The sequence below is a fragment of the Podarcis muralis genome, chromosome 9 (assembly GCF_964188315.1).
Source record: "Podarcis muralis chromosome 9, rPodMur119.hap1.1, whole genome shotgun sequence".
Lineage (NCBI taxonomy): Eukaryota > Metazoa > Chordata > Lepidosauria > Squamata > Lacertidae > Podarcis > Podarcis muralis.
Window position 1 is genome coordinate 3,071,492 of NC_135663.1, and position 72,089 is coordinate 3,143,580.

Consider the following 72,089-nt stretch of genomic DNA (forward strand, 5'->3'; position numbering starts at 1 on the left):
CAACCAGATGGGCAGGGTATAAATAATAAATTACTAATATTATTGTCTATGAGGTCTTCAGATGTTCCTGGGTGCCAATTCCCTCCATCACAGGCATCATGGTCAATGGTTGGGGATGACGGGAGTTGTGGACCAGTAACATCTGGAGGGCCACATGTTCCCCACCCTTTAAGGAAGGTATATACATTTAATCATATAACTACCTCCTGATCATCAGAAAAGATGGAGTACTAGATCTGGTCTCAGTTGGATGCATGTAAATCCAATTGAGTCTAGCAAGACTTTGGAGACCATGAGTTGGACCTGGAAAAGAAGTAGAGGGGAAGCTGTTACCCAGGCTCCCCAAGTGTGCCACTTTATTTTCTTTTTGCAAAGACCCAGCCTGACATCTGATGCTGTGGGTTAAAGAAAGAAAGAAGAGGACTGCAGTGTAATCCTATTTCGAAGCCACCTGAGTGAGCAAATGATTTTTCCAAACGCTTGTATTTTCTGGATCATGATCTGGATCTGGATTGACAAACTGGGCCCATGAATCATAGCAGCACACCTGTATTGCCGGGGAATAAAACAGAATGTGCTGCTCCTGTTTTGCAATGCAGCTGGAGCTTTAATATAAGGGACATGGCTGTTTGAGAAGAAGTGAAAGGAACATCATGGCTTGGCCAGCTATCAAGCACCTGCCTGCATGGGGGAAGGAAGGAGGAAGCAGTTGTCTGGGAACAAGGAAATTAACCTTACTATGACTGAACCACAGAGATAAAGAATGCAAATGAAGGCTCATGTCCACATGTGTCGACTCCCAAGCCAGATCAAAGAATGGGAAAGGAATTACGTCATGAATTACATCTGTTGCCAGCTTGGCATGAGACCTACTCTATGGTCTATATAAGGGCCAGCAGCTGAAGGAGACAGGGAGATCTTGATACATTGTTCTATGCTCCATTCCAGAATGTGAAGAGAACGACCACCTGCCAGTCTGAAGTGTCCCAAATAATCCTTACAGATCTCCATTGGCTGGGGAGACATGAAGAACTGAACCTATTCTATCTGTATTATGACTATTGTTGCCTACGATCTTTTGATTATTGGTTATATTGCTAGCTTTCTAGTTTATTCCAGTTGCTGTTGGCTTTATATTAGACTCTATTCTACGTTGCTGATCAATTTCTTTGTAATGTTTACCAATTAGTTGAAGTTTTTCTCTGTCTAAGAGTCTCCGTCCAGTGGAATCCAAAGAACCTCTTGTTTGCCTGATGGTTGCTATTGGCCAAACAGCCAGTAGGGGGCAATGGCAAGACAGCAAAAGTACACAGCCCTAGAATGTTCCACCACTCAATTTCATTGGATGACCCTGAGTTCTAGTATTCAAAAGAGAAAAACCATTTGTAGTTTATAAAAGCTCCTTCTCATTTAGCCTCTTAGTGACCTTTTGGCCTTGGACTGAGACCCTGTAAATATCACAGCTTGCAAGGAAAGTGTTCCACCTATCAGACCTCTTTCTGTTTGGATACCTTGGTGTCGTCATGGAACAATCTTTTCTCTAATTTCTTCTTAAAGTTCTTCTTCTTAATCCTCCCACTGGCTAACAACCACCTCCCTTGTGATGTCAGGCATTCCATAACTCCTCCCATTAAGGCTGTACCATTTCCTGATTGGCTGCTCTTTATATCCAATCAGCATTCCACATAAAGTATTAACCCAGGGAAATGTTTATTTCAGATTTATTATACTACTTATTTTTCCCCAAAAGTTATTAGTTTTATTTTTTTATTTAGGCTGGGTACATACTTTACCTTCAAAGCATATCCCTCAGAAGAATCCTTACTCTTCATAAACTCTGCTAGTAGTATTGGAAAGCTTCCTTTCTCGAAGACTGGAAGAAATTTAAAGACTATTTGCAGAAATACTGTAAAATTAATGAATGTTAAAATGATGTTGGATTGAAAATAAGTGGTATTGGTATTAAGATTAATAAGAATATGTAAATATGGATTGATAATGAATGAAAATATATAGTTATAATAGGTTAAGATATAGAGTAAAGATGGTTGAAAGAGGGTAAGGATTTGCTGAAATGTCTTTGTGAATGGGAATACAAAAAGGGGATGTGAGAGGAGGTCAAGGAAACAAGTAAATGAGTCCAAAGATATTGAAAAATGGATATTTTTTCTTTTTAAATTTCTTTTTCAACTGCCTGTTTCCCCCCCCCTGCATTTTGTACCCTTTTTTATTCTTTTTTCTATGTGTGTTTTTTCTTAGTCCGTTAACTGTTGTTATAATTTTAGTTTGTTAATTGTTGTTATAATTTTTTTCTATTTTGTAAACTTACGTTTTTTATTTTGTAAAACTTGAATAAATATCTTTTTTTAAAAAAAGGAAAGCTTCCTTTCTCAACACTTGTACCAGGAAATATGGCAAAGTACATTAGTGTAAGGGACGCTGGTGGCACTGTGGTCTAAACCACAGAGCCTAGGGCTTGCCGATCAGAAGGTTGGCAGTTCGAATCCCTGTGACAGGGTGAGCTCCCGTTGCTCGGTCCCTGCTCCTGCCAACCTAGCAGTTCGAAAGCACGTCAAGTGCAAGTAGTTAAATAGGTTCCACTCTGGCAGGAAGGTAAACGATGTTTCCGTGCGCAGCTCTGGATCACCAGAAGCAGCTTAGTCATGTTGGCCACATGACCCGGAAGCTGTCTGCGGACAAACGCCGGCTTTCTCGGCCTATAGAGCGAGATGAGTGCGGCAACCCCAGAGTCGTCCACGACTGGACCTAATGATCAGGAGTCCCTTTACCTTTACCTTTACATTAGTGTAAATCTTCATTTGCAAAGTTAAAGCACAAAGAAAAGGAACAGAAGCAGTTAAATTTCAACATGTTCGGTATACGTTTACTAAATGTATCATCATCAAAACTTACATGCCACCAGTACTATTTTTCCAGAAAAAACTGTTTCCAGAAAACTGACCTTGTACACTTCCCTTGCTTTCTCATAATGGTGTCTGCCTGAGAGGTGTCAGAACTGAGTTCCAGTGAGTTCCAAATGGAAAGAAGCCCTGCATGCAGCTGACCTTCAACCAATGGCAACTCATAGAGAACTGTACTTGGATAGAAAGATAGATCTGCACAATCTCTTAATTGGACTCTGATAAGCTTCATATACTAGAAATCCCTCATCACTACGTACACTTGTTTGTGTATCTGAAGAAGTGTGCATGCACACAAAAGCTCATACCAAGAACTAACTTAGTTGGTCTTTAAGGTGCTACTGGAAGGAATTTTTTTGTTTTGACCATGGCAGACCAACATGGCTACCTATCTGTAACTTGTTTCTCTTGTTGTCCATTGTGTTTTTTTATGAGCCTCTTGGGCTTGCTGATCAGAAGGTCAGCGGTTCGAATCCCTGCGAAAGGGTGATCTCCCATTGCTCTGTACCAGCTCCTGCCAGCCTAGCAGTTCAAAAGCATGCCAGTGTTTTTGGAGAGGTAACCGCTGTCAGCTGGAACTTGAAGTTTTTCTTTGCTGGATCGCATTGGAGCATTTACCCGGTGACTTGATCTCAGCCCCCCCTCCGCTACCTTCAAAGCAGCTGGGGACCAAGAGAGACATCGTGTTTCAGGTTGAAGGACCCCTAGGAGCTTAAAGAGATCCCTTTAGGTTTTTAGGGGTGCACTTTGCCTTAGCGCTTCCCCTAACCTTCTTGCAAAGATTGGGCCTGTCGGAATGATCAGGCTCACGCTCCCTGCACCATTCACGCAGCACCCGGAAGTCCAAATCCATGGCTTCAAGTTACAAGAAAGGAGATTCCAACTAAACACCTTTCTGATACTAAGAGCGGTTTGACAGTGGAACAGTTTCCATGGGAGGTTGTGGACTCCTTTAATGGAGCTTTTTAAGCAGAGCTTAGATGGCAATCTGTCGTGGAGGCTTCAATTTGAGATTCCTGCATTGCAGAGGGTTGGACTACATGACCCTCTGAGTCCCTTCCAACTCTACAATCCTATGATTCTCTCAAGCATGTGGTAAAGCCACATGACAGGAAGGAATCCACCCAGAAGTTCTGAAAGCCAGCTTCTGTTCTTCCTTCATGAAACACCTCCACAACCTCCTCTTTCGGTGTTGGGAACCAGGATCCATGGCACAAGCCACAAGAATCATATATACTACCAAGATTATATCATTTTGTCAATAAATTATTAAAATATCAGTTCTTTATGCTCCTTGGCTGGGTATGCAGGACAGATTGAAGCAACCACAAACACTTCCAGATATCAATCATGCAAGACGTGGCAGGACAGGTCCCCGGCTTGGCTCCCAGCTTGGCTCCAAGCTATTCACACCTTGTAAGGGTGTGATTCAGAACAGCAGAATCTAATAGGTTACTTAACTCAGTTGACGGCCACTTTGCATAGGAGCCAACTCCTAGGGCACAGAGGTCCCTTGGCCTTCTGATCATCCTGTGATCAGTTATGCAGGTGGAGCTTATCTGCTCCGCCCTCAATATTTTCTTCAAGTTGGCACCCCTGCTACCATGAATGCCATTATAGCAGCAGCACATGCTGCCAGTGCTGTGCCCACACTGGTGTGGGCCCCAGTCATGCCCCCTGCCAAGTTCTGAAGAAATCAAGAGCAGTTCAAGGTGTTTGTTGCCCAATATTAGCTCTATATGAGAGTAAGGGTGCCTGAATTTCCAAAGTTGTATTTGTGATTAGTCTGCTAGAAGGAGACACCAAACGTTAGGTGGCCCCCATTCTCACTGCCTGGCATGCATGGTTGTCCTTCTGTGCCTTGTAAGGTAGCGACCATGGAGATCTGAAGGGGCAATGGGCATCAAACACACAGAGTAAGGAAACAAATATTGCTATGCATTGGAAATAAATACAATAATCAGAAAACAGACTATGATTGGATCCTTCCGTTTTTTATTTTTGTAGCCATCTACGTCTGAGCTTGCAGAATAAGGTATTTTCAATGTGATTTTGAGGGCTGATGCCAGAGAGTCCCATAACCTAGATGGCAGTGTGGATTGTGCATTAAAACAGTGGTGTGGGAGTGATCTGTTGGTTTTGCTTTTGTGTAGAAATCATGGGATACAGTTTCATTCATCTTAAGGTGTCTTCTTAGAGCCAAGCATCATCAGGCCCCTTCTTACAAATATACTGTTTTTGTAGATCACAGTCTAATGCATTCCAGCAGTTTTCGTAGTAGCAATCAAAGGTCATCGCACCACAGTTGTGGTTCTCTTTATAACTTGGCTCATAGTAATTCCAGTAGCTGAAAAGAAAAGAAACAGCAGCACTAATGAATCAAAATTGGATGTCTACCTCACTGGCTCCCCATGCCTTCTACCATTAAAAAGATGTCCAACGCTTTCTCTCTTAACAGCCACCCACAATTGGGATTTTTTTCTCTCCTCAGATTTTGGAATTCTAACCATGTAAAAAAAGCTGTGGTTTAAGACTGTATGTGAGGTGTGATACATAAGTAGCAGTCAAGTACAACATTCCTTCTTTTCCTACAGTGGACATGTGATGGGATGTTTGGTCCAGCCAGTCAAAAACTTCCTGTTTCCTCCTGTACTGGGACATACGTCCTTTTGCATGTGACTAGAGGTGGGCATGTCCTTACCTGTCCAGGTAACAAAAGGTCCAGGCACGCAGCACACACACACTCTTTTTTTGGCTTCCTCCTTTGTTGGACAAGGAGCTTTTTAGCTAGAGATGCTCTGTTGCTTTCAGCCAACAGAGGACAAAGGGATCTATCTCCATATGGGATAGTTCTGCATGTATATGCTTTGTAACTAAATCTGCCTACAGGGATCCAGCTGTGAATTGATGATGCTGTGAGTAAACTTCCTTTATTGACTTTAAATAATATTTTTGTTTGTTTATTCTTTTATAAGGGATATAAGGGGTCTTACCAGGAACATACAATTCAATTCTGAATTGTATGCTATTGAGAGGCTTAAGCAAAGCCTGCAACCAGGTACCTGCTGTGTGTTAAAAGGAGAATGTAAAACTCTGCAAACATGAATTTGACCAACTGCAGTAGGCAATGGAAGACAGGAGTGCCTGGGGTCACGAAGAGTCGGACACGACTAAAAGACTAAACAACAACAACAAAACTCTGCATAGTTATATAACGTGCTAGCGCACGTGAGGAATGATATTAATAAACAATATATCCTCTACAGCCTCCCTGAACATTCCCACATTCTAACCATTAAAAAAACCCCACAGCAACAACTTTGGGTCAAGACTGTCTGTTTTCTTCTCATATGGAGTTATTCCTCATAGGAAACTGCAAAAAAAAGTGAGGGTGCCAGTATGGAAGGCTCTTTGGTACACACAAAAACTTTCATTCAATTTATTTAACAATTTTGGGCAGTATCCAATGCAGTACTTCCATTTCTGCAACAGAACTGCCATTCTCTCCACTCCATATGTACCCACTTGTTCATAAACTGCCAGCTGCCAGAAACTCAAACTATTAGGAATCTGTCAGGGATTCTTCAGTTGTGATTCCTGTTTTGCAGGGGGTTTGACTAGAATTCAGTGTTTCCCAACCTTGTGCCTCCAGCTGTTTTTGGCCTACAATTCCCATCATCCCTTGCCACTGGTCTTGCTAGTCAGGGATGATGGGAGTTGTAGGCCAAAAACATCTGGAGGCACAAGGTTGGGAAACACTGGACTAGATGACCCTTGGGTGTCTCATCCAACTCTAAATTTCTATGTGTTTATGATTCTATTCAAGAGAGTGAGATTCATCTACCCTATCTTGCACACTTACTTCATCTGCTCCTGTTATTTTAGGTTAGAGATTGCTGGTTATTCAGATTGTTTAGCAGGTAACTGCAGAAATCCTTTCCTAAAGAGAGGGTAGCTCAGCTTTACGTTCTTGTTAGTCCTTTTGAAGCTGAGCTAATCAGCGCAAACCATTTAAAAGGATGCCTTCAGCCTCTTCCAAATCACTGCATTCACTATGTTAGAGAAGCAAGAATAGCCTTCCTGCCTCTCCACCCTTGTGAGAAGAAGCAGGCACTCATCTGGATAATGATGTGGAGGAGTATATATGTAGATCTTTGGTAATAGAGAAAAGTGCATGGCAAAATATATTTGGAGAGGGAAAGGATCAATTATGTAAACAAAACCTGCAGCTTTTTGGAATGCATGCCATTAACAAATGTTTCTTCAAAAACTTACTGGACTGCAGCCTCCATTCCTGACAGCCACGACCATTTATTTCCCTTGTTTTTAAAGACTCCAATCCAAAAAATCATTTTACGGTGTTTTACTTCCTTGTTTATAAAATACTAGGGTGGGGAAAAAGAAAAACAGAAAATCTTCAGTAGGAATGAGAAGCCAGGCCCTTCTCTAAAAGCCTTTCTAGACAATGTCCCTTTCTCTGGGAGACTGCAGCCCTTTACCAACATTCAGCAGGCATAAAACAAACACATTTCAAAAGGAGCAGGTGTCAGCTTTGAAGACCCAATCCACATTTTTTTGGGGGAAGCAGTGATCAAAGCTATACAGTGGTACTTTTATTCTCAAACGCCTTGGTACTCAAACACCTTGGTTCCCAAATGCCGAAAACCCGGAAGTAAGTGTTTGGTTTTGGAACATTTTCCATAAGCCAAACGTCCAACGCAGCTGTTGGCTATTGTTTCCAGGGCACCTGCACCAATCAGAAGCTGCGCCGTGGTTTTCGAACATTTCGGAAGTCAAACAGACTTCTGGAACAGATTAAGTTTGGCACTTTTGTTTTTGCTATTTATTTTGCCTTTATGTTTTTGAGGATTTTTAGCTTAATTTGTTTTTGTGACTGTGTGGAGCCCAGTTCAGCTACTGATTGATTGAGGGTGTGACTCTGGAAATAGATAAAAGCATCCCGTCCAAACAATGACTATCATCAATGTAGGTAATAAAATAATAATAATTTTAATTTCTATCATCGACATAACTGTCTTATTTATTTTATGGTACAGTACATTGGTTATTACTTTCACTTTATGGATCAGTGGTCTTGTTAGATAGTAAAAGTCATGCTAAATTGCTGTTTTAGAGGTTGTTTTTAAAAGTCTGGAATGGATTAATTCATTTTGCATTTCTTTCTATGGGAAAGCGGGCCTTGGTTTTGAAACGCTTTGGTTTTGGAACTGACTTCCGGAACTGATTAAGTTTGAGTACCAAGGTACCACTGTACATAGTATTCCAACTATGGTTATATCAAGCACCAAGAATAATTGTGTACTGACGATGTGCTACTGATCCAAATTATGATGATGCTGATGATGAAAGATGATGATGGAATCAAGGAAGCATCCCAAAGAGGAAATATTGCGGTGAAAGGTAACTTCACCTGCCCTCACCGAGACTGGCTACATATGTCTTCCAGTCATGACACAGAGTTAAAATTTCCAGATACAGTGGTGCCTCGCAAGACGAAATTAATTCATTCTGCGAGTTTTTTCGTCCTGCGAATTTTTCGTCTTGTGAAGCACGGTTTCAAAAGAAGTTTTGGAAAAGCTTCAAAAATCACCAAAGTCTTCAAAAACCTCAAAAAAGGCTACCACACCGCGTGCAACTGCACCTCTTCAATCAAAGCACCCTAGGTATTAACGGTTTTAAGAAAAAGGAAACAAACTTGCAAGATGTTTTCGTCTTGCAAAGCAAGCCCATAGGGAAATTCGTCTTGCAAAGCAACTCAAAAAACCAAAAACCCTTTCGTCTTGCGAGTTTTTCGTCTTGCGAGGCATTCATCTTGCGAGGTACCACTGTACTATAAATGACTGTGCCATAGAACAGTTCATCTTGGAACCATCTAGTGGGACAGTGAGCCTGTGTAGCAAATACTCCAATTTCTATATCCATGTTTGTTGGTTTGTTCCAGAGCTACTGGAATCAGTCTGGTTGTGGTATGCTTGATGGGATGATGATGGGGGTCTCACCTATGTCTGTGCCCTGCAGCACCCCAGTAGCCCCTCTGCCTGGGCTAAGGGGCTGGGAGGGGGTTATATCATCTCCATGATATTCTCATGCCAGAGGGTTAGGGTGGTGAGGGAAGCCTTTTTCCTAAGCACTCAGTACATCTCAAAGAGCAGAGGAAGAGAAATCCAAGGGATAGATTCCCCTCAAGTATCTACTCCTCCTCTTCCTTCAAGACCTCCTTCCTGACTGCCAGCTTCAGGTTATTAGAGCTCAGCAGCTCCAAGAAACCTCATGGAGTCCTAGATGGTAGCAGCTGCTCCCTACCCACCCACCCTTTGGCTTGACTGATGGAGTTGCTGTCTTGGCTGCATATGACCTTCTTAAATGGATAGTGATGATAAGAACCCTTTGACTCTAGGAGATCCCCTGTCTTTTCTATACGCGGCTTTGATGCTCACCTGTTCTTCCCTTGTTTCCATAGAAATGAGGTGGGCGCCTTCCTTCTCACACTTTTTTTTGGAATCCATCCATGTGCGTAGCTCAAGAGAAAAGAAATAGATGGCCCTTGAATATAAAACCCAACCATCATTCAAGTTTCTAGTAAGGATGTCTTTGAGTCAAGCAGATATGGAGGAAGAAGAGAAAAAGAAAACAAGACAGGGAATTAAAAGGAACAACCTTGTACATCTTTGCAGATTTCAAATATTTTTATTAAGTTCATTTCTGCAGCCACATAACATATATTCACCTAGGAAGCTCAGAAATATTAAAACAAGAACAACATTAACTCTTCAACCACTTTATGATGCTGCAGGAAATACCGGGGGGGGGGGGCATAGCTGGAAAAGGGAGCACAGTGAAGAAACTTTTATAAGAGGGAATAGACAAAAGATGCATGTTCCTTCCCAGGCCTTATCTGAATCCCAGGGGCCTCACCCACTTGTTTCCACCTGGATACTCAGGGCAGCATCAGGGCAGACTTGAAGGTTGGGAAGGGGGAGTAATTGTGGTTTATCAAAATTCTCTTTCTCTCTCTAGGCTAACTGTCCAGTTGCGGAGGTGGGGAGGGCAATCTAGAGTGTGTATTCCTGGTATTGGGCAACTGGGACAGATGAGGGATTCTGCTGGTTTACCACCTAGTTTGCTGCCCAGCAGTCTCTCTGCCTGAGCTGACAGGATGGATCCAGTGGGCTTCCAATGGCTCTGGGGGATATTCCAGCTGATCTGACTGGTGCTCCTGCCAAGCTTTGGCCAAGCTCTTGAACAACCAAACAACAACAACAACAACAACACTTTATTTATATGCTGCCCATCTGACTGCGTTTCCCCAGCCACTCTGGGCGACTTCCAACAAATTAAAACACAATTGGACACCAACCATTAAAAACTTCCCGGAACAGGGCTGCCTTCAGATGTCTTCTGAAGGTCAGATACTTGTTTTTTGCCTTGACATCTGGTCGTAGGGAGTGTCACAGGGCAGGCACAACTACCCAGAGGGCCCTCTGCCTTGACTAGGGCCATTGACACAATTGGCCCTGAGTGCCCTCTCCTTTGTCATGCACCAATCGCCCCACTGCCCAGCAGTCTCTCTGACCAAGTTGGCAGAAGTTGCCTCGGAAGTGCTATTCAAGAATCCCTCTCCCATGGGTGAATATATTAAAGGATAGGTCTTTTAGCTGACCTGTTTTGATTGTCTCTGTTACAGCAAAGAATGATGAAGTCTTTTCTTTCCTAACCATAGAGGCTAAATCAATTAAAAAGTTCAGGAGAGCTGAACTGAATATCTTTGATGTTTCCCTAGGGTGGCCCCATGCAAAGGAGAGCAGCACTCTGCTCTGGCTCTAAGAGTATTCAGCTGGGGGGGGGGCTTTCAGCTGGGGCAGAATCAGGGCAGGTTCCCACTGCACTACAATTCTTCAGCATTGTAGGGTAGTTTACCAATTTCTTTTTGCAGTTCTTCATTTTTCTTGGAATAATATCGCATTTCCTCTGATATGTTTTGAGCCACAGCGAGTATTTGGAAATCTAAAAGATTTGAAACAGTTTAAGGCAGGAGTATCTGAAATAACAATCCGCAAATATTAAGAAACCATTTTTAAACATTTAAAAACACTCTAGCCTGAAACAAGAAGCAGAGCTCCAGGATGGGGTTTTTATGAATATGAGGACAGACTTGATTCTCTGTGGCTGAGATCACCAATGGAAAGCCTCAGAAGACCCCTGCAGCTGGATCAGACCAAAGACCCATGCAATCCGCTATCCTATTCTCATATTGAAAGTGGCTCATGAAGTATCTCTAATGTTCCCCTCCTTTGTCCTCCTTTTCTGCTGGGAATCACAGGGTCACAAAACAATTCCCCACTGAGTCACACAGTAAAGCCAAATATGCAAAGATTACTTTACAGTTTTCTATTATACTTTCTGAAATCTAAGAAAATACAGGCACCCAAACTCTTTTCCTGATGAATATTGGGTTGCATTCCACATAGTTCTAAAGAGGGCGTTCTGTAAGCTCAGGAATTTCTCCTTGTGCAATGCAATCTTCCGCCCCTTTCCCTCCATTCTGTCCTGAAGTTTCCCCCACCCTGCAGAGCAGCTTTGGTGATGGCATGCAGGGAGAAGTGGGGGCAAAGTTCCCTTGTGCTAGTGCTAAAATCTTGCACTAGCACAAACATTGTAAAGTGCAGTGTGATGGGAGAGGACAGCATTTCTAGTGGGGGGATGTGAAAATCACAACTGTCTGCTTTTCTTCCTGCTGAGCAATGAAACAGTGATAAACTCTATTGGGTGATGAGTTTCATTGAGTATGTGTATTACTCACACAATATGAATCCCAAAGTGAACTAAAGGAATTGAAATTTGTTTAAACTAAACATGTCCTAGGAAAAGTGAGGACGTGCATATAAAATGCTTACCATCCTTGTCCACATAGAATGGTTCCATTCCAACAACAAAGCTACGAATCATGTGCATTGCCTCTTGAAGCTCCTCTCTTCTTTGCACTTCCTTCTGATCTAAGAAGGAGGTAGGTAGAAAAGAAATGAAGAAATTGTGTTCTAGCCCACTACTCTGATGAGCTAGAAGAGGGGATACTTGGTTTCAAACTGCTTTTAATATTGATTTGAATTGCTGACTTCTAACGTGGATCTTAGGGAGAAGGATGAATAAAAAAATCAAACCAACAAAAACATGAATACGAATTCTATTAATATTTTCTGGCCTCAGCTCTTCTTTTGGGGGTTCCCATTCCTTGACTGCGGCTGCCCTGGTAGCCTGAAGTCCTGTTTTCATTTAGCCTGTTGCTTCTGTCATCAGATGGTTTGGCCTTCCTTTGAGAGCTTTAGATTTTGGGGTGTTCAGATACACCTGTCCTCTTTGTCCTGTGGACTTGCATTTGCCAGGCTGCCTCATGCTCTGCTGTATGCTTAGAATGTGCAAATTCTTGAATCATTTGGTTCCCTCCCCCTGAGCTTTGCTTACTTTGGAGTGCCCTTTAAAAAAATCAATTAGCTATGCAAACAGGTCATGTGTTCATCTATCCAGTGCTTTTTTCTAGAAAAAGAGACACTGGAACTCAGCATGAATGCCTCCCTTGTTCCCTTAGATTGGCAACGGGAGGTGCCAACGGGAGGTGTGATAACTGAGTCCTGATGAATTCTGGTTGAAAAAAGCCCTGCATATATCTTGATATTTAGGTAGGCTCTGGACCCACCCGCATTAGCCATGACCTTATCCTCTGTAGTCTGTTTTCCCCAAGCACTTTCCTTCATGGGACTGGAGCTGCAGCAGAGGGCAGGTGTCATGAATGAGTCACCCCCCAAGAGAAGTTTGCAGCTAGCTCCCAATGAAGGAAGGAGCCAGGATGAGAGAAGGTTAATTACAAGACAAGATGATTATAGCTGGGAGCCACCTCCGCTGCCCGTAGGAATGCCAATTGATAGCAGAGTTCCAGGAAGCCAGTCAGCAGCTTGCCAGCATGCTAGTGATGGACAAAACGCAGGGGCTAGAAATGAAAGCAGCTTAGAAAGCAGGAAAGATCACGGAAGTAATCTCTCAGACAACGAGGAAGGGATGAGAGATGACCCCCTCAGCCCAAGGTCTAGGCATATGGGGAGTGTTCAAGACAGAATACTTCACAAAAGGAAGTTCAACTGTTTCTGGTCTCACCGAAACATCCACCTTAGAAGGGACATCTTTGATTTATGGACGGATGGCTGTGCTTGCTGCTCTGGTGAACTCTGTTTGTTTTGCAATAAATATTATTTTTAATTAACTACACTCATTGTTATCAAGACTCCCTTTCCTTCAAGGGACTGGAGCCCTAGCAGAGGGCAGGGTGGCGAGGACCAGGAATGGGGACTCTCCCACAGCAAATAAGGATTAGTTGGGTAAGGAGCAGAGAATGGCAACTGGGAAAGGGAATTGCCCAGGGTGTTCCAGGGACTTGTGTTAGCCTGTGCTTCTGCTCCAAGTGCTGGAACTCACTTATTCAGGGAGAACAAAACAGTGTCATTGCTCTCACTGGGTGACAGCTGTAACTCACTCCCTAAATTCAAAGAGTTGAAGAGGGTAAATGGAAGGTGGAACCTGCCATTTCTTTTTGGAAATGCTTTTGGCATTGAAGCAAAGCACAAGATAGTAGTATCTATGTACGCCAATTATGTACTTACACAGAATGTAAACCAGCAGTGTCATGGCAATAAGGATGCAAATCTCAAGTATGATAAATCTTTCACCCGTTGGAGAATGGAAGAAGGTAACCATGTCCTGAAAACCAGATGCTTGAAGAAACAAAATTCTACTTTAGCCATCAGTAGCCAACATACCCTTGCCACTCAAGGAAAAAGGGTTTCCATATGCTGTGGCAGCCATCAGCCAGAGACAGTCAATTGTTCAGGGGGTGGGCACTTGGGAAGATAAGCAGGTGGAGGAAGCAAAGCGAGATGGCTTTCTGCTTGAGGAAACGTTTCTGACCAATTTCTGGATCAGAAGACAGTAGCCTTTGATACTAAAGGACTTTCTGCTCCCCAAACAAATGACAAGATGCTCCCTCTGAACACATAATGCCTCATACAGAAGCTGGGCTGGACTGGCCATTGGCTGATATTTCGATGCTGCTGATGGGACAGCAGACTAACTGAGAAGGTGCAGTGCAGCTTGTGTGGTCTACCCATCTCCACCCACCTCAGCACCTGCTACCTGAGGCAACTGCCTCATTCTGCCTAATGGTAGAGCAATTCCTGGCTGCACACAGTAAAGGAACACCACAGCCAGCAGCAAAGAGTGGGCTGAATCCTGGGGTTTCTGTGGGGCTTCATGGATCTCTGGCACCCAAAGAGCTGTGTGGGCTTTTCTCTGCACTCCTCCCTAGCACAACCTGACTGGTTCCACTCTCTGCCTGTCTCTCCATCAACTTCCCTTTCCCATGCATTCCTCTACTTTATGAGAAACCTCATCCCATATGACTGTGCTGTATACAGACCAACTCTTTCTTTTGCTCTTGCTTTACGCCTTCTGAGCGCTAGATGTCTTCTGGACGCTGCACGCTTTGCAGGCGTTAGCTTCCCCATCCTCTCAGTTTTGTCTGTGAAACAACAAGCTATTATAACATGGAGGATAAGAATATGAACACATTGGTTGGATGGTGGGTGTTTAACCTTCCAAACTCAGAGTATAAGTCTCCTGTCAAGCATCAAAGCTCACAATATTCGCTTCTGTTGTTCTGCACTTAATCTCCCTATTACAGGAACATAAATTTTAAAGTAGATGCACATCTACAAATGTCAAGGATTTCATTGGTACAAAGCTGAAATGCACAACTTCAAGCGAAAAATGGGTCTCAATGAAGCATTTCCAACATTACACTTTGGCGTCTATCTCAGTTTTAAATCAAAAATATATTCCATATGGATTCCAAGGAATTTTAAAAAAAACGTTTTAGGTAATATAGCCCATTCTCATTTTGCATTCTATATCTTTCTAAGCTCCTGGACATCTGCTTTCTAGGACTTCAGGAAGCATTTGCAAACAACAGTTATGGGTTTGATCCATATGTTCACTCTATATTTATTTTATAGTGTAAATCAAATGTGGGGCAATCTTCTTTGGGGAAGAAATGGGTTGATCTGTACACTAGATCAGATGATAAGATCATTTGGAGTGTTTTTGGTTCTGCCAATATTGCAGCTGAAATCTCGGTTACTGGTGTGTGCTAAAAAGAAATATCTTGCTTTGCAACATTTATTGGTGTTTATTTATAGGCTATCTGCTTATGTCAGGATTACTTACTGTGCCAAATTACCATGGCTAAAAGTCCAAATACCTTTCAATTTTGTGTTTGTCCCTTTTGCAGCACAACTGGAGCTGTTTTCATTAAGATACCAGCCCTCAGGCTGAAAGTGGCTTCCTCATATGTTCACTATTTAATAGGTCGTGTGGGATCTATGAGGTCTTCAGATGTTCCTGGGTGCCAGCTCCCTCCATCACAGGCATCATTGTCAATGAGATTGGGGATGTCAGGAGTTGGAGACCAGTAACATCTGGAGGGCCACATGTTCCTCACCCTTTAAGGAAGGTATATACATTTAATTATATAACTACCTCCTGATCATCAGAAAAGATGGAGTCCTAGATCTGGTCTCAGTTGGATGCATGCAAATCCAATTGAGTCTAGCAAGACTTTGGAGACCATGAGCTGGACCTGGAAAAGAAACAGAGGGAAGCTGTTACACAGGCCCTCCAAGTGTGCCACTTCATTTCCTTTTGGCAATGACCCAGCCTGACATCTGATGCTGCAGCTTAAAGAAAAGAAGAAGGCTGTTGTCTAATTCTGTTTTGAAGCCTTTTGAGCTAGCAAATGGGTTTTCCAAAGACTTGTATTTTCTGGATCATGATCTGGATCATGATCTGGATCATGATCTGGATCTGGCTTGATAAACTGGGCCCATGAATCAGTGTGGGCACCTGTATTGCAATGGAATAAAACAGAATGTGCTGCTCCTGGCTTGCAACGTAGCTGGAGGTTTAATATAAGGAACCTGGCTGTTTGAGAAGAAGTTAAAGCAACTTCATGGCTTGGCCAGCTATCAAACACCTGACTGCATGAGGGATGGACGGAGGAAGCAGTTGTCTGGGAACAAGGAAAGTAACCTTACTTTGACCAAACTGCAGAGATAAAGAAAGAATGCACATTAAGACTCATGCCCACGTGTGTCGACTCCCAGGTTAGATCAAAAGATGGGAATGGAATTACGTCATGAATTAGATCTGTTGCCAGCTTGGCATGAGACCTACACTATGAACTATATAAAGGCCAGCAGCTGAAGGAGACAGGGAGATCTTGATACATTGTTCTATGCTCCATTCCAGAATGTGAAGAGAATGACCACCTGCCAGTCTGAAGTGTCCCAGATAAGCCTTCCAGATCTCCATTGGCTGGGGAGACACGAAGAACTGAACCTATGCTATCTGTATTATGATTATTGTTGCCTAAGATCTTTTGCTTATTGGTTATATTGCTAGCTTTGTAGTTTATTCCAGCTGCTGTTGGCTTTATATCAGACTCTATTCTATGTTGCTGATCAATTTCTTTGCTAATGTTTACCAATTAATAAAAGTTTGTCTCTACCTAAGAGTCTCCGTTCAGTGGAATCCAAAGAACCTCTTGCGTGCCTGGTGGTTGCTATTGGCCAAACAACCAGTAATACAGTGATCCAACTGGTAAGACAGCACCTGTACACAGCCCTCGAATGTTCCACCACTCTGTTTCATTGGATGACCCTGAGTTCTAGTATTTAAAAGAGAAAGACCACCTGTAGTTTATAAAAGCTCCTTCTCATTTAGCCTCTTAGTGACCTTTTGGCCCTGGAATGAGACCCTGCAAATATCAAAGTTTGTAAGGAAAGTGTTCCACCCATCAGACTTATTTCTGTTTGGATACCTTGGTGTTGTCATGGAACAATCTTTTCTCTAATTTCTTCTTAAGGTTGTTTCATCCTCCCGCTGGCTAAGAACCACCTCCCTTGTGATGTCAGGCATTCCAGAACTCCTCCCATTTAGGCTATACCATTTCCTGATTGGCTGCTGATCATATCCAATCAGCATTCCACATAAAGCATAAACCCAGGAAAATTTTGGTTTCAGATTTGATATATTACTTATTTTTTCAAAAGTTATTAGTTTTATTTTTTTATTTGGGCCGGGTACATACTTTACCTTCAAAGCATATCCCCAGAAGAATCCTTACTCTTCATAAAATCTGCTAGTAGTATTGGAAAGCTTTCTGTCTCAACACTTATACCAGGAAAGATGGCAAAGTGCATTAGTGTAAATCTTCATTTGCAAAGTTAAAGCACAAAGAAAAGTAACAGAAGCAGTTAAATTTCAACATGTTTGGTCTACATTTATTTTGTCTCGCAGCATCAGCCTCAGGGATTTCATTAACCACCAGTTAAAAGTAATTTCAATATATTTTATTGTTTTCACATTTAATGTCATAAAGTTAAAAAAAAATCATAAACATGCATAGAGTAGAAATAAAAAGATAAATTTAAGTACGTATTTATATATTTTTAAAAAATACCCTCTTTTCTACTTGCACTAAAAATTGAGTTACTGCAGCACTGGTGTTGGTGGTCAGTAAGGAAATTTTACCATCAAGAAAGATGAATTATTGGGGGGCCACTAGGGGCGCATTGGAAGATGGCTGACAATAAAATCTCTCCGACCCACACGAGGTAATTAAGAGGCTGTTATGGGAGTATGCAGTCTCCCTGCCCCCCCAAGGGAATGGGGGGGGACTGCCCTTGCCTGCTGTGCCCATAAATCACCCCCGGACTCGAGGGGGTGAGGGCACTAGGCAGAATGCCCTTGTGTGGATTTCGGCTCTCCTGGACGCTGTCTCTGATCACGCCACTAGCTGCAGCAACTTGAAAATAAACAATTAGGAAGAAGCAAATGCACATATTTCAAGTGAAGAATGGGGAGTAAAGACTGCTAATTGAAGGGACCTCTATGAAAGAAGGACGGATCAGATCAACAGGAATATATCATGAGAAGACACATCAAGGCTCAGTATGTCAGCAGCGGGACTGGATGGGGGGGGAACGTTTTTTCTTTCTTCTATGTGATTAACCAATAACGCCCCCCCCCACAAGTCAGAAATGTTGCTTATATGACCTAAGCTGGGTGATTTAAGGCTGTGTGGAAATGAATTCTAACCAAAAGCATGTTTTAAGGAGATTGAGGAAAGTATAAGAGCTTTTGGATGACGCAGTAAAAAATAGTGTCGCCATTTTGGCACGTTCTGTCGAAAGAATTACGGCCGAGAGGAGGAATGGATTGTTTTTATACTGCAGGCGAACCTACTCAGAGGACTAAAAGAAGGCGACAGATTTGTGAAGATTAATGATGGAAAGAGTGCTTTTATTTATGGAACTGATATATGGAAACCATCTCGATATGGCTCTTGGACCAACGGAAAAATTCACACAGGATTACAATGTGTTTTTTACCTGCTTATGAAGATTATCAGAAGAGGTCACAAAGAGAAAGGAAAAATATATGAAAATAACAAGATGATAGATAGATAGATAGATAGATAGATAGATAGATAGATAGATTCTTTATTGTCATTACACAAGTGCAACATTGCACAAGTGCAACGAAATTGGATGCCATCCCTTAAAAACAACAAAAGCAAAACAACAACAACAACCAAACAAACAAACCACATTCCATCCACACCCACACCAACACCCATCAAACTCCCAGGTCACACTATCGAGTTACAGCATTCAAAAAGGCCACAGCTCTTGGATAGAAACTGTTTTTCAGTCTATTTGTCCTTGACTTGATGTTTCTATATCTCCTGCCAGAAGGCAGTAGTGCAAACAGACTGTGTCCCGGGTGAGATGAATCCTGCAGGATGTTGTTTGCTTTCCTAAGACAACGGGAACCGTACAGTTCTTCCAAAGATGGGAGAGGATGACCAATAATCCTTTGGGCTGTGGTTATGACCTTCTGGAGCACCTTCCTCTCCCTAGCTGTACAACTGGAGAACCAAGCACAAATACAGTATGTAAGAATGCTCTCTATGGAGCCTCGGTAGAAGGACACCAGCAGTCTCTCACTCAGATTGTTCTTCTTTAAAAGTCTGAGGAAATAAATTCTCTGCTGGGCCTTCTTCACCAGAGCAGTGGTATTTGCGCTCCAAGTCATGCCCTGATCGATAGTTACTCCCAAAAACCTGAATTCCGCCACCCTCTCCACCCGTTCCCCGTTGATATACAAGGGCTGAATGTCCGCCTTTTTTTCCCTGTAATCCACCACCAATTCCTTGGTCTTAGCCGTATTAAGAGCCAGATTGTTCTCTCCACACCAAACACAGAGCCGCTCCACCTCGTCCCGATAGGCGGACTCATCCCCTCCTGAAATGAGCCCTACCACCGTAGTGTCATCAGCAAACTTGATGATTTTGTTGCTGGAATAGATGGCTGTACAGTCATACGTATAGAGAGCATAGAGCAGGGGACTCAACACACAACCCTGTGGTGAGCCGGTGTTAAGGCTAAGGGCTGTGGACATATGTGACCCTACTCTAACCCTCTGAGAACGTTCTGACAAAAAAATCCAAAACCCAGAGACAGGTGGAGTTGGAGAGTCCAATCGCCTCTAGCTTGGACACCAGTCTATGGGGGAGGATAGTGTTAAAAGCAGAGCTAAAATCCACAAACAGCAGCCTCACATAACTCCCCAGCTGCTCCAGATGGGACAGAGCAGCATGGAGAGTGGTGGTGATATGGGAATGATGAGATATGGGAAACAGCAAGAGAGGACTGGATAGAATTATGAACATTATTTGGACAGATTTGTGGACATTAACACAGTAGCAAGAAGATGATTGGATCTCCTTCGGAACTTGAAATATGGGTACCCCCAACAAAAAATTAAAATTCAGCTTTGTAATTTGGAATTTATGTGATGTGATTTGATTTGATTTGCTTGGTCGGTTAATAAAAAATATTTTTTTAAAAAAAGAAAGATGAATTATTGGACGGTAAGTATAAAAAGGTTGACTACCCATGGGCTAGACGATTCACTGAAAGTTAACATTTTAGGGTCAGGCAACATCTGATTTTGCTGCTGAGCTAAATGCTCTTTAAAAGCGAGGTCCTTGCCTATAAGGCAAGGTGTGTTCTTGTTGTTGTTTAGTCGTTTAGTTGTGTCCGACTCTTCGTGACCCCATGGACTAGAGCATGCCAGGCACTTCTGTCTTCCACTGCCTCCCACAGTTTGGTCAAACTCATGCTAGTAGCTTCGAGAATGTTATCCAACCATCTCATCCTCTCTCGTCCCCTTCTCCTTGTGCCCTCCATCTTTCCCAACATCGGGGTCTTTTCCAGGGAGTCTTCTCTTCTCATGAGGTGGCCAAGTCTTGGAGCCTCAGCTTCAGGATCTGTCCTTCCAGTGAGCACTCAGGGCTGATTTCCTTCAGAATGGAGAGGTTTGATCTTCTTGCAGTCCATGGGACTCTCAAGAGTCTCCTCCAGCACCAGAATTCAAAAGCATCAATTCTTCGGCGATCAGCCTTCTTGATGGTCCAGCTCTCACTTCCATACATCACTACTGGGAAAACCATAGCTTTTACTATACAGACCTTTGTTGGCAAGGTGATGTCTCTGCTTTTTAAGATGCTGTCTAGGTTTGTCATTGCTTTTATCCCAAGTAGCAGGCGTCTTTTAATTTCGTGGCCATCTGTCACCATCTGCAGTGATCATGGAGCCCAAGAAAGTAAAATCTCTCACTGCCTCCATTTCTTCCTCTTCTATTTGCCAGGAGGTGATGGGACCAGTGGCCATGATCTTCGGGGGGTTTTTATGTTGAGCTTCAGACCATATTTTACGCTCTCTTTCACCCTCAATAAAAGGTTCTTTAATTCCTCCTCACTTTCTGCCATCAAGGTTGTGTCATCTGCATATCTGAGGTTGTTGATACTTCTTCATGGATCACTGCCTTGCCGTGGCGAAGGGGCTTGGATAACTCAGAGAAGCTATGAACTATGCCGAGCAGGGCACCCAAGATGAACAGGTCATAGTGGAGAGTTTTGACCAAACGTGATCCACCTGGAGGAGGAACCGGCAAGCCACTCCAGTATCCCTGCCAAGAAAACTCCATGGACAAAGACAACAAGGCAAGGTGTAAAAATATCATTTTCATGTACTATAACTGCTAAGGACCCTTTAAAATCTTTGTATTCACAATTCACCTGGGCTAGACTGGTTTTTACTACTTGGACCCCATAGGGAGTTACAATCAACTCTTTAATAACCCCTTGAATATTGAGGAAATATCAGCCCCTGTGTCCTGTAACCCAACTACTAATATGTTATTAATTTTAAATTCCTCACTGAATTGCACCTGAGCCCATCTAGATTGACACAGGTCAATTCATGCCATTCTCCCAGAAGCCCATTCTGATGAATCATTTTCTGTTGAAGCTTGATTCCGGGGAGTGGGAGGTGTCGTTATATATTGTTCACTTGGCCTTCCTCCCGTGAAGCTTCCTCAGACTGCACCACACACACTTTTGCTGTTCTTGAGACACGACCTGTCCACCATTTTCTGTCTTGGAGCAAGCTACAGTCTTTCTTAAGATGTCCTGGCTGTTTACAAAACAAAATAACAAACAAACAAAAAGCCAACAGGCCACTCTGAGACAAAACTCTGAAACCGTCCCATTTTAGGGAGGTTTCCTGTTATCACCAAGGTGCTGTTTTCCTACTCCTCCCTTTCATAAGTTGACTTTCCAGAACTTACCATTTTACAGGGAGCACAGAATTCTCATCCAGTGGTTCACGAAAACAAGAAAGTCCTCACATGTTTCGGCTCCCAAAGCTGACCTGGAGTCTCAGATCCTCAAGAGGTTTACCCATGCCCAAATAATACAAAGAAGTGGTTTTGTCTTCACTCCACTGCAAGAAACTGACCTTATAGTGTTATATTACTATTCCCATGCAAAACAGAATAATCCACAGATGGGATGGACTTCCTTTTTTGTTGGAATTCATAGTCTACATGCAGTTTGGCAAGTGAGCAATTAGTGTCTCCACAGCAGCCTGGGAGCACAAAAGGAATCTGCCTAGAGATTGTCGGAATTGGGGGATTGAAAAGCCACCTGGCTCGGCCCCAGCTAGAGCATCCCCTCTCTCAGCTTTGCATCCATTGACCTCTGCACCTCCGACGTTCATCAGTGACTCAAGCTTGCAGGCTTGAGCACACATTACTCAGCAGTGTAAACTGCGCAACAGAAGAGGCTTGAGCCGTGGACACATACTAAACTATGCATTTATTATACATAAATCAGGACAAAGAAAATATGGCATCTCTCCTTGCCATCTTCGTGGAGAGAAACTGAAAAACAAAAGCAATACAGAGCAGAAGTTCCGCTCACGCCAGCAATCTGTGCTGGAATGTAAACATGTAACAATCCCACATATCGGCAGCAAAAGGTGGAATGGAATTTACAACAGAGATAAGAGGACCCAGCAACAGCTCAGTGATTGGCTGGGGTCCCTCATATAGGCAGCATGACCTATGACACTGGTTGTTGAGGAGTAAGTGTTAGTGTGGTGTCGTTAATGCTGAGGAGTTGCTGAGTGAAGAAGTCGTGTTGTATATAGTAACTTGCATATAGCTTGTATGTTTACTGCTGTATATACCATATTTTTTGCTCTATAAGACGCACCAGACTACAAGACGCACCTAGTTTTTGGAGGAGGAAAACAAGAAAAAAAATATTCTGAATCTCAGATGCCAGAACAGCAAGAGGGATCGCTGCACAGTGAAAGCAGCAATACCTTTTGCTGTTCTGGCTTCTGGGATAGCTGCGCAGCCTGCATTCGCTCCATAAGACGCACACACATTTCCCCTTACATTTTAGGAGGGGAAAAGTAGTCTTATAGAACAAAAAAATATGGTAATAAACTACAAGAATCAAGTTACTAGTCGTCAGCTTTGTTCCTGATCGTTGTCCTGCCTGGGCAATCTCCAGTGTTGCCTAAGAAATGCTGCAATGCTCTGCTATACTCTGCTAAGCTGTGCAGCAGGCAAAAGCACTTCAAAAGTTCACCGGCTTCAAAGTTTTAACATTTTTAACATCCCATCAGATTGCCAGATCAATCCAAATTACTTCAAATAATAATCCAAAGAATTTCTTCAGCTTTGCAGTTTTTGGAGACGTAACCGCTGTCGGCTGGAGCTTGAGGTTTTTCTTCACTGGGTTGCATTGGAGCATTTACCCGGCGACTTGATCTTGTTACGATTTTTATCCACCCGTCCTGCTCCAGTACGTAGCACTATGTTGTTTATATCATGTGAGTGTCTGAGAGCGTGAGACAGGAAGTCTCAGCACTGTTGGGAGTTTAGTTTCACTTCTGTGTGTGATGCTGTTCTGTACTGCTGCTGAGAGACCACAGACATGCTGGTGGATTCTTTGTAAATAGACTGTAAAATAAAGCAGTTTAGAGCTACTGATTCTCTTTCTTCTGCAATGAAATGCCAGAAGACGACCGTGCTCCTCTCAGGAGGGAGGGGTCCTTTATCACCGGTCTCTCTGGACTAAGGGAGATTTACAGCCAGAGAGTGACCATCGGAGAGACACCCCGGTGTCTTGGGAAGGTGGCAGCCTTCCCGGGTGTTTTTCCAACAGATCTCTCTCCCCCCCTGCACCTTTCAAAGCAGCTGAGGAGCGAGAGAGACCTCACATTTCAGGTTGCAGGACCCTGAGAAGCCCAAAGAAATTCCTTTAGGTTTTTTAAGGGGTGCACGTCACCTTAGTGCTTCTCCTAACCCTCTCACGAAGATTGGGCCTGTCAGAATGATCAGGATTGCACTCCCTCCACCATTCACACAGCACCCGGAAGTCCAAATCCATGGCTGCAAGTTACAAGAAAGGAGATTCCAACTAAACATACTACCAAGATTATATCATTTTCTCAATAAACAATTAAGATATCAGTTCTTTATTCTCCTTGGCTGGGTATGCAGGACAGATTGAAGCAACCACAAACACTTCCAGCCATCAATCATGCAAGACGTAGCAGGAGAGGTCCCCGACTTGGCTCCTAGGGTGCTAGTCCTCAGCATAGACCAAGCTATCCACACGTTGTAAAGGTGTGATTCAGAACAGCAGAATCTAATAGGTTACTTAACTCAGTTGACGGCCACTTTGCATAGGAGCCAACTCCTAGGGGCAGAGGTCCCTTGGCCCCCACCCAATAAAATATTTGAGGGGAGCTGCCAAATATTTGATGGGCATTGCCATTCAAATGATGTGTGTGCACTGTCTTGTGATCAGTTATGCAGGGTGGAGCTTACCTGCTCCACCCCCAATATTTTATTCAAGTTGGCACCCCTGCCACCATGAATGGCATGAAAGCACTTCCGGTTTCCTGCCAATGGAACAGGGAACACGAGTCTGATCTCCAGACAGACTCGAGCCTCACAGATATTAGAGGGGAGCGTGCTAAGGCAAGTTGTGCCCCCCTAAAAAGCACCACTAGGGTGTGTGGTGTGTCGAACAGTCTGTCGGAGCGCCAATCTACTGCCACCCCTGGAAAAACCGCTGCGAAAGGGCAAGGGGGGGGGGCAGTTGAGAGCCCTCTCAGCTGCACCACAACTCTGTGGGACGAAGCCTCAAGCTGCCTACCATCAGCAGGCTATTCTCAACTAAAAATATTCAAGCTAAAATAAAAGGGTAAGAAGAATTCTGCATCTTCCACAGTTTTGTTTGAAGAAAGAAATATAATTAAATTGAAGTTAGACTGAATTCTAATGTTACATGGGGGAAAGTTGCAAGTTGGAAAAATTATTTTACTAAAACTCACAGGCAAATGCCTGCTGATGAGCCGCCAAAATCCATTCTTCACTGATTGTCAGTATCAGGGGATTTTAAAAGTGGCTACGATGCTGTGTTGAGAGACCTAAATGGGAAGGTGGTGCCAGACTCGTGGGAGCATCAGGGAGCCCTAACACCATCATTTCAAACCTTACGCTTAATATTGTGGAAAGGAAAGTTTTTAGCAACTGAAATCTACTCAATAGGATATTATCACTATTGGATTATAAATTGGAATCTAACTTGGTACTTCTGTTGAGGAACTAAGCAGAAGAGATTTGAATTAAGATATATGAAGAGCTCTGCTGAGGATTATAAGACTTTCTGCTGGAGGGAATAAAAGAACAAAGAAGCTTGAAGTTGGCTCAACAAACACAGCTGAGACTTTAAGGAACAAGCATTGCAAGTATCCTGACTTTGCACCCCACTCTGAGACATTTTGGAAAAGTGGACAAGTGGTTTTAATACGTTTCCCCTGGAAAAGTACTGGATCTCCCTGGTGTTTACTGGTGAAACTGTACTGAATGGCTTTGGACCAAATCAGGACTGATAGAAGAAACTGGCTGTTCTGAAAACAATGGAAGGTTGGGTGGCAGGGCAGCCAGAGAGATGAGCTCAGATGCTGAAACTATGGCAGAAGAGAATTTTTGGAAAGTATGCCTAAGATATCAAAGTCCATCAGTACCAGATTGGATCAATATAATAACACGGTGGAAGAACCGGAAACAAGAAGAATAGACTCAGGGGAGACTCTTGGGCAAAAAAAGGAGGGAAAGTTTGTAAATGTCAGGTTCGTGTCTCTCCCCCACACAACTCGACTTCCAACAGGTGATTATTCCACATTTATTGATCAATTACAAAAGCGCCCCGGTCAGAGCTCCGGCATTCCATTCCTCACTATCTGTTTCAGTTGCCGAAACTAAGCCCCTCTTCTTCCGTCCCCAACAAGGAAACCCCCACTTTTACTTTCTCCCAAGCGCACCCAAGTGCTGGCGATGTTAGGAACAGATAGGAACATACTACCATATGTGGTGGTCCTGTCTAGAGATACAAAGATTTTGAAACATTATTTATGAAGAGATAAAGAGATTGATAAAAACTACATTTAGCAAGAAACTGGAAGAATTTTTACTAGGAATGGTTTCAGATAATATTCCCAAAAACAAAACTAGGCTATTTATGTATGCAACGTCAGCAGCAAGGGTTATAGTGGCAAAACACTGGAAAGATAAAAATACACCCACTAAAGAGGAATGGGTAGTCAAATTGTGCGAGTCCTTGGAGCTTGCAAAGCTGACAGATGCAATAAGAGATAAACCTAAAAAATTGGTGAAAGAAGAATGGGGATGTTTAAATAACACTGGGCAACATTTTTTTTTACTTTTTGAATGTTGTCTAGATTTCTACAACTGATTTAGGGTGGTTTTGCACTGCTGAATCAGGAAATGGCATCCGTTTCTCTCCATCAGGTCAGGTTTTCTGTAAACAGAATGGTGGGCATTGATAAAGATAAGTACACATAAATTGCATGTTGCTTCACCATTTTTCAAACTTCAGGGCTTTAACTTCTGTTTCTTGGAACTCCTGGAATGCTCAGCAGCACGGAGGTCTCTCTTCAGAGTCCAACAGTAGTCAGCCATCATGACTGCGTCCCAGCGACCCTGATACCTGGTCTCCATCTCTTTCATGTCCTGATAGAATCTCTCCCCCTGCTCATCACTCATTGAACCCAGGTTCTCAGGAAACCGGTCCGTATGTGAAAATAGGTAGTGCATCTTGACGCTCATGTTGCAGCCCAGGTTTCTGAAAGCAGTCAGCATGTTGTTGACAAGTTCTGCGTAGTTTCTGGCCTTATTGTTGCCAAGAAAGTTCTTCACTACCAGAACAAATGCCTTCCACGCTTCCAGTTCCACTTCGTTCATTGAGTTTCCGAACTCTGGATCTCTGATGAGCTGACGGATCTGAGGACCGTCAAAGATGCCAGCTTTCAACTTCTCCATGGTCAATCCTGGAAAAGCCTGGCACAAGTAAGTGAAGCAGTCACCATCCTTGTCCAGAGCCTTGGTGAACTGCTTGATTAAGCCGAGCTTGATGTGCAGCGGTGGGAAGAGTATTCTGTCTCTGTCCACCAGAGGGTCGTTGATGACGTTCCTTTCTTTGCAAGGCACCAATTCCTCCCGCACAGGCCAGTCCTTCTTCGTGTAATGCTGAGCACGGTCCCTACTATCCCACATGCACAGAAAACATGGGTACTTGGTGAAGCCAGACTGTTGTCCCAACAAAAAGTTCACCATCTTCAGGTCAACACAAATAAACCACTTATGCTGATCATAACCAATTTTCTCCAGCACATACTTCACCGCTTCATAGTTCTCCTTCAGTGTACTTGAGTGAGCCAGGGGTATAGAGGCAAACTGGTTGCCGTTGTGTAGCAGAACACATTTCAGTGATTGCTTGCTGCTGTCAGTGAACAGTCTCCAATCTTTGGGTTCGTACTGTGGCACTCCAAGCTTGAGCAGAAGCTGCGCAATATCTGCACAGTACACCAAGTCCTTCTCTTCTGAGAAAAAACGGAGGTACTTTTGATGCCTGTTGCGCAAGAAGCTGTCAGAGAGGAGGTTTTTTCCCTTCAATCTGGATGCCAACAGTTCGGCAGAGTCCTTTGACAAGCTGAGGTCGCGAACTAGATCATTCAACTCCTTTTGGGAAAATGGATGTGGAGCATCATCTTCAAGAACCACTTCTTCTTCTTCATGTCCTTCAACACTGGAGGCATCTTCGTCACTAATGTCAGGAAGTTCTCCGAAGATAGGCACTGGAATTTCATCACAATGAGCTACAGGACGACGTGCTGATTGAAGATCAGGATACTTCGTGGGGCGGCTGCCCCATTAACTTAGTTTTGATTCCCCAACTTTATGCTTTGCTGGACCAATTTATGGAAGATTTCAAGGTTTTATGACTTCAAACGGATCCCTTTTCGACATAATCACCCAGAACTATCAGACCTGAATACTTCTTGTCATTAAAATAATCATTTCCAATCAAAACAATTATTTGACAAGGTATTTTACCCCCACCAACTTCTTCTAAAATGCCCCACACAAGCGTACATGTGAACAAAAACGTAAAAAAAGACATGTGGCCATAGCTCAAAAACTTGACCTGATTGAGCAAAACCAATGTGATTTTTGGATTCAGTGCATCAGATTCATCCTAAATCAGCTGAAAAAACGCAGACAACAAATTTGTTGTTGACCAGTGTAATTATTTAGGGGACAAGGGCTCAGCAAGAAAGATCTGGCTATGTTTGGAATGATGCCGCATAGAGAAATGATCCCTGATACCAAGATGAGGGATTCCTTTGGAATGCAGATAGAGATAATTGATAAGAATAATGATCTGTTGTGAGCTTGACGGAAGTGTACAATAGATGAGCCTTCCTGCTTTGGCTCACCTTCCTTTTTCTTTTTCTCTCCCCCCCCCTGTTTTTCTCTTTTCTTTTCTTTTATCTTTTCCATAGTTACTTATGTTCTGTGTCATGTACTTTGATATTTTTTGTAGTTTTTAAAGTTTTTTTCCATTACTATTAAGGAATTTTCCTTTGTAATTTTGGTTGTCTATATTTATATGTACTTGTTTAAAGCAAAATAAAAGTTTAAAAAAAGAAAGAAAGGGGGGGAAAGGAAACAAATATTGCTATGCATTGCAAATAAATACATTAAACAGAAAACAGGATATGATTGGACCCTTCCATTCTCTATTTTTGTAGCCATCTATGTCTGAGCTTGCAGAATAAGTTCTATTCAAGGTGATCGTGAGGGGTGATGCCAGAGAGTCTCATAGTCTAGATGGCAGGTTGTGGATTGTGCATTAAAACTGTGGGATGCAGTGATCTCTTGGTTTTGCTTTTGTGTAGAAATCATGGGATACAGCTTCATTCATCTTAAAGTGTCTTCTTAGAGCCAAGCATCATCAGGCACCTTCTTACAAATATACTGTATGCGTCGCTCACATTGTAATGCCATCCAGCATCTGTCATAGTAGCAATCAAAGGACATAGCAGCACAGTCATGGCCTGGTTGTCTATTTGGCTCATAGTAATTCCAGTACCTGAAAAGAAAAGAAAAACCAGCACTGATCAATCAAGATTGGATGTCTACTTCCTCACGAACTCCCTGTGCCTTCTACCATTAAAAAGAGAGCCAGATTTTTCTCTCTTAACATCCACTCACAATAGGAATGGATTTTTCTCCCCAGATTTTAGAATTCTAACCATGTACAACAACAACAACTGTGGGTCAAGACTGTCTCTTTTCTTTTCATATGAAGTGATTTCTCATAGGAAGTTGCAAAAAAAGTGAGGGTGTCAATATACAGTGGTACCTCGGGTTACATACGCTTCAGGTTACATACGCTTCAGGTTACAGACTCCGCTAACCCAGAAATATTACCTCGGGTTAAGAACTTTGCTTCTGGATGAGAACAGAAATTGTGCAGCGGCGGCACAGCGGCAGCTGGAGGCCCCATTAGCTAAAGTGGTGCTTCAGGTTAAGAACAGTTTCAGGTTAAGAACGGACTTCAGGTTAAGAACGGACCTCCGGAACAAATTAAGTACTTAACCCGAGGTACCACTGTAGAAGGCTTTTTGGCGCACACAGGAACTTTCAGTCAATTTGTTTAACAATTTTGGGCAGTATCCAATGCAAAACTTCTGCTATTGCCAGGATTTCCATTTCTGCAACAGAACTGTTCCTCTCTCCTCTCCATATGCACCCACATCCTCCTCAGAATTGATGAAAATCATATGATATCTCTCACATATATATCTTATCTCAGTCTAACATGATGGTTCTAAGTTTATTCTTATCAATTATCCATACTTGATAATGACCGCTCCCCGCTTAAAACGGGGGGCGCCCTTTGCGTGGACGCGTGCAGCCCTGGATCTGGAGTGGCCCCATCAGCATAGGCTTTGCCTTCCCTCAGGTGGGATACCTGGAGGTCCCTGCCTACCTCAGTGAGTTGTCCAATCCCACCTGGGGGAAGCGTTGCCAGGGAAACCAGGCCAGGTAGGGGGAGGGATTACCTGCCCACACAATAGAGGGAGGATCTTACCTGGTAATCCTCACTTGGCTCCAGAGCTTCTCCCACCCTACCCACCCTCAGTTAATGTCTTATTTTGCAGGTTAACTTTTCTTCATAGGTTTTGCAGGTTAACCTTTCTCCACAGGTATGCGGGCGCTGCTACGATAAGGTCGCTGTTAAAGGGCCGGGAAGGAATTTCCCTGCATTGGCAGGTTTTGCCTTTCCCATAGCAAAACGTCACAACTTTGGCGGTATCAGGCCTTGGGCGGAATCCTTTAGTCCATCTTCCTCTTTGCGGCGGCAATACCAGGGTTGCCCGTTAAAGGGGTTTCTGAAGGGAGGCTTTGACCATACGCCGAAAGGTCGTCATTGCTCTCCCGTGCGACGGCGGCGTAACGGGGGCGGCTATCTCTGCTTGAACATATGTTCTCCAGAGCCAGCCCATCCCCCACAGACACACTGGATAACCCTGAAGCTCCCTAGGTCCCCGGCTGGGGACTGGGGAGGGAGAACGCCCAATGCCTGAGCCAAGGTCTACCCACATTTGAAATTTAATAAAGTTGTGGCCAATTTAATCCCATAGCACGTTGTCTAGAGTCGTTATTCCACATGACGGGGGGGGGGGGGGACCGCTCGGGATCTGGGGACTCTGCCTGTCCACGCAAATATATCGTCTCTTCTGGTAAAGCCTTGCATTCTCCAGTGTCCATTGTATACTGAGTCAAGTTCCACTACACAGCACTAAAATTCTGTGATAAATCTTTTCTGTAACTGCCTCATTTTTAGCTCCCCATGAATCTATTAAATTGATATTACTAGTAATGGTGTGGTAGGTGTTTTTTTACTCCCATGAGATGTTTGGGTGAAATCTGACCGTTGATCAAGTCTAAGATCACATACAGTATTGGTTCCCAATTGGTGGTCCATGGACCACCCACCCAGGGGCTCCATGGTGTCATTCACATAACAAAAACTGCCACAGAGTTATCAAAATGTTCAAAGGTACATTTTGAAAAACAAGGGGTCTGCAGTACTTAGCTAACTGGGAACCACTGGCATACAGGGTTTAAGTTCCCAACTAGTATTATACAACTCCATTGCCCATTTGTAAAGTTTACTCAATACCTTTGCTAAAAAGGAATAGTGGTTGGTATTGGGTGCATCAATAGAGATGAATGCCAATGGATTTTGTACCAGGAGACATTGCACAAATAGAAGGTGACCCTCTGTTAATCCAGACTCAGAAATAAATGCCAGACCAGCTCGCTATTCTACTACCAAGCTGTGGATGAGTGAGATCTTCTCTGACCTTATCAATGCATCAACACAAGCTGAAAAGAGTTGTTAGATACTTAAAGGGAACCATGAACTGTCTTAAACTGCCAGCTGACAGCACCCCAAACTATAAGGGATAAACCAGGGATTTTTCAGTTGTTATTCCTGCTTTGCAGGAGGTTGGACTAGATGACACTTGGGGTGTCATTCAACTCTAAATTTCTATGTGTCTGTGATTCTGTCCAAGAGAGGGACATGAACTACCCTCTCTCACAAACATGCCTCATCTGCTGCTATTATTTGAGGTTAGAGATTGCTGGTTATTCAGATTGTTTAGCAGATAACTGTACAGTCATACCTTGGGTTGAAGCAGCTTCAGGTTAAGCATTTTCGGGTTGTGGTGCGTTACTTCCGGGTTTCACCGCTCGCGCATGTGCAGACGCTCAAAATGACATCACGCGCATTCGCGGAAGTGGCCAATCGTGACCCGCGCACACACAGATGCGGGTTGAGTTCACTTCAGGATGCAAAAGGGGCTCTGGAACGGATCCCATTTGCATCCAGAGGTACCACTGTATAAATATTTTCCTAAAGACAGTGTTGCTCAGCTTTAGGTTCCTGCAAATCCTTTTGAAGCTGAGCTAATCAGAACAAACCATTCACTAGATTGGAGAAGCAAGAAGAATAGCCTTCCTGCCTCTCTAACCTAATGAGAAGCAGCTCATCTGGGCAATGATGTGGAGGAGTACATATGGAGATCTTTGGTAGTAGAGAAAATTGCATGGCAAAATATATTTGGAGAGGGAAATAATTAATTATGTAAACAGAATCTGCAACTTTTTGGAGCACATGCCATTAAGAAATCTTGCTGCAAAAACTTACGTGCTTGTAGGCTTTGAACCTGACAGCCATGTCCATGTCCTTTCCTTGTTTTGAAATAATCCAATCCAAAAAACCATTTTACGGAGTTGTACTTCCTTGTTTATAAAATACTAGGGTGGGGTGGGGAGAAAGAAAAACAGAAAATCATCAGTAGGAATGAGGAGAAAAACACTTCTCTCAAAGTCTTTCTAGACAATGTCCCTTTCTCTGGGAGACTGCCTTTACCAACATTCAACAGGCATAAAGGAGCAGGTTCCACCATTGAAGGTCCAACACACATTTTTGTAGGAATCAGTGATCAAAACTATACAGTGGTACTTTCATTCTCGAACGCCTTGGTACTCAAACACCTTGGTTCCCATACGCCGAATACTGAGGATGTGTTACTGTGCCCCTGATCCAAATTATGATGATACTGATGATGGAATCAAGGAAGCATCCCAAAGAGGAAATATTGTAGTGAAGGGTAACTTCACCTACCCTCACCGAGACTGGCTACATATGAGTCCCAGTTCTGACACAAAGTTAAAATTTCCAGATACTGTAAATGACTGTGCCATAGAACAGTTCATCTTGGAACTACCTAGGAGGACAGTGACCTGTGTGTCAAATACTCCAATTTCTGCATCCATGTTTGATGGTTGGTTCCAGAGACACTGGAATCAGTCCAGTTGTGGTATGCTTGATGGCATGATGATGGGATCTCACCCATGTCTGTGCCCTGCAGCACCCCAGTAGCCCCTGTGCCAGGGCTAAGGGGCTGGGAGAGGGATATACCTTGCAAGCTCCTCTAGAGTCATCTCCATGATACTCTCCTGCCAGAGGGTTAGGGTGGTGAGGGAAACCTTTTTTCTAAGCACTCAGTACAGAGTAGAGGAAGAATCTACAGGAAATTCAAGGGATAGATTCCCCTCGAGTATCTACTCCTCTTCCTTCAATACCTCCTTCCTGACTACCAGCTTCAGGCTATTAGAGTTCAGCAGCTCTAAGAAACCTCATTGAGTCCTAGATGGTAGCAGCTGCTCCATGCACCACCCACCCCTTGGCTTGACTGATGGAGTTGCTGTCTTGGCTGCATAGAGGTGGATAGGACCTTCTTAAATGGATAGTAATGATAAGAACCCTTTGACTCTAGGAGATCCCCTGTCTTTTCTATACTCGGCTTTGATGCTCACCTGTTCTTCCTTTGTTTGCATAGAAAGGAGCTTGGCGCCTTCCCTCTCACACTTTCTTTGGGAATCCACCCATGTGCGTAGCTCAAGAGAAAAGAAATAGAAGGCCTTTGAATATAAAACCCAACCATCATTCAAGTTTCTAGTAAGGATGTCTTTGAGTCAAGCAGATATGGAGGAAGAAGAGAAAAAGAAAACAAGACAGGGAATTTAAGGGGTACAATCTTGTATTTCTGTGTTGATTTCAATTATTTTTGTTAAGTTCATTTTTGTGGCCACATGATAACATATATTCATCTGAGAAGCTCAGAAAGATTAAAATAAGAACATAAACTCTTCAATCCATCCTGATGCTGCAGGAAATACCTGGGTGGGCATAGTTGGGAGCGCAGTCAAGAATCTTTTATTTGAGGGAATAGATAAAAGATGTATGTCCCCTCACAGGCCTTATCTGAACCCCAGGGGCCTCACCTACTTGTTTCCACCTGGACACCTAGGGCAGCATCAGGGCAGAATTAAAGGTTGGGGAAGGGGGGCAGCTGTGGTTTATCAAAATTCTCTTTCTCTCTACAGGCTAAGTGTCCAGTTGCAGGGGGGGGGGATCTAGAGTGTGTATTCCTGACATTGGGCAACTGGGACAGATGAGGGATTCTGCTGGTTTACCACCCGCTTTGCTGCCTAGCTGTCTCCCTGTCCGAGATGGCAGGATGGATCCAGTGGGCTTTCAATGGCTCTGGGGGATATTCCAGCTGATCTGACTGCTGCTCCTGCCAAGCTTTCACCGAGCTCAGGAACAACCAAACAACAACAACAACAACAACAACAACAACAGTACTTTATTTGTATGCTGCCCTTCTGAATGGGTTTTCTGCAGCCACTCTGGGAGACTTCCAACAAATTAAAACACAATTGTACACAATTGTACACAAATCATAAAAGAATTCCTTGAACAAAGTTACATTCAGATGTTTTCTGAAAGTCAGATAGTTGTTTATTTCCTTAACATCGGGTGGGAGGGAGTGCCACAAGGTGGACACAACTACCCAGAAGACCCCCTGCCTTGGCTTGGGCCATGGACACGATTGTCCCTGAGTGCCCACTCCTGCTTTATGCAGCCTGTTTGGCCCCCTGGTATACTGCAGAGAAGAGGGCGAAGAAAAAAGCTGGGAGATGGCTTGAACGCAAGTGGAGGAAAAATCCAGTTGAATGCATTTGATCGCTTGTGAGGGATTGTCACTGAACCTGCCAAGTGGCAGTGAAGGCTACAAAGAAGGCTTGCTTTGTTTCCTCCATTGTGCCATCCAGCAGAGCTCAGGGTGAAAAGGAGAAAATATTTGTAACGAATAATTGTGTAATACATATCGTTATGAGTTTGAGTTTGTAATTCTTGTCAGAATACATACTTTTGAATGGATTAGTTTTTGTTACTATTGACTATTGATTTGTGAGTAGGGACCACTCCCACTATTGAAACTTACATTGGTCTGAGTTCTTGGTGTGCTCTTTTCTCTTGGTATATTTAATAAAGGAGAGTTCACCTTAGAAACCTGTGCAGATTAATGGAGGACCCTATTTTGACCTAGCTTTTGTGGTCTGTGTACTTGCTGTGGCACCAGAAGAGGCCTGTGGGTAGAATGAGGGTTGCGATGGTCCACAGGTATTTTATCCCACATGCCAATGGGCCAAACATTATGTGAGTGGCCTTCATGGCTTCTTTCTGATGATGGGCTTGTGAAACAGGAAAGAGATTTTGCTGTTGCACCAACCACCCCACTGCCCAGCAATCTCTCTGACCAAGTTGGCGGAAGTTGCCTCAGAAGTGCTATTCAAGAATCACTCTCTCATGGGGGAATATAATATATAATATAATATATAATATATAATATAATAAAGGACAGGTCTTTTAGCTGACCTGTTTTGATTGTCTCTTCTATAGCAAAGAATGGCAGTCTTTTCTTTCCTCACCATAGAAGCTAAATCAATTCAGCAGATCAGGAGAGTTGAACTGAATTTCTCTGATGTTTCCCTAGGGTGGCCAGGTGCAAAGAAGGGCACCACTCTGCTCTGGCTCTAAGAGTATTCAGCTAGAGGAGGGGCTTTCAGCTGGTGCGGAATCAGGGCAGGTTCCCACTGCACTACAATTCTTCAGCATCACAGGGTAGCTTACCAATTTCTTTTTGCAGTTGATCATTTATGTTGGCCATATACACCATTTCCTCTGATATGTTTTGAGCTGCAGCGAGTATTTGGAAGTCTAAAAGATTTGAAACAGTTTAAGGCAGGAGTATCTGAAATAACAATCCGCAAATATTAAGAAACCATTTTTAAACATTTAAAAACACTCTAGCCTGAAACAAGAAGCAGAGCTCCAGGATGGGGTTCTTATGAATATGAGGACAGACTTGATTCTCTGTGGCTGAGATCACCAATGAAAAGCCTCAGAAGACCCCTGCAGCTGGATCAGACCAAAGACCCATGCAATCCACTATCCTATTCTCATATTGAAAGTGGCTCATGAAGTATCTCTAATGTTCCCCTCCTTTGTCCTCCTTTTCTGCTGGGAATCACAGGGTCACAAAACAATTCCCCACTGAGTCACACAGTAAAGCCAAATATGCAAAGATTACTTTAGAGTTTTCTATTATGCTTTCTGAAATCTAAGAAAATACAGGCACCCAAACTCTTTTCCTGATGAATATTGGGTTGCATTCCACATAGTTCTAAAGAGGGCGTTCTGTAAGCTCAGGAATTTCTCCTTGTGCAATGCAATCTTCTGCCCCTTTCCCCCCATTCTGTTCTGAAGTTTCTCCCCACCCTGGAGTGCAGCTTTGGTGATGGCATGCAGGGAGAAGTGGGGGCAAAGTTCCTTTGCACTAGTGCTAAAATCTAGCACTAGCACAAACATTGTGAATTACAGTGTGATGGGGAAGGACAGCATTTCTAGTAGGGAGATGTGAGAATCACAACCACCTGCTTTTCTTTATGCTGAGCAGTGAAAAAGTGATAAACTCTGTTGGGTGATGAGTTTCACTGAATGTTTTGCTCACACAATATGAATCCCAAATTGAACTACAGGAATTGAAGTCCGTTTAAATTAAACATGTTCTAGCAAAAGTGAGGATTTGTATATAAAATGCTTACCATCCTTGTCCTTATAGGTTGAATCAATCCCAACAACAAAGTTTCGAATCATGGTCATTGCAGTTTGAAACTCCTCTCTGTTTTTCAGTTCCTTCTGATCTAATAAGGAGGTAGGTAGAAAAGATGCTTTTGAATTATGGTGCTGGAGAAGACTCTTGAGAGTCCCATGGACTGCAAGAAGATCAAACGCATCCATTCTGAAGGAAATCAGCCCTGAGTGCTCACTGGAAGGACAGATCGTGAAGCTGAGGCTCCAGTACTTTGGTCACCTCATGAGAAGAGAAGACTCCCTGGAGAAGACACTGATGCTGGGAAAGATGGAGGGCACAAGGAGAAGGGGGCGACAGAGGACGAGATGGTTGGATAGTGTTTTCAAGGTTACCAGCATGAGTTTGACCAAACTGGGGGAGGCAGTGGAAGACAGGATTGCCTGGCATGCTCTGGTCCATGGGGTCACGAAGAGTCAGACACGACTAAACGACTAAACAACAACAACAAAGGTAGAAAAGAAATGAAGAAATTGTTTTCTAGCACCCTGGTCTGATGACCTGGGGGAAGGGATACTTGGTTTCAAACTGCTTTTAATATTGAATTTAAATTGCTGACTTTTCATGTGCCCCAGGACCTTAGAGAGAAGGGTGATTAAAAAAATCAAATCAACAAAAACATAAATACGATTTCTATTAATATTTTCTTCTCCCTACCCTTATATTGAGGCTTCCTATGCCTTGATAGCGGCTGTCCTGCTGGTCTGAAGTCCCGTTTCCATTTAGCCTGTTGCCTCTGTCATCAGATGGTTTGGCCTTCCTTTGAGAGCTTTATAATTTTGGGTTTCTAGATAACGTACACCTGTCCTCTTTGTCCTGTGGGCCTGCATTTGCCAGGCTGCCAAATGCCCTGCTGTATGCAAAGTCCTGGATCATTTGGTTTCCTCCCCCTGAGCTTTGCTTACTTTGAGTGCCCTTTAAATGCATATATCTAGATATTTCGGTAGGCTCTGGACCCACCCACTTTGGCCATGGCCTTATCCTCTGCAGCCTGTTTTCCCCAAGCACTTTCCTTCAGGGGACTGGAGCCCTAGAAGAGGGCAGGCTGGCGAGGATCAGGAATGGGGGCTCTCCCTTAGCAAATGAGGATTAGTTGGGAAAGGAGTAGAGAATTGCAAGCTGGGAAAGGGAATTGTCCAGGGTATTCCAGGGACTTGTGTTAGCCTAGGCGTTTATTCCAAGTGCTGGAACTCACTTATTCGGGAAGAACAAAACAGTGTCATTGCTCTCACTGGGTGACAGCTGTAACTCCCCCCATGATATCAAAGAGAGGTGAAAGGGATAAATGGAAGGTGGATCCTGCCATCTCTTTTTGGAAATGCTATTGGAATTGAAGCAAAGCCCGTGACGTTAGTTGCAAAGTATGCTAATTATGTACTTACATAGAAGGAAAATCAGCAGTGTCATAGCACTAAGGATGAAAATCTCAATTATGACAAATCTTTCACCCGTTGGAGATGTGATGAAAGCAACCACGTCCTGAAAACCAGATGCTTGAAGAAAGACAATTCTGCTTTAACCATCGGTAGCCAACATACCATTCCCAGCCCAGGAAAAAGGCTTCCATATGCTGTGGTAGCCATCAGCCAAGGACAGTCACTTGCTCAGGGGGTGGGCACTTGGGAGGATAAGCAGGTGGAGATGGCAAGGTGAGATGCCTTGCTGCTTGAGGAAACTTTTCTTACAAATGTCTGGATCAGAAGACAGGAGCCTTAGATGTTACTTTCTGCACCCCAGACAAATGACAAGATGCCCCCTCCATACACATAATTCCACATACAGAAGCTAGACTTGCCAGGCCCTTGGCTGATATTTCGATGCTGCTGATGGGGCAGCAGACTAACTGAGGAGGTGGAGTGCAGCTTGTGTGGTCTTCATATCTCTACCCACCACAGCACCTGCTACCTGAGGCGACTGCCTCATTCTGCCTAATGGTGGAGACATTCCTTGCTGCACACAGTAAAGGAACACCACAGTCAGCAGCAAAAAGTGTGCTGAATCCTGGGGTTTCTATGGGGATTAGTGGATCTCTGGCACTCAAAGAGCTGTGTGTGCTTTTCTCTGCACTCCTCCCTAGCACAACATGACTGGCTCCACTCCCTGCCTGTCCCTCCATCAACTTCCCTTTCCCATGCATTCCTCTACTTCATGAGAAACCTCATCCCATATGACTGTGCTGTATACAGACCATGAGTTTCAGCTGCTGCTGCTTTACGCTTTCTGAGTGCCAGCTGTCTTCTGGACATTCCATATCTTCTGGATATTGCACGCCTTGCAGGCATTGGCTTCCCCATCCTCTCAGTTTTCTCTGTGAAACAACAAGTTATTATAACATGCAGGATAAGAATATGAACACATTGGTTGGGTGGTGGGTGTTTAACCTTCAAGACCCAGAGTATGTCTCTTGTCAAGCATCAAAGCTCACAATATTTGCTTTTGTTGTCCTGCACTTAATCTCTCTTGGAAGACATTTGGCTCTCCCAGAAGCAGAGCATCTCTACAAATGTAGCAAATAGGAACCTGATACTTTGGAGCATATTTTCTTTTCTTCTGATTTGGCATTTATGCCAGAAGACAATTATTAGAGGCCTTACAACTTAACAGGCTCAATTCTATGCCACCAACGGTTAAGGATCTGCTCTCGGACAGGAATGATCAAATTACTTTAATAGTGGCTGAATTTTTGAGTGCTGTCCATGTAGAAAGACTGCGCCATTATAAAGAGATTTAGTGGTTCTTAATTTATCGGTGATGTGGTAGTGTTATATTGTATTATTTATGCAAATTGATTTTCTCTGGAGTTAAAAATCTGACTGGGACAAACCTTGTTATGCTGAATTCCTATTTTGCACAATTTGTATATGGTGTTTGTTTGATAATGTGTGGTTTGCTATGCCTAATAAAGGATTGACTTTTATAAAGAACCACTTAATCTTTCTATTACAGGAACATAAATTTTAAAGTAGATGCAGATCTACAAAGGACAAGGATTTCCTTGGTACAAAGTTGATATGCACAACAACTTCAAGTCAAAATTGGGTCTCAATGAGGCATTTCCAATATTACACTTTGGTGTCTATAAGTATCAGACAATTCTTTCCTATAAAGACATTTTTGAAACGTCTTTCTTTTTCTTTTGCTGGATCAGTTTTAAACCAAAAAGATGTTCCATATGGATTCCAAGGAATTTAAAAAATGTTTTAGGTAATATAGCACATTCTCATTTTGCATTCTATTTCTTTCAAAACTCCTGGACATCTAGTTTCTAGAAGTTCAGTAAGCATTTGCAAACAACAGTTATGGGTTTGATCCATATGTTCACTCTATATTTATTTTACGGGGTAAATCAAATTTGGGGCAATCTTCTTTGTGAATGAAATGGGTTGATCTGTACATCAGCTGATAAGATCAGATGGAGTGTTTTTGGTTCTGCTAATATTGCAGCTGAAATCTCGGTTACTGGTGTGTGCTAAAAAGAAATATCTTGCTTTGCAACATTTATTGGTGTATATTTATAGGCTATCTGCTTATGTCAAGATTACTTACTGTGCCAAATTACCATGCCTAAAGGTCCAAATGCCTTTCAATTTTGTGTTTGTCCCTTCTGCAGCAGCAACTAGAGCTGTTTTCATCAAGATACCAGCCCCCGGGCTGAAAGTGGCTTCCCACAATACGTTAGAAGATGTTCACCATTTCATAGATCATGTGGGATCTATGAGGTCTTCAGATGTTCCTGGGTGCCAACTCCCTCCATCACAGTCATCATGGTCAATGGTTGGGGATGACGGGAGTTGTAGACCAGTAACATCTGGAGGGCCACATGTTCCTCACCCTTTAAGGAAGGTATATACATTTAATTATATAACTACCTCCTAATCATGAGAAAAGATGGAGTCCTAGATCTGGTCCCAGTTGGATGCATGTAAATCCAATTGAGTCTAGCAAGACTTTGGAGACCATGAGCTGGACCTGGAAAAGAAACAGAGGGAAGCTGTTACACTGGCCCTCCAAGTGTGCCACTTCATTGGCCAATACAGTAATACTACCGGTAATACAGCACCTGTAGGGACGCGGGTGGCACTGTGGGTAAAAGCCTCAGCGCCTAGGACTTGCCGATCGCATGGTCGGTGGTTCAAATCCCTGCGGTGGGGTGCGCTCCCGTTGCTCGGTCCCAGCGCCTGCCAACCTAGCAGTTCGAAAGCACCCTCGGGTGCAAGTAGATAAATAGGGACCGCTTACTAGCAGGAAGGTAAACGGCATTTCCGTGTGCGGCTCTGGCTCGCCAGAGTAGCTTCGTCACACTGGCCACGTGACCCGGAAGTGTCTGCGGACAGCGCTGGCTCCCGGCCTCTAGAGTGAGATGAGCGCACAACCCTAGAGTCTGGCAAGACTGGCCCGTACGGGCAGGGGTACCTTTACCTTTACCTTTTAGACAGCCCTCAAATGTTCCACCACTCAGTTTCATTGGATGACCCTGAGTTCTAGTATTTAAAAGAGAAAAACCATCTGTAGTTTATAAAAGCTCCCTATCACTTTCCCTGTTAGTGACCTTTTGGCCCTGGAATGAGACCCTGCAAATATCAAAGCTTGTAAGGAAAGTGTTCCACCCATCAGACTTATTTCTGTTTGGATACCTTGATGTTGTCATGGAACAATCTTTTCCCTAATTTCTTCCTAAGGGTTTTTCATCCTTCCACTGGCTACGAACCACCTCCCTTGTGATGTCAGGCATTCCAGAACTCCTCCCATTTAGGCTATACCATTTCCTGATTGGCTGCTGATCATATCCAATCAGCATTCCACATAAAGCATAAATCCAGGGAAATGTTTATTTCAGATTTATTATACTACTTATTTTTTCAAAAGTTATTAGTTTTATTTTTTTTATTTAGGCTGGGTACATACTTTACCTTCAAAGCATATCCCCCAGAAGAATCCTTTCTCCTCATAAACTCTGCTAGTAATATTGGAAAGCTTCCTATCTCAACACTTGTACCAGGAAAGATGGCAAAGTGCATTGGTGTAAATCTTCATTTGCAAAGTTAAAGCACAAAGAAAAGGAACAGAAGCAGTTAAATTTCAACATGTTTGGTCTACATTTATTGAATGTATCATCATCAAAACATACATGCCACCAGTGCTATACACTCAAAAGGTACAGGAACCTACCATGAACACCTCCCTTGCTCTCTCACAATGGTGTCCTCCTGAGAGGTGTCAGAACTGAGTTCAAGTGAGTTCCAGATGCAAAAAAGCCCTGCATGCAACTGACCTTCAACCAATGGCAACTCATCGAGAACTGTACTTGGATAGAAAGACAGATCTGCACAAACTCTGAATTGGACTCTGATAAGCTTCACATTCCTGCCCACCTAGTAGTTCGAAAGCACGTCAAAGTGCAAGTAGATAAATAGGTACTGCTCTGGCGGGAAGGTAAATGGCGTTTCCGTGCGCTGCTCTGGTTTGCCAGAAGTGGCTTAGTCATGCTGGCCACATGACCCGGAAGCTGTACGCCGGCTCCCTTGGCCAGTAAAGCGAGATGAGCACCGCAACCCCGAGTCGGTCACGACTGGACCTAATGGTCAGGGGTCCCTTTACCCTTTACCTTTAAGCTTCATATGCTAGAAACCCCTCATAACTATGTACCCTTGTTTCTCTTATTGTTCATTATATTTTTGTATGTTTATATGACACTACCAATAAAAATATTGTTCAGAAATGATTTCTGTCATTCATAACCTGCCCTTTTGTATAAAGATACAAGAATCATATAACACTGGTCCTATCTCTAGTGGCTCCCAGTACATTTCTGAGCACAATTCAACATGTTGGTGCTGACCTTTAATCCTCTAAATGGCCTCAGCCTTGTATACCTGAAGGAGCATCTCCAGCCCCATAGTCCAGCCTGGAGGTCCAGCTCCAAGGGTCTTCTTCTGGCTCCCTCACTGTGAGAAGTGAGGTTGTAGCGAAACAGGCAGAGGGCCTTCTTGCGGAACACCCTTCCATCAGATGTCAAGGAGATTAAGAACTACACAACTTTTAGAAGACCTCTGAAGGCAGCCCTGTATTGGGAAGTTTTTAACACCAGAAGCTGAGAGACCAGTAGATTCAGAGGCTGCTCAATTGTGGGAAGAGCTGGACATTTTTGAGATAGTAGCTAGGCAACCAGGAGGGAGGGAGTCTTTAGGAGATTCTTCAGTCGAGAGTGGTTGGGAAGTCCCTCCGTCCCATAGAACTCAGATGACTGAAAGAGTCCAGGAACAACAGAAGGCTTGTTACTTCTTACAGGAAACTACCGGAGGGAGAGGGAAACTCCCTTGCCAGCCAGTGTACTTGGCATCCCCTGAAACAGGCCTTGCATTCTCCAGTGTCCATTGTATGCTGAATCAAGTTAAATATACCACATACAAATCACCACTCAAATGAGAAAAAACACACAGAAAGCAGATGGAGAACCAAGAAAGAAAAAGAGAGAATTAAACCAGGCTCCCTCTGGCCTGTTATTAAAAGGCACCATGACCTTGGGCGAAAGATTACAGGACCAGTTCATTCTTGCTTAAACCAGCTTAACCCAAAACAGCACCTGCTCTCAGCAGAATGGAAACTTACTTGTCAGTTAAAATGTTCCAGGTTGCACTAGCTAGAAAAGGCACCAACTTATAGCTTTTGTCACACAGAGAAAATACCAGAACCTTCTACTTGAATAAGAAATGATCTCTACACTTAGATTAAGGCTTTCTGTACCTCAAAAACGCAAGCTATCACACTGTGAGCTTTGAGGGATCTTTGAGTGAAGCGCATTATAGAAATTTAACAACAAGAAAACAAATAAAATGGCTACTAGGATCTAGGGGTCTAAGGAGACCACAAGCTTACCATGAGTCAAGAATGTGATGCAGCAGGGGGACGGGGAACTAATGCTCTTCTAGGCTGCAGCAACAGAAGTCTAGTGTCCCATTCAAGGGAAGTAATAGTACCACTCTACTTTGCCTAGGTCAGACCACACCTGGAGTGCTGTGTCCCATTTTGGGCACCACGATTTAAGAAGGATGTTGACAAGCTGGAAGGCGTGCAGGAGAGGGCAACCAAGATGATCAAGGGGCTGGAAATCTGTCATGGAGGCTTGAGTTTGAGATTCCTGCATTGCAGAGGGTTGGACTAGATGACCCTCTGAGTGCCTTCCAACTCTACAATCCTATGATTCTTTGAGTCTAACTATCAAGCAAGTGGTAAAGCCACATGACAGGATGGAATCCCAACAGAAGTTCTGAAAGCCGGCTTCAGATCTTCCTTCATGAAACACCTCCACGACCTCCTCTCTCAGAGTTAGGAACAAGGATCCATGGCATAATAATAATAGTAATAAATTTTATTTGTTTCCCGCTCTCCCCAGCCAAAGCCAGGCTCAGAGCAGCTAACATCATATAAATAAGACAATATGCATAATACAATATACAATATGCAAATAAATTAACATTCAACATTCATTAAAATAATATAGAATAAAATTAAATATCAGCATTTCAAAATTAAACAGAAATCCACTTAACAGTTACAATAAGTAATTTCTAAACTCCAATCAATAAAACAACAGCAAACCACAGTGCACAACATAATACAGTACAAAATGAGAAGCAGAGACTGGAGGGTGGGGCAAGGCAGATGGAAAGAGGTCTTGCCTGATGAAGTCTCTCCCCTCACAGTTCTTCCTCCCGGCACAGCTTCCTTATGAGGAGACCCAGGGCCGGAGGGTGGGCAAGGCAGGTGGAAAGAGGCCTTGCCTGATGAAGTCTCTCCCCTCACAGTTCTTCCTCCAGGAACATTTTCCTTATGAGGAGACCCAGGGCCGGAGGGTGGGGCAAGGCAGGTGGAAAGAGGCCTTGCCTGATGAAGTCTCTCCCCTCACCTAAGAGGCATAAGAAACAAGTATCATACATACCACCAAGTTGATATCTTTTTGTCAATAAATGTCAAGAGTGGAGAACCCTCTCCTCTCCTCTCCTGGTAGCATCAAAGACAAGAAGAACAAGCAAGTTTATATTTATGTTTTTTATTCAGTCATCTGGTTGCAAGACAAAGAATCCAGGTCTCCACAAAAAGGAGACGTTGCCTACTCTGAAGATCACCTCTTCCATCCCCAACAACATCCTGAGTACTTACAGAAAATCCCGGGAATCACACTCCTTTGCATTATTTGCACCTGAATGCAGAGTGAGTGATGAGCCCTTGGAGAAGGAGAATCTCCCAAACTTACCAGGGAGATCTCTGCAGTCTGCTCTCTCACTCCCCCCTCCTCCACCACTACCTTCAGCTATAATTCAGTTCTGCCTTCTTCTCCTCTTGAAACTGCTGGAGATAAGGGGGCGAACCTTCCCACTCTCCCTCCTTTTCTGAGAGGAGCAGAACAGACTGAGTGGACACTTCCGAGTTTTCCTGTTCAGTTCATTCCCTGACAATAAAGAATTAAAAATATCAGTTCTCCTTGGCTGGGTATACAGGACAGATTGAAGCAACTACAACCACTTCTAGCCATCAATCATGCAAGATGTGGCAGGAGAGGTCCCCGGCTAGACTCCTGGGGTGCTAGTCCTCAACACAGACCAAGCTATTATTCACACCTTGTAAAGGTCTTATTCAGGACAGCAGAGTCTAGTTGGTTACTTAACTCAGTTGACGGGCACTGTGCATTGGAGCCAACTTCAAGAGGTAGAGGCCCCAATAAAATATTTTAGGGGGCCGCCATTGCCATTCAAATGATGTGTGTGCACTGTCTTGTGATCGATTATGCAGGGGGGAGCTTGCCTGCTCCACCCCCAATATTTTATTCAAGTTGCCACCCCTGCTACCATGAATGCCATGAAAGGAGCAGCACATGCTGCCAGTGCTGTGCCCACACTGGTGTGGACCCCAGTCATGCCCCCTGCCAAGTTCTGAAGAAATCAAAACAGTTCACTGTGTTTGTTGCCCAATGTTAGCTCTGTATGAGAGTAAGGGCACTGGAATTTCCCAGTGATAAACCCAAAATTGTATTTGTGATTAAGCCACTTCCACCCTGCAGAGGAGGTGGGATTGCGGGCCTGATGGCCCCACCACGTGCACAGGGCTGGAGCCCTGCACAATTGGGGGAATCCCAGGCCGCAGATAAAGGACTTGGGACAATGGAAGACCGAAGCATTTAAGGGGTATATTCGTAAGACCTTATGACTGATCACATCATACCTGACCTGGGGTTTGTTGCATTCTTCTCCTTTCAGGCATGCATTTGGATTATAGGCCACAGCATTGTCCACTGGGCTAGAAACTGTGCCATCAGCTGTGGCCTGGAGAGCAGGCTGGATCTAGCCCCCAAAGTAAAATTCCCTGGATCTCACGGAGGGGGATGCGCTGGGCGGAATTTATGCGTGCTGTGAAAGCCAGAGCCACTTTGGAAGGTCCACCAGATGCCCTGGTCATTCAGCTGGGATAAAATGATTTGGCCTATTGAAAAGGCGTGGACTTGATGTGGAACATTTACAACGACTTCTATGATTTGATTGCCTCATTTCCAAATTTAACCCTAATTTGGTCATCACTGCTGGAGAGGCATGTATGAAGGGACTGTCGGTGCCCTATTGCAATAAACAAAGCTAGAAGGATTTTGGAACATTCGGTGGCGCATAGAGTGGCAGCACTGGGGGGGGGGGGGGTCGGGTCATTGACCACCCCAATATCCAGTTCAGCAAAGTGGCCCTCTACCAAGAGGATGGCGTCCATCTTTCCGACGCGGGAAATGATGTTTGGTTGGCTGATATAACTTCTGGGATTAGGGATTGGTTGCAGGTCTGAGGGTACTGGCTGCGAGCTTCTGTTCGAGTGGTGGTTAGGCATTGGTATGGGTATTGTTTTGCAGATGGAAGAGGGGAGGAAGCGCCATCACCTGCCCCACATATTGAAGGGTAGTCCAATAAAGGATTCCGGGGGGCATGGCCTGTCCGAAGACTATGGAGGTGAGGGCCTAAGGCACACCCCCGAGCGGTGACCCCGGGGGAGTTCCCAGTTGATGTACATCAGCAGGACTCCCACTACCGTTGGTTAACCCTTCCCGGACTTCAAGCGGACGGGCTGAAGCAGGATATAGTCGGATAGGACCAATGCCTAAGCCAATACCATTCATCACCTGTAACCAATAAAGTTGTGGCCTTATTTAGACCATGAACCTTAATAATTGTGTCATGTGTTTTTATTTCCACTGGGGGGACAGGAACTCGCCACGCAAGTCTGCTAGAAGGGGACATCAGGCGCTGGGTGGCTCCCATTCTCATTGCCTAGCGTGCATAGTTGTCCTTATGTGCCTTGTAAGGTAGTGGCGATGGAGATCAGAAGGGGCAATGGGGCATCAAACACACAGAATAAGGAAACAAATATTGGTATGCATTGCAAATAAATACATTAAACAGAAAACAGGCTATAACTGGACCCTTCCATTCTTTATTTTTGTAGCCATCTACATCTGAGCTTGCAGAATAAGGTCTTTTCAAGGTGTTTTTGAGGGCTGATGCCAAAGAGTCCCATAATCTAGATGGCAGAGTGTGGATTGTGCATTAAAACAGCGGGGTGGGGTGATCTCTTGATTTTGTTTTTATGTAGTGATCATGAGATACAGTTTTGTTCATCTTGAAAGTGTCTTCTTAGAGCCAAGCATCATCAGGCACCTTTTTACATATGTACCCTATGCGTTGATCACAGCGTAATGCCATCCAGCAATCCAAACCACAATCAAGGCCTATTGCAGCACAGTGGTTTTGCTGTGGATGTTTAGGCTCACCTTTTTTCCAGTACCTGAAAAGAAAAGAGCAGCACTGATCAATCAAGATTGGATGTCTACTTCCTCACACGCTCCCTGTGCCTTCTACCATTAAAAAGATGTTCAGCTCTTTCTCTCTTAACATCCACTCACGATTGGGATGGATTTTTCTCCCCAGATTTTAGAATTCTAACCATGTAAGGAAAACAACAACAACAACTGTGGGTCAAGACTGTCTCTTTTCTTTTAAACATGAAGTGATTTCTCATAGGAAACTACAAAAAGTGAGGGTGTGACTTTGGAAGGCTCAGAGGTACACACAAGAACTTTCAGTCAATTTAGTTTGGGCAGTATCCAATGCAGTTATTGCCAGGATTTCCATTTCTGCAACAGAACTGTCCCTTTCTCCTTTCCATATGCACCCACATCCTCCTCAGATCTGCTCTGGACAGTTGTGGGTGTTGAGAGATCCTTACTCTCTCATAGCAGAGTTAGCACAGTAATGATTGTTCTGAGCATATTAAAACAATGCTAGATTTGCATCCACCTTCATCCACCTCATCTCACATCCATCACCCACCCCATGAATGAGGATAGCAATGACACTATACAGAAACAAAAATGGCTATGTCCTCAGATGAATTACAAAATATAATCTATAACCACAAAGCCATTATAGGGTTGAGAGAAATGATATATCTCTCACATATATATCTTATCTAAATCTAACATGATGGTTCTAAATTTAGTCAATTACCCATAGTTGACAAAGGTATCACCCAAGCCTCACTCTTATTGTCACTTGCATTCTCCAGTGTCCATTGTATACTGAATCAAGTCCCACTACACAGCACTAAAATTCTGTGATAAATGTATTCTATAACTCCCTCATTTTTAGCTCTGTGTGAATCTATTAAATTGATATTACTAGTAATGGTGTAGTAGGTGGTTGTTGTTTTTTTACTCCCATGAGATGTTTGGGTGAGATCTGTCCTTTGATCAAGTCTAAGATCACATACAGTAGTGGCTCCCAATTGGTGGTCCACGGACCACCCACCCAGGGGCTCCATGGTGTCATTCACATAACAAAAACTGCCACGGAGATATCAAAATGTTCAAAGGTAGGGTGGCCCATGGTGTGGCTTTTGAAAAACAAGGGGTCTGCAGTACTTAGCTAACTGGGAACTGCTGGCATACAGGGTTTAATTTCCCAGCTAGTATTATACAACCCCACAGCCAGTTTGTAAAGTTTACTCAATACCTCTGCCAAAAAGGATTTGTGGTTGGTATTGGGTGCATCAATGAAGATGAATGTCATTGGATTTTGTTCCAGGAGACCTTGCAAAATTGAAAGCAGCCCTCTGTTAATGCAGCCTTGTTAATAAATGCCAGTCCAGTTCTCTGTTCTACTACCAAGCTGTGGATGAGTGAGATCTTACTCTGACCTTATACATCCATCCACACAAGCTGAAAAGAGTTGTTAGATACTTAAAGGGAACCATGAAGTGTCTTAAACTGCCAGCTGGCAGTGTTGCTCAGCTTTAGGTTCCCGCAAGTCCTTTTGAAGCTGAACTAAGGAGCACAAACCATTTAAAAGCATGCCTTCAGCCTCTTCCGAATTACCACATTCATTAGGTTAGAGAAGCAGGAAGAGTAGCCTTCCTGCCTCTCCAACCTAGTGAGAAGCAGCAGCCGCTCATCTGGGCAATGATGTGGAGGAGTACATATGTAGGTCTTTGGTAGTAGAGAAAATTGCATGGAAAAATATATTTGGAAAGGGAAAAGATCAATCTGTAAAGAGAATCTGCAACTTTTTGGAATGCATGCCATTAACATATGTTTCTGCAGAAACTTACGTGACTAAAGCCTCTATTCCTGACAGCCATCTCCATTTCTTTGCCTTGTCTTTAAAGACTCCAAACCAAAAAAAATTCTTACGCCTTTGTACTTGCCTGTTTATAAAATACTAGGGTAGGGGTGTTGAGAAAGAACAAATAACATCTTTTAAGACAGTCCCTTTCTCTGGGAGACTATATAGCCCTTTACAGAAATTCAAGAGGCATAAAGCAAACACATTTTAAAAGCAGTGATCAAAACTATACATTGTATTCCCATCACCAATAATAATTTCATATAGTGGATGTGGTATTGTCCCCCTGATCAAAATTATGATGCTGATGGTGATGATGATGATGATGAATGACGAAGATGATGGTGATGGAATCAAGGAAGCATCCCAAAGAGGAAATATTGTAGTGAAGGGGAACTTCACCTGCCCTCACCGAGACTGGCTACATATGTCTTCCAGTCATGACACAGAGTTAAAATTTCCAGATACTGTAAATGACGGTGCCAGAGAACAGTTGGTCTTGGAACCACCTAGCAGGACAGTGACCTGTGTGTCAAATACTCCAATTTCTGCATCCATGTTTGATGGTTGGTTCCAGAGACACTGGAATCAGTCCAGTTGTGGTATGCTTGATGGCATGATGATGAGATCTCACCCATGTCTGTGCCTTGCAGCACCCCAGTAGCCCCTGTGCCAGGGCTAAAGGGCTGGGAAAAGGATATACCTTCCAAGCTCCTCTAGAGTCATCTCCATGATACTCTCCTGCCAGAAGGTTAGCATGGTGAGGGTAGCCTTCCCCTCCCCCCCAACAACTGAATACATCACAAAGAACAGAGGAAGAATTTACAGAGAAGCCAAGTGACAGATGCCTCTGAAGTATCTACTCCTCCTCCTCCTTGAAGATCTCTATCCTGACTGCCAGCTTCATTCTATTAGAGCTCAGCAGCTCCAAGAAACCTTATTGAGTCCCAGATGGTAGCAGCTCTCCCTGCCCCTCCCACCCCTTGGCTTGACTGATGGAGTTGCTGTCTTGGCTGCGTACAGGTAGATGTAACCTTCCTAAATGGATAGTGATGATAGGAGCCCTTTGGCTCAAGAAGATCCCCTGCCTTTCCTATACTTAGCTTTGATGCTCACCTGTTCTTGAAATGTTTCCATAGAAAGGAGCTTGGCGCCTTCCCTCTCACACTTTTTTTGGGAATTTGCCCATGAATCTTGGTCATGAGACAACAAATACATTGTTCTTTGATATATAATCCAACCTTCATTCAAGTTTCCAATAAGGAGGTCTTTGAGTCAAGCCAGATATGGAGGAAGAAGAGAAAAAGAAAACAAGATAGGGAATTTAATGGGAACCACCTTATATGTCTGTGCAGATTTCAATTGTTTTTGTTAAGTTCATTTCTCTCGCCACATGATAACATATATTCATCTAGGAAGCTCAGAAATCATAAAACAAGAACAACATTAACTCTTCAACCCATGTTGATGCTGCAGTAAATACCTGGGTGGGCATAGCTGGAACAGGGAGTGCAGTCAAGAACCTCACCTACTTGTTTCCACCTGGATACTCAGGGCATAATCAGGGCAGACTTGAAGGTTGGGAAGGGGGAGTAGTTTATCAAAATTCTCTTTCTCTCTACAGGCTCTCTGTCCAGTTGAGGGAGGGCGGGAATCTAGTGTGTGTGTTGCTGGCATTGGGCAACTGGGACAGATGAGGGATTCTGCTGGTTTACCACCTGGTTTGCTGCCAAGCAGTCTCCCTGCCTGAGCTGACAGGATGGATCCAGTGGGCTTCCAAATCCAGTGGGCTTCCAAATGGCTCTGGGGGATTTTCCAACTGCTCTGACAGGTGCTCCTGCTGTGATTTGGCTGATCTCTGGAACAACCGTATAATAATAATAATAATAATAATAATAATAATAATAATAATAATAATAATAATATGCTGCCCATCTGACTGGGTTTCCCCCAACCACTCTGGGCTACTTCCAAAAAATTAAAACACAATTGAACACCAACCATTTGGCTGATGAGACAAGGTTCAAGAATGTGGACAAGGTCCTTGGATCGGTCAGGACAACCACTTGAACAGTGGACCCTGCCCCTTGTGGCTGATACAAACTAGTAGGGAAGGGACAGCTGGCTGGACTAGAAAGGTTATTAATGCCTCTTTATAAGAGGGGCTGGTCCCAACCTGCTTGAAGGCGGGCCCCCTCCTAAAGAAATCTTCCCTGTGCTCAGAAAATCTAAGTAACTGCCTGCTGGTTGCTAATCTCCCCTTCCTGTGCAAGGTTCTTGAGTGGCTGGTGCTCTTGGAGAAAACTGATTTTCTAGTTCTTTGTCAATCAGGAATTAGACCTGGTTTTGGAACAATGTCTTTAAAGGCAGTCATATTTCCAAAGGTCAAAGAGAAAGAGGGAAATGGCATTATATGTCTCTCACAAAATGTGTGCTTTGGTGCTGAACATCTTTAGCTTGCCTTTTATGTACAATTGATGTAATATGCGTGTAAGAGGTGTGTGCTGCCAAGCCGGCATAGATAAAAACTCCAGGCTCGCTGCCAGTTACAATCTCTTTGATTTATTTACAAAGTTCAAAGGAACATTTCCAGTGCTTCAGAGCATGTCCGACCCTGTCGGCAAAGATGCTGCGTCTGGTTTCTTTTTACTTTTTCTTGCCCAACATGCAAGCCTGCGGAAACCACGCCTCTGATTTCCTCTGTTTACAGAATGACTAGTTCCGGGCTCATCCTCCCCCCTCCCTGCCTCCTCTTCACTGTCCGACGACAGACTACTAATGATCTCTTTCGGCTCTCTATAAGTGCTGGTCTCTCCCCTTAGCTCTTTCCCCGTTTGCCTCTCCCTGACATCCACCCCCTCCTCAAAGGCCCCCTCCCACTCAGGAGGCCCGACTGTACCCATATCTCTTTCCTCTGGGGTGGTAGGGGAGAAGCCAGCAAAACTACCCTCTTCCTCATCCGTCTCTTCGAACACCCCCCTGCAACCCCCAATTCCCGGTGTTCCCCAGTCTACGCCTTCATCTTCTTCCTCCTCGTCGTCCGATCCTGGGAAAGCTTCAAATTCCTCTTCATCGTCTGTTGTTTCGAACACCTGTTGAAAGAACCTACCCCTGGTTTTGGGTTTGTCAGGGGGAAAACTGTGGAACCCCTCCACCAGGCCCTTGTCGGTGATACTGTCTTCTGGGACCCAGGTATTCTCTGATGTCGGGGCCCCTTCCCACACCACCAAATATTCCAAATTCCCCCCTCTCCAACGAGAGTCCTGCATTTCCGTTACCTTGTTGCACTGCTCCCTTTCCTCCATTTCGGGTGGTGGGCTTTCCCCTTCCCCACTACCCTGCCTCCTTCCCCCTTCCCTGTAGGGGAACAGCAGTGACCCGTGGAACACCGGGTGGATTCTCATGCTCTCTGGCAACCTAAGCTTAAACGCCACCAGATTTATTTGTTGGATAACCTCAAAAGGCCCCACCTTCCTGGGCTTGAGCTTTTTGCAGCCCCCTCTCCAAGGCAACCCTTGCGTGGACAACCACACCTTGTCCCCAACCCTGATGACCTCCCCCGGCCGCCGATGTTTGTCGGCTTCCTTCTTGGATAACTCCTTAGCCCTATCCAAATTCAACTGCAGCTGTCTGTGGATCGCCTCCATCTCCTCCACAAAGTGTTCGGCTGCGGGAACACTCCACGACTCCTCCCCACTTCCGGGGAAAGCCCTGGGATGACGCCCGTGATTGGCAAAGAACGGAGTCATCCCAGTGGGTACATTCTCCGCGTTATTGTAAGCAAACTCTGCCAGGGCTAGTTTGTCCACCCAATCGTTCTGTTTTTGACTTACATAACACCGCAAATACTGTTGTAAAACAGCATTCGCCCTCTCCGCTTGCCCATTGGTCTCGGGGTGCCTAGCCGTAGTGAAACTCACTTCCACCTGGAGCAACCCCATGAGTTTGTGCCAAAAACGTGAGGTGAATTGAGCCCCCCGTTCCAAAACCACCCATGCAGGTACCCCATGTAACCTAAACACATGCTCTACGAACAGCTTGGCTGTTTCTTCCGCCGTCACGGCGTGCGAACAGGGCACGAAATGGCACATTTTGGTCAGGAGATCCACCACCACCATGATTGCGGTCTTACCCTTACATCTGGGCAGATCAGTGATAAAATCCACCCCTACCACCTCCCATGGCTTTCCGGGTGTGGGCAACGGTTCCAGCAACCCCGCTGGTGCCGCCCTTTCCCCTTTGGCCCTCTGGCATGTGTCGCACCCTCGCACATATTCCTTTACATCCTCTCTCACCCTTGGTCACCAAAATTCCCGTGTGACCAGTAGCATGGTCTTATGCTGTCCAAAATGCCCTGTCGTGCAGCTGTCGTGCAGTTGCTTGAGAATTCTGCCCCGAAGGTTTTCTCCTGGAAAGTACAAGGCCCCCCTATGGTACAGAAGCCCCCCTTTCACTTCAAAACCCCCCTCGGCACCCCCCTTTTCTCTTAACTCCCCCATCTTTTGTCTGGCAAAGTCATCATCTCTGAGCAGTTGCATTAGTTCGTCGTCCTTGACTAACGTCCCCCCACACATCCATTTGTTCTCGAGGAACATCAGTCTTGCCACCAGAGGTCCTTCCCCCATCATATACTCGGGTTTCCGGGAGAGCGCATCCGCCCTCGCATTCTGCTCTCCCGGCACATATTGGATCTTAAAGTTGAAGTTAGCAAAGAACTCTGCCCATCTTATCTGTCTCTGGCACAACACCCGTGCCATACGCCAGTACTCTAATTTTTTGTGGTCAGTGCACACCAAAATTTGGTGCTTTGCCCCAATCAGGAAGTGCCTCCATTGTTTGAAAGCAGCGACGATCGAAAGCAATTCCTTATCATAGATGGTGTAGTTCTGCTCCGATTTGTTCAGTTTCCACGAAAAAAAGCACACAGCCGCCACTCCCCCTTTCGATCTGGCTGCAGCAGCACCGCCCCTATAGCCTGATCCGACGAATCTGTCTCCACCCGTAGTGGTTGAGCAGGGTCAACGTGGATCAGTTGCTCCTCTGAAGCGATAGCCCTCTTAAGCTTCTCAAACCCCTTTTGGGCCGCCTGCGTCCACTGAAACCTCTTCTTGACACTGAGATAGTCCGTTATGGGCACCGTCAGTTTTGCGAAATCTTTGATGAATTTCCTGTAGAAATTGCTGAAACCCAGGAAACGCTGAACATCTTTCCTGGTCTTGGGACTCTCCCATTCCACCACTGCCTTCACTTTCTCCGGATCCATGGCCAAACCCTGGTCCGACAGCCAGTACCCCAGGAATTTGACTTCCATTGCATGGAACTGACATTTGGAAAGCCCACCACCTGTCCTCTCGACCCGTGCCCGTCTTGGCTGATTAGAGCGTGTCCAGACGAGGTGCGGGCCCTCCTGGGGGATATCATCAATTTGTCCCTTGGCACGGGGACATTCCCAGGGGAACTGAAGGAGGCAGTGGTGCGCCCGCTCTTAAAGAAAACATCATTAGATCCTTTAGATCTATCCAATTACCGCCCGGTTTCGAATCTTCCGTTCCTGGGTAAGGTGATTGAGAGAGCGGTTGCTGAACAGCTTGGTGGGTTTCTGGATGAAACATCGGCTCTGGATCCATTCCAGTCTGGCTTCCGCGCTGGTCATGGGACCGAGACGGCTCTGGTTGCCCTAACAGATGACCTTCGTAGACAGCTGGATCGAGGCGGGTCGGGGCTGCTGATTCTTCTAGATCTATCAGCAGCTTTCGACATGGTCGATCACGAACTTCTGGACCACCGCCTTGCCGACGTGGGGATCCAGGGCACAGTCCTTCAATGGCTGCGCTCGTTTCTCTCTGGTCGGGGACAGAGGGTGGCGCTTGGGGGGGAATTGTCATCGCGCCACTCCTTGGTGTGTGGAGTACCTCAGGGTGCGATACTCTCCCCGATGCTTTTCAACATCTTTATGCGCCCCCTCGCCCAGCTTGTTCGGAGTTTTGGGCTGGGTTGTCATCAGTATGCCGATGACACCCAACTCTATCTGTTGATGGATGGCCATCCTGACTCAGCCCCAGACACACTGACCAGATGTTTGGAAGCTGTGGCTGGATGGTTACGTGGGAGCCGGTTGAAGCTAAATCCTTCGAAGACAGAGGTCCTGTGGCTGGGACGGGGCGATATGGGATTGGGGGGGCAACTCCCATCTCTTGCGGGGGCGCAATTAGTGCCAGCACCATCCGTTAAGAGTTTGGGTGTAATCTTCGACACCTCCCTTTCCATGGAGGTGCAGATTGCAGCTATAACAAAGGCGGCATTTTTCCATCTCCGCCAAGCTAAGCAGTTGGCTCCTTACCTCTCTCGCCCTGACCTAGCCACTGTGATCCACGCGACGGTCACCTCCAGACTGGATTATTGTAACTCGCTCTACGTGGGGCTGCCCTTGAGACTGACCCAGAAACTCCAGCGGGTGCAGAATGCTGCAGCGAGACTCCTTACGAGGTCTTCGCTGCGAGATCACATTCACCCGGTGCTATACCAGCTGCACTGGCTCCCGGTGGAGTACAGGATCAGGTTTAAGGTGCTGGTTTTAACCTTTAAAGCCCTATATGGCCTAGGACCCTCGTACCTAAGGGACCGCCTCTCCTGGTATGCCCCACAGAGAAACCTACGGTCTTCAAATAAAAACATCTTGAAGGTCCCAGGCCACAGAGAAGTTAGGCTGGCCTCAACTAGAGCCAGGGCTTTTTCGGCTGTGGCTCCGATCTGGTGGAACACTCTGTCACAAGAGACCAGGGCCCTGCGGGACTTGACATCCTTCCGCAGGGCCTGCAAGACAGAGCTGTTCCACCAGGCCCTCGGCCAGGGCACAGCCTGACTCCCTCCCTCGGCAATCTTCGCAGAGCTCTGGCCCAATGGTTGCTAGTGGCTTGAATTAATTAATTTTTATAATGAATGATTTTAGAATGTTGTTTATGTTGTACTTTTGTACTGTTTTATTGTTGTTAGCCGCCCTGAGCCCGGCTTTGGCTGGGGAGGGCGGGATATAAATAAAATTTATTATTATTATTATTATTATTATTATTATTATTATTATTATTATTATTATTATTTCTCCAGCTTGACCCACAAGCGATGCTCCTTAAGTTTGCTCAGGACCTGACGTACGTCCTTCACGTGCTGTTTCTCGTCTTTGGAGTACATGAGCAAGTCATCCAAAAAGCAAACACAGTTCTTGTACAGCAAAGGTCCTAGTACGTGGTGCATGAAGGCTTGGAAACAGTGACTTCCGCACTGCAAACCGAAGGGCATGACTAGATACTCAAACGCCCCCATCAGGGTGAACATGGTGGTCTTCCACTCATCCCCCTCTCGTACTCGGATGAGGTTGTATGCCCCCCGGAGGTCCAGTTTGGTGAAAATCTTCCCTTTCCGCACCCGGGCCAGAACATCGTCAATCCTCGGCATTGGGAAAGCCACCGGTTCCGTCAGGCTGTTCAGGATTCTAAAGTCCACTACACGCCTCCTTTCTTTAGTCAATTTCTTGTCCACGAAGAACACGGGGCTCCCCCCTGCCACCTTGGATTCCCTGATGAACCCCTTTCTTAGATTTTTCTCAATAAACTCCTTTAGGTCCTTGAGCTCTCCCTCCGACATGGAATAGGTCTTTCCCACCGGCAACGTGGCCCCCGGGACCAGGTTGATCTGACAATCATATGGTCGATGCGTCGGCAACGTGTCAGCCTCTTTCTCGCTGAACACCTCCTGTAGATCCCTGTAACACGACGGGATCTCGGTCGTCCTCGCTTTGCATGCTGCTGCCCTCCTGCCCTCCCTTTGTTGAGGTTGCCCTTGAGCCAGGCAGTTCTCCACACAGTGCGTCGAACCGAACGTCAGGGACCGTTGGTGCCAGGAAACCACCGGATCGTGCAAAGCCAACCAGCTCATGCCCAATATGACAGGCGGACCCGCCAGTGTGGCCACGTGAAAGGCAGTGACCTCAGAGTGGGTAGCCACCCGCATTCGCATTGGAGGTGTTCGATGCATCACTTCACCTCCCAGCAGTTCTCTTCCATCAATTGTGGTCACTTGCAGCGGAAAATCCAAAGGCCTCAGGTTCAGTTGGTGCTGCGCTGCAAACTCCTTGCTAAGAAAGGACGCTGAAGCACCAGAATCAACTAGCGCCAACTCCTCCACCGCCTGGCCATTGGGGAGTTCTAGGACCACCTTCAACACTATGCTTGTTTTGGGGTGCCCAAGCCAAGGACATTCTGTGTTGCTCCCGCCTGGCTGTTGCCCTGGTCCACCACCAGCCAGGCTTCTTCGTTTCCTGAAGGCTGGGCTTCCTCTGCCTCTGCCTGTTGGGTGGCCCCCACCATTCCCTGCCAGTTATGACGCTCTGGACACACTCTGGCAAAGTGCCCAGTTTTCTGACACACAAAACATCTTTTTGCCGCTTGCCAGTCTTTTTTCTCCTTCCCGCCCAACCGTTGGGCTTTCAAACTCTCCCGCGCCCGGGCTGTGCCTATCTCCATGGGCTCCTGCTCTTGTTGACATTCTGAGGCAGCTGAAGGCATCTCAAGATTGCGGTCACCATGGAAACTCCGCTCTCTGCCTTGCTTCCTTTCCCACCATCTGGCTTCCTGTCTCAAACCCACCGCAAGAGCAGCCTTCGTTAATTCATCCATATTTTTAGGGTGGGTGCCCCTTGCAAGCTCGTCCTTAATTTCCGGGTTAAGTCCATTTTTAAACAAAGCTTGTACAGGGTCTGCCTCTAAATCCCAACCCAGTTTCTGCACGAGCATAGCAAATTCTGACCAGTAACTGCGTACTGTGGATCTGTCTTGTTTCAAAGCCAAAAGCTCCTCCTGCGTCTTGTCAATTAAACTTTGATCTGCATAGATAAAGTCCATAGCTTGCCAAAACTTGGCCACATTTCTGAGGGCTTCATTATTCGAGGCTATTAACGGCCGGATCCAACTTCTAGCCCCTCCCGCCAGGTGTCTAATTATGTGAACAACTTTCTGAGCATCGTTCCCAAACTTGGCTGATTCAAGCTCTAAAAAATATCGCATCTCGGTTTTGAAATCCAAGTAACTTTCCGGGTCGCCATGGAACTGTTCCACCCACACTGACTTGCCCCATCTGCCGATAGCCCACCTGTGGGTTCTCTCTGAGCAGCCCTGGCTTCTTCCAGATGGGCCTGCAAGAGCGACATTTCGCTTTCTCAGCTCCAAGACCTCCTTCTCCATTCTGAGGCTTATTCCTTATTCCACCAGCTTTCCAGCAGCAAATTGGGGACACGCCATGCTGTAAGAGGTGTGTGCTGCCAAGCCGGCACAGATAAAAACTCCAGGCTCACTGCCAGTTACAATCTCTTTGATTTATTTACAAAGTTCAAAGGAACATCTCCAGTGCTTCAGAGCATGTCCAACCCTGTTGGCAAAGATGCTGCGTCTGGTTTCTTTTTATTTTTTCTTGCCCAACATGCAAGTCTGTGGAAACCACGCCCCTGATTTCCTCTGTTTGCAGAATGACTAGTTCCGGGCTCATCCTCCCCCCTCCCTGCCTCCTCTTCGCTGTCCGACGACAGACTACTAATGATCTCTTTCGGCTCTCTATAAGTGCTGGTCTCTCCCCTTAGCTCTTTCCCCATTTGCCTCTCCCTGACAATGCGTTCATTCCCATTCTTTGCTCTCGCATCTAAAGCTTTATAGACAATTTTATAATCACTTTACCTATTATGTGTTCAGTGGCCAAGGGGTCAATTCACTATGTGAGTGGGCTTGAGGGTTTCTGTCTGATGATGGGTTTGTGAAACAGGAGAGAGATTTTGCTGTTGCACCAACCACCCCACTGCCCAGCAGTCTCTCTGACCAAGTTGGCAGAAGTTGCCTTCAAAGTGCTGCTCATGAATCTCTTTCAGTTGACCTCTTTTGATTGTCTCTGCAGAGGCAGGGCTCTCATGGGTGAAAATAATAAAGGACAGGTCTTTTACCTTACCTGTTTTGATTGTCTCTGTTATAGCAAAGAATGGAAAAGTCTTTTCTTTCCTAACCATAGAGGCTAAGTCAATTCAAAGGTTCAGGAGAGCTGAACTAAATATCTCTGATGTTTCTCTAGGGTGGCCCCATGCAAAGGAGCGCAGCACTCTGCTCTGGCTCTAAGAGTTTTCAGCTAGAGGAGGGGCTTTCAGCTGGCGCAGACTCAGGGCAGGTTCCCACTGCACTACAATTCTTCAGCATCGTAGGGTAGCTTACCAATTTCGTTTTGCAGTTCATCATTTTTGTTGGCAAGATACAGCAATTCGTCTGATACGTTTTGAGCTACAGCGAGTATTCCGAAGTCTAAAAGATTTGAAATAGTTTAAGGCAAAAGGGTATCTGAAATAACAATCTGTAAATATTAAGAAACCATTTTCAAACATTTTAAAACATTTTAAGACCCATGCAATCCACTATCCTATTCTCATATTAAAAGTGGCTCATGAAGTATCTCTAATGTTCCCCTCCTATGTTCTCATTTTCTGCAGGGAATCACAGGGTCACAAACCAATTCCCCACTGAGTCACACAGTAAAGCCAAATACAGTGGTGCCTCGCAAGACGAAATTAATCCATTCCGCGAGTCTCTTCGTCTTACGGTTTTTTCGTCTTGCGAAGCACGGCTATTAGCGGCTTAGTGGCTTAGCGGCTATTAGCGGCTAAGCGGCTATTACCGGCTTAGCGGCTTAGCGGCTTTAAGAAAAAGGAAACAAACTCACAAGAACTAGCAAGACGTTTCGTCTTGCGAAGCAAGCCCATAGGGAAATTCGTCTTGCAGAACGACTCAAAAAATGGAAAAGCCTTTCGTCTAGCGAGTTTTTCGTCTTGCGAGGCATTCGTCTTGCGGGGCACCACTGTATACAAAGATTACTTTGCAGTTTTCTATTATGCTTTGTCCCCTTCATGGATCAGTGCCTTGCTGTCGCAAAGGGGCTTGAATAACTCAGAGAAGCTATGAGCTATGCCATGCATGGCCACCCTGATGGATAGGTCATAGTGGAGTGTTTTGACAAAACACGATCCACCTGGAGCAGGAACCGGCAAGCCACTCTAGTATCCCTGCCAAGAAAACCCCATGGAAAAAGACAATAGGCATATAAAAGTTATGACGCTGGAAGATGAGCCCCTCAGGTCGGAAGGTGTCCAACATGCTACTGAGGAAGAGTGGAGGACAAGTAAAAGTAGAGCGGAGGACAAGTACAAGTAGATTCAGAGCTGATGAAGTGCTGGGCCAAAGCCAAAAGGTCGCTCCGTTGTGGATATGCCTGCAAGCGAAGGGAAAGTCCAATGTTGTAAATAAAAATATTGCATAGGAACATGAAATGTAAGAACCATGAACCTTGGTAAGCTGGATGTGGTCAAAAATGGGATGGCAAGAATAAATATTGACATCCTGGCATCAGTGAACTAAAATGGATGGGAATGGGCAAATTCAGTTTTGATGACCATCATATCTACTACTATGGGCAAGAATCCCATAAAAGAAATGGAGTGGCCCTCATAGTCAACAAAAGAGTGGTGAAAGCTGTACTGGGATGCAATCTCAAAAATGATAGAATGATCTCAATACGAATCCAAGGCAGACCTTTTAACATCACAGTAATCCAAGTTTATGCATTAACTACTGCTGCTGAAGAAACTGAAATTGATCGATTCTATGAAGACTTACAACACCTGCTAGAAATGACACCAAAGAAGGATGTTCTTCTCATTATAGGGGATTGGAATGCTAAAGTAGGGAGTCAAGAGATAAAAGGAACAACTGGCAAGTTTGGCCTTGGAGTTCAAAATGAAGCAGGGCAAAGGCTAATAGAGTTCTGCCAAGAGAATAAGCTGGTCATCACAAACACTCTTTTCCAACAACACAAGAGACGACTCTACACTCTCTTCCAACAACACAAGAGACGACTCTAAAAAAAAACAAAAAACAAAAAAACAGATTGATTATATTCTCTGTAGCCAAAGATGGAGAAGCTCTATACACTCCGCAAAAACAAGACCTGGAGCTGACTGTGGCTCAGATCATCAGCTTCTTGTAGCAAAATTCAAGCTTAAACTGAAGAAAGTAGGAAAAACCACTGGGCCGGTAAGATACAATCTAAACCAAATCCCTTATGAATACACAGTGGAAGTGACGAACAGGTTTAAGGATTTAGATTTGGTGGACAGAGTGCCTGAAGAACTATGGATGGAGGCTCGTAACATTGTACAGGAGGCAGCAATGAAAACCATCCCAATGAAAAGGAAATGCAAGAAAGCAAAGTGGCTGTCCAACGAGGCCTTACAAATAGCAGGGGAGAGAAGGCAAGCAAAATGCAAGGGAGATAGTGAAAGATACAGGAAATTGAATGCAGATTTCAAAAAAAATAGCAAGGAGAGAAAAGAAGGCCTTCTTAAATGACCAATGCAAAGAAATAGAGGGAAACAATAAAGGTAAAGGTAAAAGTACCCCTGCCCGTACGGGCCAGTCTTGACAGACTCTGGGGTTGTGCGCCCATCTCACTCAAGAGGCCAGGGGCCAGCGCTGTCCGGAGACACTTCCGGGTCACGTGGCCAGCGTGACGAAGCTGCATCTGGCGAGCCAGCGCAGCACACGGAACGCTGTTTACCTTCCCGCTGGTAAGCGGTCCCTATTTATCTACTTGCACCCAGGGGTGCTTTCGAACTGCTAGGTTGGCAGGCGCTGGGACCGAGCAGTGGGAGCGCACCCCGCCGCGGGGATTCAAACCGCCGACCTTTCGATCGGCAAGCCTTAGGCGCTGAGGCTTTTACCCACAGCGCCACCCGCGTCCCTCAGAGGGAAACAATAGAATGGGAAAAACCAGAGATCTGTTCAAGAAAATTGGAGATATGAAAGGAACATTTCGTACAAAGATGACCATAATAAAGGACAAAAGTGGTAAGGACCTAACAGAAGCAGAAGACATCAAGAAGAGGTGGCAAGAATACACAGAGGAATTATACCAGAAAGATATGGATGTCTCGTACACCCCAGGTAGTGTGGTTGCTGACCTTGAGCCAGACATCCTGGAGAGTGAAGTCAAATGGGCCTTAGAAAGCACTGCTAATAATAAGGCCAGTGGAAGTGATGATATTCCAGCTGAACTATTTAAAATTTTAAAAGATGATGCTGTTAAGGTGCTACACTCAATATGCCAGCAAGATTGGAAAACTCAGCAGTGGCCAGAGGATTGGAGAAGATCAGTCTACACCCCCATCCCAAAGAAGGGCAGTGCCAAAGAATGCTCCAACTACCGCACAATTGCACTCATTTCACACGTTAGCAAGGTTATGCTTAAAATTCTACAAGGCAGGCTTAAGCTGTATGTGGACAGAGAACTCTCAGAATTGCAAGCTGGATTTCGAAGGGACAAAGGAACCAGAGACCAAATTGCAAACATGTGCTGGATTATGGAGAAAGCTAGAGAGTTCCAGAAAGACATCTACTTCTGCTTCATTGACTATGCAAAAGCCTTTGACTGTGTCGACCACAGCAAACTATGGCAAGTTCTTAAAGAAATGGGAGTGCCTGATCACCTCATCAGTCTCCTGAGAAATCTCTATGTGGGACAAGAAGCTACAGTTAGAACTGGATATGGAACAACTGATTGGTTCAAAATTGGGAAAGGAGTACAACAAGGCTGTATATTGTCTCCCTGCTTATTTAACTTATATGCAGAAATCATCATGCAAAAAGCTGGGCTGGATGAATCCCAAACCGGAATTAAGATTGCCGGAAGAAATATCAACAACCTCAGATATGCAGATGACACAACCTTGATGGCAGAAAGTGAGGAGGAATTAAAGAACCTTTTAATGAGGGTGAAAGATGAGAGTGCAAAATATGGTCTGAAGCTCAACATCAAAAAAAGAAGATCATGGCCACTGGGCCCATCACCTACTGGCAAATAGAAGGGGAAGAAATGGAGGCAGTGAGAGATTTTACTTTCTTGGGCTCCATGATCGCTGCAGATGGTGACAGCAGTCACGAAATTAAAAGAGGCCTGCTTCTTGGGAGAAAAGCAATGACAAACCTAGACAGCATCTTAAAAAGCAGAGACATCACCTTGCCAACAAAGGTCCGTATAGTAAAAGCTATGGTTTTCCCAGTAGTGATGTATGGAATGTGAGGAGAATCAGAACTTACAGGGTTAAACAGTTCTGAGTGACGTCTCACATTCTGAGGCGTGGCTATGTTCACATACGGTAATGTTTCTCTGTGTGTGAGTTCTCTTTCGGTTTTGACTGAGAGGCGAAGAGCATGTCTGGTTTTTCGCCGGGTTGAATTTACGATGTTATTCTACGCAATAAAAGACTGTTGGAGATAAGCAAGAAGCCTGCGTACAGTCTGAGTTATTACCCACACACGGCAACAGTTTCTCCCACTGCGGAACTCTGGTAGGACTATGCTAAGAGAGAGCGAAAGAGAGCTAGGCACAGGAGCGCACTGGCGCAGCAGAAACGTGCCGGACGCCATCATAATTCCACATGGAAGTGAGAGCTGGACCATAAAGAAGGCTGATCGCCGAAGACTCTTGAGAGTCCCATGGACTGCAAGAAGATCAAACCAATCCATTCTGAAGGAAATCAGCCCTGAGTGCTCACTTGAAGGACAGATCCTGAGGCTGAGACTCCAATACTTTGGCCACCTCATGAGAAGAGAAGACTCCCTGGAAAAGACCCTGATGTTGGGAAAGATGGAGGGCACAAGGAGAAGGGGACGACAGTGGACGAGATGGCTGGACAGTGTTCTTGAAGCTACAAACATGAGTTTGACCAAACTGCGGGAGGCAGTGGAAGACAGGAGTGCCTGGCATGCTCTGGTCCATGGGGTCATGAAGATTCAGACATGACTAAATGACTAAACAACGACAACAACATTATGCTTTGTGAGATCTAAGAAAATAGAGGCGCCAGAACTCTTTTTCTGATGAATATTGTGTTGCATTCCACATAATTCTAAGGAGGACATTATGTCCGTGCAGGAATTTCTCCTTGTGCAATGCAATCTTCCGCTCCTTTCCCTCCAATCTTTTCTGAAGTTTCCCCCACCCTGCAGAGCAGCTTTGGTGATGGCATGCAGGGAGAAGTGGGGGCAAAGTTCCCTTGTGCCAGTGCTAAAAGCTTGCAGTAGCACAAATCTTGCAAAAGCACAAACATTGTGAATTGCAGTTTGATGGGAGGAAGACAGCATTTCTAGTGGGAAAATCACAACCATCTGCTTTTCTTCCTGCTGAGCAATGAAACCATGATAAACTCTATTGGGTGATGAGTTTCATTGAATAAATGTATTGCTTACACCAGTGTTTCCCAACCTTGTGCCTCCAGCTGTTTTTGAACTACAACTCCCATCATCCCTGACTAGCAAGACCAGTGGCAAGGGATGATGGGAATTGTAGGCCAAAAACAGCTGGAGGCACAAGGTTGGGAAACACTGGCTTACACAATATGAATCCCAAAGTGAACTACAGGAATTGAAGCCTGTTTAAATTAAACAAGGTCTAGCAAAAGTGAGGATGTGCATAAAAAAATGCTTACCATCCTTGTCTTCATGGATTGAATCAAGCCCAACAACAAAGGTCCGAATGATATCCATTGCCATTTGAAACTCCATCCTTCTTTTTAGTTCCTTTTGATCTAAGGATGAAGTAGGTAAAAAAGAAATGATTAAATTGTCTGATTAACTGGGGGAGGGGATACCTGGTTTCAAACTGCTTTTAATATTCAATTTAAATTGCTGACTTGTAACACAGATAAGAAATCAAATCAACAAAACCATGGCTATGACTTCTATTAATATTTTCTGCTCTCAGCCCTTGATAGCGGCTGCCCTGCTGATCTGAAGTCCTGTTTCCATTTGGCCTGTTACTTCTGTCATCAGATGGTTTGGCCTTCCTTTGAGAGCTTTGGATTTTTGGTTGTCTAGATACACCTGTCCTCTTTGTCCTACAGTCTTGCATTTCCCAGGCTGCCTCATGCTCTGCCACATGCTTAAAATATGCAAATTCTTGGATCATTTGATCCCCCCCCCCGAGCTTTGCTTACTTTCAAGTGCCCTTTAAAAATGAATTAGGTCTGCAAATAGGTCAAGGGCTCATCTATCCAGTGCTATTTTTCTACAAAAAGAGGTGCTGGAACTCAGCATGAATGCCTCCCTTCTTCTCTTAAAATGGCCACAACGCCCACCTGAGAGGGGCCAGAACAGAGTCCAGATCAATTTCAGCTGAAAAAAGCCCTGCATATATTTCGATATTTAGGTAGGCTCTGGACCCACCCAATAGGCCATGCCCTTTTCCTTTGCAGCCTGTTTTCCCCAAGCACTTTCCTTCAAGGGACTGGAGCCCTAGCAGAGGGCAGGCTGGCGAGGATCAGGAATGGAGCCTGCGGCGACGCAATGGCACTCTTTCTCCCCCTGGCACCGCTGTGCCAGAATCAGTTTCCCTTCCCTCAGGTGAATTCCCCCAATGGAGAATGAATCACGAGCAACTGTGGCTTTTACTTTTGGGGAAACAGGTTGCAAACAAACTTTATTACAACAGATGTAAACAAGGAATTTTGGTTCTTCGTCCACAGAAATGTAACAAACAGTGAGGTTATTAACTGTGTGATGCTGATGTTTTTTATTAAAACATATACTGTTTCAAGTTATAGGCTGTATGCTGTGCAGGCTTAAGGTTACTTCCTTTTACACATCTTTCATAGACCAGACTTCTCCACGCTCATTTCAGGAACTTAGGATTTTAACTGGACTGTTTCCTTACAGACCCTCAAATCCTCCTTGGCCTTGGAATCACTATTGCCCTTTCCAGTCAGAGTATCCCCTCTGAGGACCCTTTTTTCCTGTAAGCAGCTTGTGGGACTGTGTCTTGTCTATTTTAACAGAGTTCTGCGATTCAGAGCCTTAGCGCATATACTGAGAGTTCTCAGCTCTCTTCAGCTCTACCACCTGTCAGAACAAACTCTCCTAACAGAATCCAACTCACAGACCGAATTCCTCTCTCCCACTCCCTCACTCCACTCCAATTGCCTCCCTTGGAATGCTGGCCAATCAGGCGCTGTTGTTAGTTAAGTGTTTGCTGGCAGGGGTGGGGTGGGGGGGACACTAGATGACTCAACCTGCTCAGAAAAGAAACGTTTCCATCACAGGGCTTTCCCACAAGCAAATGAGGATTAGTTGGGAAAGGGAATTGTCCAGGGTGTTCCAGGGACTTGTGTCAGCCTGTGCTTCTGTTCCAAGAGCTGGAAGTCACTTATTCACGGGGAACAAAACAGTGCCATTGCTCTCAGTGGGTGACAGCTGTAACTCACCCCCAGAAATCAAAGAGAGATGAAAGGGGTAAATGGAAGGTGGATCCAGCCATCTCTTTTTGGAAATGCTATTGACATTTAAGCAAAGCACATGACATTAGTTGAAAGTATGCTTAATATCTAGGGACGCGGGTGGCACTGTGGGTTAAACCACAGAGCCTAGGACTTGCTGATCAGAAAGTCGGCGGTTCGAATCCCCGCGACGGAGTGAGCTCCCGTTGCTCGGTCCCTGCTCCTGCCAACCTAGCAGTTCAAAAGCACGTCAAACTGCAAGTAGCTAAATAGGTACCGCTCCAGCGGGAAGGTAAACAACGTTTCCGTGCGCTGCTCTGCTTCGCCAGAAGTGGCTTAGTCATGCTGGCCACTTGACTTGGAAGCTGTGCACCGGCTCCCTCGGCCAGTAAAGCGAGATGAGTGCCGCAACCCCAGAGTCGGGCACGACTGGACCTAATGGTCAGGGGTCCCCTTACCTTTACTTTATGCTTAATATCTATATGAAGCCGCTGGGAGAGATCATCAGGGGGTTTGGGCTGGGTGTTCATCAGTATGCAGATGACACCCAGCTCTACCTCTCCTTTAAATCAGAACCAGTGAAGGCGGTGAAGGTCCTGTGTGAGTGCCTGGAGGTGGTTGGAGGATGGATGGCGGCTAACAGATTGAGGTTGAATCCTGACAAGACAGAAGTACTGTATTTGGGGGACAGAGGGTGGGCGGGTGTGGGGGATTCCCTGGTCCTGAATGGGGTAACAGTGCCCCTGAAGGACCAGGTGCGCAGCCTGGGAGTCATTTTGGACTCACAGCTGTCCATGGAGGCGCAGGTTAATTCTGTGTCCAGGGCAGCTGTCTACCAGCTCCACCTAGTATGCAGGCTAAGACCCTACCTGCCCGTGGACTGCCTCTCCAGAGTGGTGAATGCTTTGGTTATCTCCCTCTTGGACTACTGCAACACGCTCTACGTGGGGCTACCTTTGAAGGTGACCCGGAAACTGCAATTAATCCAGAATGCGGCAGCTAGACTGGTGACTGGTAGTGGCCGCCGGGACCACATAACACTGGTTCTGAGAGATCTGCATTGGCTCCCAGTACGTTTCCGAGCACAATTCAAAGTGTTGGTGCTGACCTTTAAAGCCCTAAACTGCCTCGGTCCTGTATACCTGAAGGAGCGTCTCCACCCCCATCATTCAGCCCTGACACTGAGATCCAGCGCCGAGGGCCTTCTGGCAGTTCTCTCATTGCGAGAAATAAGGTTACAGGGAACCAGACAGAGGGCCTTCTCAGAAGTGGCGCCCACCCTGTGGAACACCCTCCCTTCAGATGTTAAGGAAATAAGTAGCTATCCTATCTTTAAAAGACATCTGAAGGCAGCCCTGTTCACGGAAGTTTTTAATATTCAATACTGTATTGTTTTTAATACTTGATTGGGAGCCGCCCAGAGTGGCTGGGGAAACTCAGCCAGATGGGTGGGGATATAAGTAATAAATTATTATTATTATTATTATTATTATTATTATTATTATTATTATTTACTTACATAGAAGGAAAAGCAGCAGTGTCATGGCAGCAAGGATGAAAATCTCAAGTATTATATATCTTTCACCCGTTGGAGATTTTAAGAAGGTAACCATGTCCTGAAAAGTAGATGCTTGAAGAAAGAAAATTCTGATTTAGCCATCAGTAGCCAACAGTGTTCTTGAAGCTACCAACATGAGTTTGACCAAACTGTGGGAGGCAGTGGAAGACAGGAGTGCCTGGCGTGCTTTGGTCCATGGGGTTACGAAGAGTCGGACACGACTAAACGACTAAACAGCAACAAGCCAACATACCATTGCCACTCCAGGAAAAAGGGTTTCCATATGCTGTGGTAGCCATCAGCCAGAGACAGTCAACTGTTCAAGGGGTGGTAATCTGGGTGGTTGAGCAGGTGGAGGAAGTAAGGAGAGATACCTTGCTGCTTGAGGAAACTTTTCTGACCAATGTCTGGATCAGAAGACAGTAGCCTTTGATATTAAAGGACATTCTGCCCAATAGGCAAATGACAAGATGCTCCCTCTGTGCACATAATGCCACATACAGAAGCTGGGCTGGGCTGGCCATTGGCTCTTATTTTGATGCTGCTGATGGGGCAGCAGACTAACTGAGGAGGTGCAGTGCAGCTTGTGTGGTCTACCCATCTCTGCCCACAACAGCACCTGCTACCATTCCTGGCTGTACACAGTAGAATCATAGAATCATAGAATCATAGAGTTGGAAGAGACCACAAGGGCCATCGAGTCCAACCCCCTGCCAAGCAGGAAGCACCATCAGAGCACTCCTGACATATGGTTGTCAAGCCTCTGCTTAAAGACCTCCAAAGAAGGAGACTCCACCACACTCCTTGGCAGCAAATTCCACTGTCGAACAGCTCTTACTGTCAGGAAGTTCTTCCTAATGTTTAGGTGGAATCTTCTTTCTTGTAGTTTGGATCCATTGCTCCGTGTCCGCTTCTCTGGAGCAGCAGAAAACAACCTTTCTCCCTCCTCTATATCAGTGTTTCCCAACCTTTTTTGGGCAAAGGCACACTTGTTTCATGAAAAAAATCTCGAGGCACACCACCATTACAGCCCCGTGACGTCAGCGCGCAGCGTCACGCCGGGAGGGACATGAATTGCTAGCAAATTACATAATCACCTCCTTGAGGGCTGGCTCATCTTCTCTGAAGGCAGAACCCCATTAATTAACAGCACAGACTCACACCATAGCCAAGACGAGGGGGGAAAACCTCAGTCATGCACAGTCATGCACATGTGGGGGCTAAATGAGGACGAAGACCGGGCAGAGAGCAGGGTTCAAATCACCCCACCTGGCCAGGACAATCCCTGGGTGCTCCCTTGGGCCACTCGCCTGACCCACCTCGCAGGGCTGTTGTTGCGAGGATAACACGGGGAGAACCACGCGCGCCCCCAGGAGCTCCTTGGAGGAGAAAGCGGCGATGAATGCAATGCACGAAATATATGAGAGGCGACCAGGTTTTGCAGGTGAGGGGCCCCCGCCAGCTTCCGCTTCCAACACCCGGCGCAACGACGCCGAAGTTTCCCCCCGGGCTCGGCTCGGGGAGCAGCGCTGCTCCCCCCCGGCTCCCCTTCGCCCTCCCGGCTCTCTCTGCCGCCCACTGGGGACCCCCCTCACCTGCCAAGTCCGGAGCGCCGGTGGAAGTTGCATGCATACATGCATGCAGGGCGCCGCGTTGCAATTGCATTGCACTGCACTCCATGCAACGCCTGCACGCATGTATTGCCTTGCACGCCCGCAAAGGGGTCTCCCCGCGGTCCGATGCGTCCCCTCCGGCACGGATGCAGCATTGCAAAAATAAAAAAACCCCGACGCAGCCCTACCTGGGGGGCAGCCTCCGCCTCCGCCGCTCCGCCTCCGCGGGGATCCCCGGGCTCCATCCTGCCGCCCGATCTCCGCGGGGGCGCAGGCAGGCTGCGCGGGGTCTGCGCGGAAGAGCCCCTGCCTGCCCGGCCGCCGCCGCTGCGCTCATTCCATGGCCGAGAGAAGAGCGCTTCAAACAAAACGCCCGGCCCACCAGGCCACGCTGGGAAACGTAGTTCGCGCACCCCGTGCGGGCGCGGAGCCCAAGGGCGAGGGGACTACGGATCCCGGCAGCCCCCGCGCCGGGGACGGAGGGGGAGAGGCCGGGTGCAGGGATGGAGGGACGGGTGGGCGAGCGAGTGAGTGAGTGGCAGCCGCCAAGCCTTGGCCGAGAGCCAGGAAGGGCCTCCCCGGAGGAGGAGGAGGAGGAGGGAGGCGCAGAGCGGGAGGGAGGGAGGGAACCCCAGGGGTCATCTAGTGACGGCGCCCCAATCGAAAATTTGACTTTTTTTTAAAAAAAAATCTTTCAATTTTTTAATTTTTCCCGCGGCACACCAGGCAACATCTCGCGGCACACTAGTGTGCCGCGGAACAGTGGTTGGGAAACACTGCTCTATATGACATCCTTTTATATATTTGGACATGGCTATCATATCACCCCTTAACCTCCTCTTCTCCAGGCTAAACATGCCCAGCTCCCTTAGCCGTTCCTCATAAGCCATTGTTTCCAGGCCTTTGACCATTTTGGTTGCCCTCCTCTGGACACGTTCCAGTTTGTCAGTGTCCTTCTTGAACTGTGCTGCCCAGAACTGGACACAGTACTCCAGGTGAGGTCTGACCAGAGCAGAATACAGTGGCACTATTACTTCCCTTGATCTAGATGCTATACTCCTATTGATGCAGCCCAGAATTGCATTGGCTTTTTTAGCTGTCACGTCACACTGTTGGCTCATGTCAAGTTTGTTCGTCAACCAAGACTCCTAGATCTTTTTCACATGTACTGCTCTCAAGCCAGGTGTCACCCATCTTGTATTTGTGCCTCTCATTTTTTTTGCCCAAGTGCAATACTTTACATTTCTCCCTGTTAAAGTTCATCTTGTTTGTTTTGGCCCAGTTCTCTAATCTGTCAAGGTCGTTTTGAAGTGTGATCCTGTCCTCTGGGGTGTTAGCCACCCCTCCCAGTTTGGTGTCATCTGCAAATTTGATCAAGATGCCCTTGAGTCCATCATCCAAGTCGTTGATAAAGATGTTGAATAAGACCGGGCCCAAGACAGAACCCTGTGGCACCCCACTAGTCACTCTTCTCCAGGATGAAGAGGAACCATTGATGAGCACCCTTTGGGTTCGGTCAGTCAGCCAGTTACAAATCCACTGAGTGGTAGCATAGTCAAGACCGCATTTTACCAGCTTCTTTACAAGAATATCATGGGGCACCTTGTCAAATGCCTTGCTGAAATCAAGGTAGGCTACATCCACTGCGTTCCCTTCATCTACCAGGCTTGTAATTCTGTCAAAAAACGAGATCAGGTTAGTCTGACATGACTTATTTTTCAGAAATCCATGCTGACTATTGGTGATCACAGCATTCCTTTCTAGGTGCTCACAGACTGTTTGCTTAATGATCTGCTCCAGAATCTTCCCTGGTATTGATGTCAGACTGACTGGGCGATAATTATTTGGGTCCTCTCTTTCCCCCCTTTTGAAAATAGGGACAACATTTGCCCTCCTCCAGTCTGCCGGGACTTCGCCTGTTCTCCAGGAATTCTCAAAGATGACTGCCAGTGGCTCTGAGATCACATCTGCCAGTTCTTTTAATACTCTTGGATGCAGTTCATCTGGCCCTGGAGACTTGAATACATCTAAACTAGCCAAGTATTCTTGTACTATCTCCTTAGTTATTCTGGGCTGTGTTTCCTCTGCTGAATCATTTGCTCCAAATTCTTCAGGTCCGGCATTGTTTTCTTTATCGGAGAAGACTGAGGCAAAGAAGGCATTGAGGAGTTCAGCCCTTTCTGTGTCCCCTGTTTGTATTTCACCATCTTCTCCTCTGAGTGACCCCACTGTTTCTTTGTTCTTCCTTTTGCTACGGACATACCCATAAAAGCCTTTTTTGTTGCTTTTAACCTCTCTAGCAAGCCTGAGTTCATTCTGTGCTTTAGCTTTTCTGACTTTGTGTCTACATGTGCTGGCTATTTGTTTGAATTCCTCTTTGGTGGTTTCCCCCCTTTTCCATTTTTTGTACACATCCTTTTTTAATCTTAACTCAGTTAGAAGTTCTTTAGATAGCCACCCTGGCTTCTTTAGGCACCTTCCATGTTTCCGTCTCATT

At 45.2% G+C, this 72,089-nt stretch overlaps 1 protein-coding gene across 1 annotated transcript; it reads right to left on the reverse strand.

The window, feature by feature from the left end:
• Nucleotides 1-4,937: 4,937 nt before the first annotated feature.
• On the reverse strand, nucleotides 4,938-32,693 carry LOC114603809 (uncharacterized). Its single transcript, XM_077934586.1, has 7 exons — nucleotides 32,548-32,693; nucleotides 28,832-28,929; nucleotides 11,837-12,013; nucleotides 10,860-10,946; nucleotides 9,380-9,531; nucleotides 7,197-7,306; nucleotides 4,938-5,268 (listed from the first exon to the last, which is right to left on the reverse strand). Exons 1-7 carry the CDS (start codon nucleotides 32,691-32,693, stop codon nucleotides 5,115-5,117), a joined length of 924 nt encoding a protein of 307 aa, XP_077790712.1. The 3' UTR covers nucleotides 4,938-5,114.
• Between the last annotated feature and the right edge of the window lie 39,396 nt (nucleotides 32,694-72,089).

Excerpts from the sequence above, each read along its gene's own strand:
- LOC114603809 (XM_077934586.1), bottom strand. The coding sequence starts at position 32,693 with ATGGATGCAGAAATTGGAGTATTTGACACACAGGTCACTGTCCTCCTA. Across the intron at positions 10,947-11,836 it reads ATTCTATGTGGACAAGGATG|ATTTCCAAATACTCGCTGTG; the intron begins GTAAGCATTTTA and ends CAAATCTTTTAG. Across the intron at positions 9,532-10,859 it reads AGAACTGCAAAAAGAAATTG|ACATCCTTACTAGAAACTTG; the intron begins GTAAACTACCCT and ends CTTGACTCAAAG.